The sequence below is a fragment of the Musca vetustissima genome, unplaced genomic scaffold, assembly GCF_032173495.1.
Source record: "Musca vetustissima isolate MV318-11 ecotype Yass unplaced genomic scaffold, APGP_CSIRO_Mvet_v1 utg14477, whole genome shotgun sequence".
NCBI lineage: Eukaryota > Metazoa > Arthropoda > Insecta > Diptera > Muscidae > Musca > Musca vetustissima.
Genome location: NW_026874350.1, coordinates 65,361 through 137,449, shown reverse-complemented (window position 1 = coordinate 137,449; position 72,089 = coordinate 65,361). Strand labels below are relative to the sequence as shown.

At 34.9% G+C, this 72,089-nt stretch overlaps 7 protein-coding genes and 1 non-coding gene across 8 annotated transcripts; 1 reads left to right on the top strand and 7 right to left on the bottom strand.

The window, feature by feature from the left end:
• Positions 1-16,449: 16,449 nt before the first annotated feature.
• On the bottom strand, positions 16,450-31,085 carry LOC133332987 (phospholipid-transporting ATPase IF-like). Its single transcript, XM_061541337.1, has 10 exons — positions 31,068-31,085; positions 30,804-31,014; positions 23,839-23,964; positions 22,819-23,777; positions 22,654-22,756; positions 20,581-20,641; positions 20,049-20,518; positions 19,165-19,978; positions 16,680-17,006; positions 16,450-16,615 (listed from the first exon to the last, which is right to left on the bottom strand). Exons 1-10 carry the CDS (start codon positions 31,083-31,085, stop codon positions 16,450-16,452), a joined length of 3,255 nt encoding a protein of 1,084 aa, XP_061397321.1.
• A 623-nt stretch (positions 31,086-31,708) lies between these two features.
• Positions 31,709-39,972, bottom strand: LOC133332973 (phospholipid-transporting ATPase IF-like). The gene is made up of 7 exons (XM_061541334.1): positions 39,744-39,972; positions 39,003-39,675; positions 35,359-35,773; positions 34,731-35,298; positions 33,851-34,664; positions 31,958-32,284; positions 31,709-31,892 (listed from the first exon to the last, which is right to left on the bottom strand). The coding sequence occupies exons 1-7, from the start codon at positions 39,970-39,972 to the stop codon at positions 31,709-31,711; spliced, it is 3,210 nt and encodes a 1,069-aa protein (XP_061397318.1).
• Positions 39,973-42,289: 2,317 nt separating this feature from the next.
• On the bottom strand, positions 42,290-43,316 carry LOC133333035 (negative elongation factor D-like). Its single transcript, XM_061541373.1, has 3 exons — positions 42,981-43,316; positions 42,435-42,916; positions 42,290-42,363 (listed from the first exon to the last, which is right to left on the bottom strand). Exons 2-3 carry the CDS (start codon positions 42,697-42,699, stop codon positions 42,332-42,334), a joined length of 297 nt encoding a protein of 98 aa, XP_061397357.1. The 5' UTR covers positions 42,700-42,916; positions 42,981-43,316; the 3' UTR covers positions 42,290-42,331.
• Positions 43,317-44,431: 1,115 nt separating this feature from the next.
• Positions 44,432-46,513, bottom strand: LOC133333046 (negative elongation factor D). Its single transcript, XM_061541384.1, has 5 exons — positions 46,431-46,513; positions 45,637-46,349; positions 45,123-45,569; positions 44,577-45,058; positions 44,432-44,505 (listed from the first exon to the last, which is right to left on the bottom strand). The coding sequence occupies exons 1-5, from the start codon at positions 46,488-46,490 to the stop codon at positions 44,474-44,476; spliced, it is 1,734 nt and encodes a 577-aa protein (XP_061397368.1). The 5' UTR covers positions 46,491-46,513; the 3' UTR covers positions 44,432-44,473.
• Positions 46,514-53,991: 7,478 nt separating this feature from the next.
• On the bottom strand, positions 53,992-55,437 carry LOC133332951 (uncharacterized). The gene is made up of 2 exons (XM_061541318.1): positions 54,973-55,437; positions 53,992-54,918 (listed from the first exon to the last, which is right to left on the bottom strand). Exons 1-2 carry the CDS (start codon positions 55,435-55,437, stop codon positions 53,992-53,994), a joined length of 1,392 nt encoding a protein of 463 aa, XP_061397302.1.
• Positions 55,438-56,213: 776 nt separating this feature from the next.
• On the top strand, positions 56,214-59,203 carry LOC133332940 (DEAD box protein 52 homolog). Its single transcript, XM_061541308.1, has 3 exons — positions 56,214-56,291; positions 56,363-57,798; positions 58,831-59,203. The coding sequence occupies exons 1-3, from the start codon at positions 56,214-56,216 to the stop codon at positions 59,201-59,203; spliced, it is 1,887 nt and encodes a 628-aa protein (XP_061397292.1).
• Positions 59,204-59,531: 328 nt separating this feature from the next.
• On the bottom strand, positions 59,532-62,417 carry LOC133333014 (protein halfway). Its single transcript, XM_061541352.1, has 6 exons — positions 62,026-62,417; positions 61,514-61,748; positions 61,335-61,451; positions 61,105-61,266; positions 59,891-59,998; positions 59,532-59,825 (listed from the first exon to the last, which is right to left on the bottom strand). The coding sequence occupies exons 1-6, from the start codon at positions 62,412-62,414 to the stop codon at positions 59,544-59,546; spliced, it is 1,293 nt and encodes a 430-aa protein (XP_061397336.1). The 5' UTR covers positions 62,415-62,417; the 3' UTR covers positions 59,532-59,543.
• Positions 62,418-66,048: 3,631 nt separating this feature from the next.
• Positions 66,049-66,173, bottom strand: LOC133333069 (U5 spliceosomal RNA). Its single transcript, XR_009754437.1, has one exon. It is a non-coding gene; the product is annotated as a U5 spliceosomal RNA (small nuclear RNA).
• Positions 66,174-72,089: the final 5,916 nt, after the last annotated feature.

Sequence of the window (72,089 nt, the reverse complement as noted above, 5' to 3'; positions counted from 1 at the left end):
GTGAATGATACACAAAAGTCCCTATATATCTTTCGATTTACACGAAACGTGGTTTAGCATACTAAATTGAGTCTAGAATGATGTGTGCTAAGTTTCGTGAAAATCGATTCAGATTTAGATTTAGATATAGCTTCCATATATATTTTCGTCCGATTTTTTTAACTAGTGTACCAAAGCCTCTGTATATCATTCGAATTCCACGAAAGTTGGCATGACGTACTGATTTAGATATAGCTCCCATATATTTTTTCGTCCGATTTATTGTAAATTGTTCACCAAAGTTCCTATATATCTTTCAATTTGCACGAAATATGTCATAGCATACTGAATTGAGTCTAGAATGATGTGTGCTAAGTTTCTTGAAAGTAGGTTCAGATTTAGATATAGCTCCCATATATATTTTCTTCAGATTTTATGTAAATTGTGTACAAAAGACCCAGAAATTGTCCAATTGGGACACAATTCTGTACAATGTACTGAAATTTAAATAAATTAATCTATGGAAAGTTTCATTGAAATCCGTTGAGATTTAGATACAGCTCCGGGTGTCTGATTGATATTAAATTTTGAACAGTGTGGCATACCGAATAGCGTGTATTGAGTTTGCTATAAATGGATTTACACAAATTTGACATTGACAAGAAGTTGTTAGGATACATATGTAGAATATTCACCAGGTTTATTTTAATCCTCGAAATACATATAAAGCACGTTGTGTTTTGAGTTTTCATTGATGTCTTCAGTTTGGAAAGAGGAAAAAGTCAACAGAGTCCCGGCCCCATGAATACGGTGGTTGAGGTTTTATTTTTGCTAGTGCGCTATTATGGTATAAATTCCATGGTGGGCATTTCCATGATTCTGTATGTTTCAGATGAAATGGTTCGCGCAAACGGTGCATAACTTCTAGGTAGTATTCCTTATTTAAAATTCGTCCTTGTGGCAAGCATTCAAGAAGTACCACACCATTGCAGTAAAAAAAGTGAGAGGAGCAGTATAGTCGGACGGGCCGACCATACGATACCCTACACAACAACCACGGAACTCTAACCTTCTGCGGATTTTTACTCCGAGCCTGGGCAATTTTTCTTGATATTTACAGCCTCTTGCTCGAGAGGTCAACAGCACCTCTTCCTTACACTGGCATATTTTCCGAATATTACTAATATCCAGTACAGCTCTTCTAATTACTTGCAAAACAGGCATGCTTATTCTTTGCCCCGATCCCCTTCTCCATGTAAAATTTCGTGTGGGGCCACAATTGCGGCCTCTGTATCGACCAGAAAAACCGAGAAAAACTAAGTATTTGGTCCATTTCATCCCGTAAATATTAACCGATCTTTATCAAAAACAATAGGGGTCTTCATTGGCCAGATCTCATTCCACATGCAAAATTTCGTGAAGATTGGTCCATAACTGTGGCCTGTATCGTGTTTACAAATTAAAATGGACAGACGGACACACATGTCTACATTGATTTAGCTAGTCGAGATATGACGATCGGTATACTTAAAAGTGGGTCTAGGGTCAATATTTTGCGGCGTTACAAACTCTTGGGGCTGCACAAAGCTATAATACCCTGATAACATAGTTGTGTTGGGTATAAAAAAATATTGATCGTACTTGACGCGTTTATCTGATCATGGCTCTTCAGGACGTTTCCTTTGGGATGATTAGGTTTTGTTTTTAAACATTGTTAAACACCCTTGATTCAAATATTGTTCAAAACCTCCGCGTTAATTGCCTTCAGGTTTAGAGTATAAAAGCCCCACAATGTCAAGTTAGGACGCTGTCCTTGTTCAAACAGTGGAATGATTATGTCGAGCATGACGTTTTTAATCTAGATATGTCAAAAATGCCAATTCAAAAAAAAAAAAAAAACCCATGTGAAACCAAAATTAATCAATGACTCATATATTTGTATAATACCACAAAAAAATAATTTTGTTTATTGTACTGAAATATTTGACATAATCTATTTTAACTTTATACCCAATGCTAAAGCTTTTATTTAGGTAAATTACAAAATTGAATTGTTTATCTGTAGTGTGTGTGAGGTGTTTGAGCCGAAAGCTTTTTGTTTATTAAACAACTGAACGTTATCAAAGCTTTTTGTTTTATTTATTTGATTTTTTTTTTTTTTTTGTTTTTGAATTTTTGAGATAAGACCCTAGTTAGATTATATACAGTATTTTATCTTGGCCGATTTCCTAAAATGTTTTAACTATCGACAGTTTATTTTTTTATTTTGTATTTACCAATACAAAAAAATGTTTCTCGAATACAACAAATTATAATATTAGTCATACTACAATCAATCATTGAAATATGTATTTTATACACCAAAAAATAAACGATATATTAGATAAATTGTAATAAATATCGGAAAACTTTCAAATTTGAATAGTGATAATTCAAATTGATTGAATATCAATTGGGGGGCTTAAAGACAAATTGACATGGTAAATCGTATTCCAAAACTTACCCTGCGTTTAAACATTTTATCCACAAACTCCTCCATTTTTTGTGTCACATTCATTGTGTTCGAAAAACAACAACGATTTGCTTGAAATTTGAATAAAAATATTTTTCAAATAATATTTTTCACTTGTGGTTTTTTTTTTCTTTATTTATTATTTTTTTCTTCCTGATAAACATTCAAACCGCCACTACATTTACTACCGTTGTCAACGCATTCGATCGTTCTTGGTCATTTTACTTCGAACCAACTAAAGCATGGAACTTCTTACACTTATCGTTAGACCTTAGAATTCTCTTATCGCTCGCACTTTTAACTAAGAATGAAAAAACAATACAAAACCGGAGGGATTTCGTCAACAAATGTTATTTTTATATTGCTTCTGAATTCAATTCGTGGCAAAAATCGAAATATTATCAATTATTACTTAGATAACTTGAATTGAATTGACTAAAAGTAAAACAAAAATTGGAACAAACTTTTGTTTTGTTTTTATTGCCAGTGGAGGAAAAGTGTAATTCGAAATGCGTTATATTCTCCCCTATGTATTAATCGTTACTAATGCTCGGAGTTTTGAGTATATATCTGCTAAGTAGTCATAGTCGTGAATGCGAAAGATAATACTCGAAATGAAAAATGTACAAACAAAAATTGGGATTTAATTCGGTCGTATCGAATCGTTTATACCCTTCAGTAACGATTATTTTCATATGAACATTATTTTTATATTAACTATAGGACTTTATTTAACATGCTTCGGAATGTTGTGTGATTTGTTGCCATTTTAAGGGAAACTTCATAATGCCTCTCTGCTCTCTATTTGCAAAAAAACTCTAGTAGTCGATTTTCACAATCCATCCTAGATACCAAATTTTTACCATTAAAGAATTATTGCAATGCAAGAAAAAAATGATAATCGATTCGTGCCAAGTTCGGACTTCCGAAGATTCTGGCGAGTCACTGTAGATGTGTGCGGCCTAGTGTTGTCCTGGTGGAACACGACACCTCTCTGTTGGCCAATTCTGGTCAATTGTTATCTTTAAACAGTCCAGTTGTTGACAATTGAGATCAGGATTTAGCGTTTTGTCATATGAAGGCAACTCATAATAAATAATCACCGTCCAGTCCCACCAATGCATAGCAGAACCTACCTGGCCGATAATCCTGGTTTAGCCACCGTTTGGGGAGCTTCACCGCTCTTTGACCACCATCGTTTTCGCAAAGGGCTATCGTATGTGATCCATTTCTCATCTTCAATCACCATCGGTTGTGTCACCCAAACATCGAGCTTCTTCTTGAATCCAGCTTTGTGTAAATGGTTTAAAACAGATTTATGGTCGATTTTTTAGCTCCTAAAAAATCAGATGAGTAAGAGGTTTATATTCTTAACCCTCGAGGTATCCGCAACCCTTGGATCCTTCCTAGTCTTAGATCATTTGGGTTCTCTCTTGAGTTGTCCGCAACCATTACAAATTCTCCAAAATAACTGATAATTTTCTGTACATTTTTCAAATGTCATACGTTATTGTTAATTCGAAAATCGGAAAAAAAAACTCTGAATACATTCGAAAGTTTTATTCGAAAATCGTTGAACTCGAGATGACATTGTGCCATTAGGGATCCTTCTTTCGTTTGTCAAATATATGGAGACAATTGGGCATTAAAAGTGGACTAACAGACCAAAACATTTTCTACCTAATTTGGTCTCCATCCCTTCGTTGTTCCCTCAGTATTTTGCCTAGAACTAAACAGTATACACACATTTTTTATACCCTCCACGATAGTATGGAGGGTATATTAATTGGGGTTTCCCGTTTGCAACTCATCGAAATAATCATTTCCGACCCCATAAAGTATATATATATATATTCTTGATAAGCGTAACATGCTATCACGAACTAAGCATGTCCGTCTGTCTGTTGTAATAACTCTAGCGTCTAAACGAATTGAGATAGGTCGCCGAAATTTTGTATAGAGCCGTCTATTGTCTACAGGAAGTTTCAAATTCGTTTAGGCATAGCTCCCATATAAAGGTGCCCCCGATTCTCGGTATTTTTGGGTTCTTGAGGTCGTTTTCAACCGAATTCGCTGAAATGTAGTACAAATGCCTCCACTGAAAATTATAAATATAGGTCCACTTTTTCTAATAGCCCCCATATAAGTCTATCCTCCAATTTTCAGTTTTTGCGGGGTTTTGACCGCATTTTTCGCCCGAATTGGCTGTAATTTCGTACTTTGAGTTCATACTGATAGTAAATCTCTCCATATAGGCCCATTTATTCGGGTAGCCCCCATATAAGGTTACACCCCAATTTTCGGTATTTTGGGGTTCTTTAACGCGTTTTACAATTGAATGCGCGGAAATTTGATACATTATGTTCTACATTATGTCTTCCACCCTACCATTCGTCGCCATTAAAAACTACTGAAAATTGTATTTAGTGAACATAAATTGGTTTGTAGAATTGTTGATATAGGTCCACTTTTTGGTATGTTCCTTATATGTTAATGGTTGTGGAGGGTATCCTAAGTTCGGCCCAGCCGAACTTTCAGCTTTCTTCACTTGTTTCAAAACAAAATTCCCTTTTACATTATATGCAGATTAGTCGGAATATAATCTGAAAAACTGTATCCGAAATGAAGAGTTAACTCTTTGTTGAACTGAGTTTTTGTAAACAAAATCACTACAATTAAATATTCCTTCAGAGTATGCGTAGATTGCTCGAAAAAATATTCGGAAAAAAATTAGAGAATCTTTGAAAAAAAAAACTGATGTGAAAATTGTTAGCTGGAAATGTTTTGTTGTAAATAATTTTGGTATCTATTTTGAAGAAAATGTTTAGAGTGTATATTTCATGTCTATAATCTTCATCACAGAAATTTATCGCTTCTATCTTCGAGCCACATTTATTGTGGACACGCCGTCAAAAGATGGAAGCCCGGACTCCCTTTTATGTAATTAATATTTAAAAAAAAAGGTTATTAAATTCCGGTCATATTTAGGAAATTTTCGTGTCCAGAGTGTGAAGGAAATATCCTTCCGCTATAATACACTTTATTGTGTTGCTTTATTGTGTTCATGCTTTCTTTTTTGAAGTCTGGAGTATCGACAAAGCAGATATTCGATCATTTGCGTCCCTTCTTCATCCTCACATAGACGACAGTATTCAACTTTATTAATTTTTGAATGTAGGGGGTCCTTTATGCTCCTTGTGAACTGTAATTTCCGAAAAACGTAACAGAATCTCTGAAAAAATGTATATCATAAAAAATGGTTCGCTGAGAAGCTTTCGTTTTAAATAATTTTGGGATCGATCTCGGGGAAACATGTTAGAGTGTATATCTCATGTCTATCCAACAGTTCATACCTCACATGAACCAAATCAATGATGGGCAAAATTGCTCTTAAAAAATATTTAAGGGAAAATAAAAACATGAATTATTCTTCGGAATTTATTAAATTTAATATTTTGAAAGCATAAATAATATCCAAGGAAGTTCAAAAAATAAATTCATTAAAAAAAAATTCGGAAAAAATTTCAATTATTCTTATTTTTGTTTTAACAACAAAAATAAGAATTAATGACATTTTTTCCGAATTTTTTTTATTGTAGATTAGGCCAACTAGGCCTAATCCACAATAAACTGTGATGATTCCTGTTTTGGTTCCTCCCTTGGAGATTATCGGCCATCCATAATTCCATCTAGTTATCGCAGATCGTACAAAAATATTATCTAAGAGGGGTTTAACAGTAGCATCAATTGTTATATTGATCGACTGCGATTCACATCGAGCATGCTCGAGCTACATCATTTTCTTTGATGGTGCTATAACCTGGATCCCAACAAAGTCTAACAAACTGACGTTTATCCCACAATTTCTTTTTATTGCCACGACTTTTACGACTTCACTGATCAAAGCTCACAGGAAATTCTTCTTCTATACCCCATCTCATGGTGGAGATTATAAAAAGTTCAGCATGGCCGAATGAAATGAAATTGGAAAAACTAATTTAATCGGGTCAAGGGCTCTTGAAATTGGTGAAAATCGATTCAGATTTATATAGCCATCATATAAAATTTCGTCCGATTACACTATAGTTCACCAAAACCCAAATTTTTTTCCAATTAAGACAAAATTAAGCACAGTATTTTTGATTGGCACTAGAAAAAACCATATTAAGTAATGTCGTAATAGGTTCAGATTTAGATATAGCTCCCATAAATATTCTCGTCCGATATGATAAAAAAAGTTAAACCAATACATACAATTTTGCACTACAGTAGCATACCGAATGACACTTGCAAAGCTTTACTTTAAGTTGGTCGAGATTAAGATATAGCTTTAATATACACCGATATCACTGAGTTTAAGTTTAAGATTTGGTGTAACTGAAAACAACCACCGTTTGTCGGAATTATTCTGATCAAAATATTGTAATGATTTCTAGAATAATGAATTTAAATTCATCTCGAGTACATGCTAAATAATGCACAGGTGTTTCATACACAATGCTATTATCTCCCCCACATTATCGGGAGTAGGGTAAAACTAAAATGGTTTGGTTTAGTTACCTTGCCTTGGCTGAATTATTTTATGTACAGATAAATATCCATTCATTCAATATTTTGTTGTTATCAGTGACATCTTATCTTTATGCCACCATACGTTAGTATCATTCTATTTATTATTTTTCTCTCCTCTCATTCTGTATACATAAATGATAGAGCGGAAAAAAGAACACATATTGATGATGACAAATCAAAAATTGTGTACTTAAAATAAAATGAGTTTGAATTTCCCGCTAATCCATTTAGAATATAGCATAATAACTTTGGTCTGACTTAAAATATATACTAAATTCGTTTCTTTCAAAATATTAGCTTGTTTGAAAATACACAGTTATATACACATAAAATCACATGCGGTGCATGTGAGAGAGTAATATTAGAAATAATTTCAGAAATTCTATTGGATATCAGCAAGTTTATAACATTTTTACAGATTAAATAGCATGACCTTTTATGAGAGCTGTGTCAAAACATGGACGTGTATTGAATATTTTCTGCCCAGAAGTCCTTTATGTAGCAGGAAATCGGAGTGTAAATACATACACTTCGTTTGCGAAATGCGACTAAAAAAATATGGAAAATGATGCGGTATCGCAATATGGTAGCTATAAAAAAAGTGGACCGATATATCCCGTGATCAGAAAATAATGTATAAGCAAAAGTGGCAGTGATCTGGAATGTGCAGGAGAATTTTCAAAATTGTGTATGTTTTTGGCTGTTTTGTCAAAAAAATTTGCTGAGTTTACTTCTATTATAGGAGGTGATGCAAATGTGGTATACCCATTTGTTTTTAGATTGCCAAATTTTTATTTTTTATCTGATTACGGTTCATAAGATTCCAATTTTGATATATTACACCCGCTAAATATTTACAGTTCATTATCATGACTGTCATTCACATTAGTTGATATTCGGCTCACAATTGTGCGACTAAAAATCCAGACAAAAACACAATTTTCAGTTAATTTCATCTACAAATTATCATTGAAAATTGTAGTCGTCGTCATTGGCCATAGCCAGAACATCATGTATAATTTCAATGTGATCAGCGCCTTGTAGTGTGGTAATGATAATACACATAGAAACCTTAACATTACGCATAACTCCCATATCGTAGTACATACAACAATATAATTGCTATCTTTATGATCCGTCCAGAAAAGCGAACAAAAAAATCAGGTTCATCACCGAAATATCAACCGATTATTACAAAAAAAACAATGGTGATCTTCTTTGTCCAGAACCCGTTCTACATTGAAAATTTCGTGCCGATGGCGAAATTAAAATGGACTGACGGACACAATGTGCATTTTACCACTCAGCTAGTCGAGATATGACGAGCGTTACAAACTCTTGGGGCTACACAAAGCTATAATTCCCTTACAGCGTAGTCGTGTAGGGTATAAAATCGAACAAAGGATATGAGGTTTCCTTTAAATCATTTAGTGTACCTTTAATTAGGGTATTTTGCCGAGTCTGCAAATGCCGCCTAAGATGAACGAACCATCGACTATTTTATAAGGTGTTTTAGTTAGTGTAGTTCAATTCCGGTTCTCAACCACGGAATGAGTCCACAAAGTTATATATGTATATATATATATATATTGTTTTTTTTTTTTTTTTTGCAACAGAGAAAATGTTATATCGGACTAGCGATAATATTAACTGGTTTTGAATTCATAGCCCTTTTTTATTTTTTATTAAAAAGTCAGACTTCTAAGGACGACTTTTTAATGTAAAAATCATTAAATCTGAAATAGACTTTTCTATAAAAACATCGTTATACCCCCAAGGGAAAATCGTCAGTATGCTTTGGAAGACTTTTTCTATAGAAAAAATTACAGGCCACCGTAGTGACCTTTTTTTCTAAAGAAAAAAATCGTAAAGCATCTGTGGAATATGAGGAAAAATTGAGAAGCTCTAAAGGCTGATTTTTTATGACTGACTTTGCCAGGGCCCTGAGGAGGAATATTTATAAAGAAAACATGCAGAAACGATGATAAGTTCGGACCGGCCGAATATCGCACCAGCGGTATTATTAACTGGTTTTGATACATTATTACATGTTTATCATATTTCATAGCCCTGCAGAAGAATACTTTTTATTAAAAAGTCAGACTTCTAAGGATGATTTTTTTTAATTTAAAAAAAGAAAACATGTATAAACAATGATAAGTAAACAAAAAAAATCGTAAAGCATCTGTGGAAGATGAGGAAAAATTGAGAAGCTCTAGAGGCGAATTTTTCTATGACTGACTTTGCCAGGGCCCTGAGGAGGAATATGTATAAAGAAAACATGTATAAACAATGATAAGTAAACAAAAAAAATCGTAAAGCATCTGTGGAAGATGAGGAAAAATTGAGAAGCTCTAGAGGCGAATTTTTCTATGACTGACTTTGCCAGGGCCCTGAGGAGGAATATGTATAAAGAAAACATGTATAAACAATGATAAGTTCGGCCCGGCCGAATACAGAATACCAAATTACTGTCAATTCCGTTGGAAAACGTGTCTGAAATCCCAAATTAGCGAATATTGGGGGTACCGTTATAGGAGGCTACACCAGAACGTGGAACAATATATCCAATTTGCAATACCAAACATTCTAGGAGTGCCAGCAATGTATGTGCAAAATTTCAGAGCTTTATCTTAAATATCTCTATAATGATTTCAACAGACAGACAGACATAAATCGACATATAATATTATTCTGATCATGAATATATAATTTGTAGAAGAATATGATATACACTCCACCTTTTGGTGGAAAGTATACAAGGAGGACTTTTTCGATAGAAAAAATCCTTAGGACCCCAAAAATATTTTGTTCTATATATATATATATATATATATATACATTTTTCTATAGGAAAAAATCGTCAAGTCCCTTAGCATGACTTTTGTCCATAGAAAAAAGTCTTCAGTCCCCTCGAACAAACATTTATTAATATTGGTTCCATATAATTGTACCTCCAATTGTTTAATCTGTCATATAAAGATTCCGCTAATATTTCAATCATCGGAAGTATTTAATTTACATGTTGGAGAGTATAAAATTTCCAAAATATCGAAGTATTATCCGGTGACCGCCATATTACGGTATCTCCCAATATTTGGTATTATTGACTGTAATTCGGTATTTTGTGTTTTCATTGGTAAGTTAATATTCCTACAATCAATAATATGAACTTTTTAGAGTGGACTCTACAATACAGCACCACCTAAAATTCAGTACTCTGAGAAGTTTCAACACATTTTCCAACGAATTGAAGCTAATTTCATATTTTGTATTCTCACAATTCTAAGATCGTAGCATTTCTAGAGAACTATGATTTTTCGCTTCAATTTGAGTAGTTTTTTTTTCATAAAAATTAACGACAAATCAAAATAGCTGCCGGAATTCAATAAAATATTCTAATTTCCCTGCATAAGTAAGATATAAGATATTCAATTCAATAATTAAAAAAAAATAAAATAATCAAAAATCACATACACTTAGACTTTGAACATTCAAATTTCGCGCTAATTTTCTAACAGATAACGTTCAACAATCAAATGGGTAAATCCAAACTTTGTTTGCTATCTATGAGCGACACACACATACCAATTTACCGAATTATTCATTCAAAATTTCAAAATATAGGATTTCTAGAAAATACTAATTTTCTCAATTTATTTTTAACCAATATTACACACCTTAATATTATCAGCAATATTGCTAAACGTCATAAATTACAAAAACATGCACAACGTATTTGTTATATTGCGTAAAAAAATATCAATCATACGTATTGGGTTATAAAACTTACCATTTTGTATTGAAGATAGCGATCAGTAATCCACTTAAACGATATTTTGCCAAATATAAAAAATGTAGAGAGGAGGCACACGTTCCAGCACTTCAGCAATAGGAAAAATGTATGCACTTAATTTTTATTAATCACTTTATATATGTAAATATGTAATATCTATGTAAATTTCTATTTAATATTCGGCAATATTGTTGTAAAAATTTAGAACTATTTTATTGCGATTTATTATTTATTTTTTTTCTTTCTTATTTGGTTTTCCAGAATTGAACACTTACTAGTTTTATCAATTAATTATTAATATTATTTTGCAAGGAATAAAATAGCCAATAACCGTTTCGAACTATAATTTTTGACTTTGAGCATAAGCGAACAATTGTCACATTTTGTCAATCAACGAATCGAAGAACCAACGAGAGAGTAAGCGTTGAACTAATTAAAAACTAAAAAACTTAACTGAGGCAAAAATACCAATTAAAAATATAGTTTTTTTAACTAAACACAATCGGCAATTTGAGGAATGAAACAAATCCGAATATTTGCGCAATACAATTTTTTGGGGAGTTGTACAAACTAACTGCACCGTCAATAGAACCGAAACCACAACACAGTCATGTCATGTCACAGCCAAACGCCATGCTAACCGTACCGTCGACTATTTAATCAACTGCCATGGTTTCGGTTATCTAAAGCCCTATTAACACCTGAGAGAAAAAGAGCACTCAAAAACCCATTTCAGAGAATAATAGGCACCTGTACACCGTTCAGAGAGTGATATCTACAATTGTTTTTTGTGTGTTCATTCTGGTGCTTTGCAAAATCTTTTGTTTTGAATGATAAGAGTCGCAACACGGCGTCTAAACTCTTTTTGATTTTTTTTGTTCAAATCTTATCAGCAATATTTTTTTTGTTTTTGTATAGACGTTATTGTTTTTTGTTAACAATGTATTTTGTTGTTGTCATATGTCAATAATTTTCATAGAACTCCACCTGCACCTCAGCCTATAACAATTTAAATAATCATTTATTTGTTGTTTGTGCTTTTTTTTAGAATGATAAAAATTTTTGTTGTGAGTTTAAACTTATAATGGGTTAAACATGAAACTATTGTCGGTTTAACTGACTTAGTCATTTTTACCACACCTTCGGAAGAAGATTTTTTACTTTGTATTATAAATATAACGCAAATTATTCTTCAAATATTTATTTTTTCCTAATCCTTCAGAAATGAGTAATAATTAAACGGCTCATAAAATATATAATTTAGGAAATTTTATTTAGGTAAAGACAATATGTGAGGTTTGCATGGAAAATATATCACAAATTTTAAGTGTCCATACTTAGATTTGAAAAACAATAAAATGTTATAATTTTATTTAATACTAGTATATGCCCGCTATTTCCTTAGGGGATGTGAGAATTATTTAAACATGTCTAAAGCTAATCAACATACAATCTTCCAAAACTTCCTGCAACTTCCTATAAATTTTTCAAAACTACATATTTTACATACAACAAATGAAAATTTTACTTCCCAATTTCAGGATACTATGTCTTTCGGTTCACTCACAATTTACATTGTACAGTAAATTTATGTTTGCAACAGCGATTTTTTTTTTCATTTTGTACCACAAATTACAAATTTCCACAATCTCCAACATAGTCCAATCCTACATCCCAACAATGACTCTAACTTTAAATCAAAATACTGGACGTCTTGCGAGTTGATACCATGAGCTTGGTCTTCTCGCCGTTTACTGCAAGATGCACTTTGGCAGACTCCTTCTCAATTTGTTCAAAGGTGGCTGTTACCGCTCGCAATGTTCGACCCATTATATTGATGTCATCGTCGAATGTGAGTAATATGTGTTGTTTGGTGTACACAGTGTCATATCTGTTCACCTTTGCACCTCGTATAACCTTTTCCAGCAGGATGTTACAAACATCACACGAGAAACTGTCACCTTCGGTATTGAAGGGCTCCGAATGGTCCTTTCTGACTTTAACTGCTGACTTTGTGCCAGTTAAAGTTATATGCAGGATAACTTTAACTGGCAGGATATTTTTAACCGCATTAATTTTACAGGAGTGCCGAACGCAGACATGGCTTTAAACACCTCTTAACGAATAGGGCTGTCGAATACGGTATTATAGTTTACGAATAGGTGGTATGTGTCGATGTATTTTATGTGAGTCTTTTCCGGGATCTTGCGCAGAGTGAAAATATTGTCAATGGTGGATTTGCCAAGCCGGAAGCCGCATTGGTATAGTCCAATAAAGGCAAAGTTCAATATTGGATAGCACTTTATATGCGATGGAAAGGAGCTCATTCTCTACGTTCTCTTTTAGTAAGTAATTTTATATGAGGTTTCCCATTTACTCTGCGAGCACTTTCTTCGAACCCCTCTACTCTATAGTTGGTGCATATCGTCTTGTCTCCTTTTTTTGTGCACGGGACACAGGATGCTGAGGTTCCAATCATGCTGATTCATTGTTCTTCAGCTACTCTGACCTCATCTTGGCTAGGTGGTATACACTCTATACCGTCTCTCTTATTTGTTCTTGGGTATCTTCTTCACCGTTACTATTTGTTACACGATATCTGTGCCCGGCACCAGGTTTCCATCTTATCTCTACAGGAGGATGTGCTTGCAGCAAAGCCTTCGTGTTTTACTCGTTGGTAAAATTTCCAAACTTCGTTCTGACTCCTACACATCTCGATTTGCTTCCGTTCACGTTTTTCTTGTCCTTTCTTCTTGTTCTTAAAATACGTTTCTCCTCTCTCGTTTTCTCCCTAAAATGCTCTCTCGCATTACGTGTTGCTACTGTCTGCAGGGTTTCCCTATACCCTTTCCCTTCTGATCCCTAAAATCAAATCCGCTATTAATATGACGGGCGCTTCTTTAATACCCAAAAAACAACTACAAAATTATGTATTTTTTTCTTCTCCTTAAGTTATCACATTCATATAAGCCAATTTATATATTTAATCGAAATTGGGTCCCTGAATTTATAAAAAATCCAATAATTTTTCTGCTCAATTTTTATCAAAATAGCATTCCAATTACGAAGTATTTTTTGTTTTTGTATTTATCAATTACCTAGTAGATCTTATTGCTTTTATTACTATTGTTGTGGCAATGATTTGCATTATTTTTGATCCAAAAAATGTATATATCTGGGAATGGATGTTAATATTAAACCCAATGATAAATTGATATCACAAACATTTATTGATATCATAAACCGGTTAACAATGTCATAATTTTGCTCAACTGAGTCTGTCATAAATTATATTAGATTCTATAAAATATGACGAAATTCTCAGTGATCTCGGCGTAATATTAGAAATCAGCATTACGCTCAGAAAATAAGTGATAGAAAATAACAACGTTAAGGAGACCTCCTATATTTTAAAATATAACCGCATCAAGAATGTTATCAACATTTTGGAAATTAATAGTCTTGGTTCATATTTTTGATTTAAGATGTGCCAATATCGCCGAATAGAATAATTAGACGTATAAACATTTTACAGCAATCTGATTATCTATACTAATAAAGGAGTAAAGTGATTGACTGATTCACTGACTCAACGTTTCATCAACGGCCAGACGGTTAAAGCTAGAATCTTGAAAATTGTAGCTGGGCTTTTGGAAATTCGTACTAGAACGTGCCGTACTAACGTGAAGTACTAAAAAGTATTAAATGTGGTACCATTTGTATCTGGTGAACTGGTAGAGCTAGAACTTTTAAATTTAAAATGAAGGTTCAGGAGTGTAGAATGAAGTGTAGAATAGATATAGGAAACGTTTTGGACAGTCGAACTATAAGTATCCGAAAAGTATTTTAATGTACTAAATTTAGGACAATTTCGTAGTATGGGAATGTATAGAGCATAAAACTTGAAATTTGGAGTGCGAATTAAGGTTGAAAAGTATGTCGATATAAGGAGGTGGTTTTGAAAGCGTGTACTCATGTATACGAAAAGTTCTAAACTGTACTAAATTGATTATAATTTGAACTTGGAGAAACCGATACAGTTTAAATCCTGAAATTTAGATTAGGGTATGGATGTAGCTTTGGAAATTTGTACTTATGGATACAAAGTGATACATAATTTGATACAATTTAAATTTAGAGCTGGAATAGAAAACATTTGAATTTAAGATTACTGATGGAGTGTAGGAAGTTTTGCGAATTCGTAATTATGTGTACTAAATTTACTAAATTTGGTACAATTTGAATTTTGGGAGAACCGATGGAGTATCCTGTTGTTTGTAGTCAGGATTCCTGTTGAGGTGAAGGATTGGGATGTGCAGTTTTGAAAATTTGTACTTAGGTGTACAAAAAGTACTAAATTTGGTACAATTTGGATTTAGGTAAACCAATAGAGCTGGAATACTAAATAATTGAAAGTAATATTTCTATTGGAGTATAGAATTGAGGTATGTAAATAGTTTCAGAAATTCATACGTATGTGTACAAAATGGTACAAAATTTGGTACAGTTTGAAATTAGGAAATAAGATTGGATCCTGAAATTAGGAAATAAGATTAGATTGTATGATGTAGGTAGTAATGGAAATGTGTACTAAATGGTACTAAATTTGATACAATTTGGATTTAAATGATCCAATAGAACTGGAAACCTGAAATTTGGAGTTAGTATCACTGTTGGGGTACGTAAGAAGTATTGGAAATGTACATTAATGTGTACTAAATAGCACTAAATTTGGTACAATTTGGATTTAGAGTGAACCTATAGAGCTGGAAACCTAAAATTGGGTATAAAGGTTTCCATTGGATTGCATGATTTAGGTAGTAATGGAAATTTATTCTTATGCGTACTAAATGGCACTAAATTTGATACAATTTGGATTCAGGTGAACCAATAGAGATGGAATCCTGAAATTTGGAATTAAGATTGGTTTATGTGGAAAGTTTTGGAAATTCGTATTCTTATGATTGTTAATGTAGGTAGTTATGGAAATGTATATTAATGTGTACTAACTGGTACTAAATTTGGATTATATATATTTGAAATTTGGATTTTTTGGAAATAAGTAATACAAGAGTACAACAGGTTACAAATGATACAAAATTTAGTCTACTTTATTTGTGTTGAGGTATGGAATTAATTTAGCAAATATATACTATAAGAGAACATGGGTACTAAATGGTACTAAACTTTTAATTATGGTCGCTATTACATTTAAAAAAAAAATACCACATTCACTAACGAAGTAGTTAGTTAATAGAAAAATAACATTTTAAGTAGAATAATGTTTATTTAAAAATAAAAAAACTTTCTGCCTCAATGACAATATTATAGTAGGCATATCATGTTATAAAATGTACACGAGTTATAAAAATGATAAAAATCAACTGCTTTATAATATTGATTAAAATAACGAAAACAAAATAAATATCAAAAATATTTCAAATTTATTATGTTATTGGTGTATAAAAGTTGAGTGCTTTTCTATTTATAATTTATATAAAAATAATCTATAGCAATCATCACATTCTGCTACAAAATATAATTTAAAATATCTTTTTCGATATGTTTTAATACAATCTAATAATTATATTCAGCACACAACTTTATTTTCACGTGAAAAATTAAAAGTCTGTCTAAGCACTCGAACAACAAAGTCAGGCAGCAAACAGGACACTGTGGTAATAACACAAAACAACCACACTGGTATGGAGGCCAGAAGTTTATTATATGCTCCATAGATATTGGTATCATAATGACTGGAAAAATATAAAAATAAAATTAAAATTAAATTTTCTATATATTTTCAAACCGTCCACTTACTGATTCCAAAAGTTATACAGAAACGTTGTAAGAAAATATGCCAATATCGACAAAATAATTGTTCCAATATACCAATAGGTAACATATTGAGATTCCAACCATATTTTCAAATTAACCACAATGATAACAATGTGTAGCAGCAAGGCACAATAGCAGGCAAAATCTGCAGTTTGACCACCATTCAATATAACATCATTGCCAGAGAATATCCACGAGGCAAAATAGAAACAAATGATCGAATGATAAAGACCAAAGAAAATCCATTCTAAAAATGTTGGCCATTGTAGTTGCTTATTTTTGGTGTTTTTACGATAGAGTTCGGGATTTCTGAAGAAATATTAAAATTCAAATTAATTAAAAATTGATTATAACGGTTTTAACCCTAAAATGAGTTTTCATATTTTTAAGATTTTTGATGTTTAGGCTGATTTTGGAGTTTTAGTCTATTCTGAGACTTATGGCAAAATTTGCATTCTTAGACATATATTCTTGAAATGCAAAGGCCGGAGACTTTGAGAGTATATTCAAGAGAAGTCGTTGACCTTTAAATTTCAATTAATTATAGTGATGTATGTACATGGATGTGGGAGTAATATTTACATATTCTATTTAGAGGACCACTATTATAAACCGAACCATACACATTTTGAATTGCGGTGTCACCCGGGGGTAGCTATTTTCATCACCCTTTGAAATAGTGAACTGATATGTAAACAAAAACCAAACCAAACCCCCATAATGTTGACGACTCCCGCAAACCAAAGGACCACGATCTGCGAATCTGCACTCCATATTCACTCCAGTAGATGAGCGAATTGCTATAATCTGTATAAAAGCGAAGTTCTTCAACATCAGGAGATTTCAATGCTGCGAACACAGCAGCTGCTTGACGAAAGCACTTTTGTCGCGATAATAGTATAGAATCACAATGGTAAAGAATAGCCCACTCTGCACAAACTGCATCAAAAGCAAAACTTGGGTACCAAAAACCATCATCAAGGTACCCATGGTACGATCAGGAGTGTCGTAATGCTACTGATGTGAAAAAACTCAGCGTATAGGGCAAACCCCGAGGAATAAATCTCCTTCCCATTGCATATAAAGTGCTATTCAGCGTACTGTGTGAACGACTGAATGAAAGGGTCAATAATATTATTGACCTGGCAAATCCACCATTGACCAGATTTTCACTCTGCGCCAAATGCTGAAAAATACATCGAGACATTCCACCAATTCGTTGACTACAAAGCCGTATTCGACAGCCCAATCCACTCAGAGGTGTTTAAAGTCATATCTGCGTTCGGTATTCCTTCAAAATTAATACTGCTATCCAGGATAATTTTAACTGGCACAAGGTCAGTAGTTAAAGTCGGATAGGAGCACTTCAATGACGAATAAGGATTCACACAAGGTGACAGTTTGTCATGTGACCTGTTTAACATCCTGCTGGAAAAAGTCATACGAAATGCAAATTTGAACAGAAATGGCACCAAACCAGCATAAGTTACTTGCCTACGCCGATGATATCGACATAATGGGTCGAACATTGCGAGCGGTAACAGCCACCTTTGAACAAATTTAGAAGGAGTCTGCTAAAGTGGGACTGACAGTAAATGGCGAAAAGACCAAGCCGATGGTATCAACACGCAAGACATCCAGTGGACTCGGACCAACTGTGGAACTTTAAAACTACAGCTTCGAGGTGGCGAACGGTACCACCTTAAACAAAACTAATAACATCATCTTTGAAAACCGAAGAATGATAGTGTTGGTCAACAGATGCTACTACTCACACTCTACAAGACGCTGATACTACCCGTGCTATTATATGGATCTGAAGCATGTGTACTTGTGCAAACAGATTAGGCAGCTCTTCGAGTGTTTGAGAGAAAAATTCCTCGAAAGATCTATGGGCCGATCTGCGTTGACGGTAGAACGAACCTTGAGCTATACCATCTATTCTCGGACATCGACATTGTAAGACGGATCGAGCTGCAGCGACTACGTTGGCTAGGTGATGTTGGAAGAATAGATGAAGATGCCCCAGCTCAAGTGGCAGAGAATCTGACCAAATACGTAGAACGGCTATTTGAATAATAATCGGTCAATATTTTTAGGGCCAAATCAACCAAAATCTAAAGTAACAAAATTTTTATTTTATGTCATAAATATTCGCCTGGGTTAGAATGTGGAGCTGTTGACCTATAATCGGTCAAGAAGGTGAAAATATAGGGAATATTGCCAAGGCTCAGAATATAGAACCGCAGAAAATTAAATGCTCGTGGTAGTTGTGTATGGTATCATATGGTCGCCTCGTCCGACTATACTGCTCCGCTCACTAGTTTTAACTTGAATATGATATGATAAATAATTCCGATTTCTTATCTAAGAATCCGGATCAAAACTTTAGGGATCCGGATTTCGGGATGCCTCTTCCTTAATTTTTTTAAATGCGAATTTTGAATTTTTAAGTACTTAAACTTACCTCATTAACTCCTCCTCCTTGTAAGGCTTTTCCGTTAACGATATAAACAATATCGGCAATGTGGTATATATAATATTATACAATGTCATTGGCAAAGAATCGTAGGGAGCTGTTGTTGAATATAGCGTATAGAATTGAAACAGGAAAATGATGCTCATAAGGAAGACATTCTTATAGAAGAAATACAAAAGCAGCAATGATAAACGTTGTGTCTGATAATGACCATGAACGAGCAGCAATCGTTGTAGCATAAAAAATTTGCCAATAGCAAAATCAGAACATTGTGCTGCCTGACATCCCTCCCTACCCATTACACCAATACCAACATGTGCCTCCTGCAACATACTAACATCATTCGCACCATCACCAATGGCTGCGGTAATATATTGTTCGGGAGCATTTTTTATTAACGCAACCACTTGACTTTTTTGTAATGGACTTAGGCGACAGCATAAAACGGCTGAACATTTAATTGCAGCAATGCGAAATTCGTTGGGTGCCTCAGCTAAAGCCGTAGCTAAGCTGTCACCATCAATGAGGAGGGAACACTCTTGATTTTTTCTAAATTCGATTTCATGTTGTAGCGTTGTCAGGTGGTATGAAATGGCTTCCCTGTCTCGACAATTACTGATGGTATATCTGTAGGAAGTAAGTTTAATGTGTCCACATGATATGCCAATATTGAGTGCAGTTTCCATTTTATCTCCGGTCAGAACCCATATTTTGATACCAGCTATTTGTAAAGATTTTAGTGTTTCAGCAACGTCCTCTTGCAGGGCATCTTCGACGGCTGTTGCCCCCAGGAGTTCTAAATCTGAAAAATAATTTTTATCGAATATTTTTATTATACATTTTTAATTTACCTTTCCCCTTATAAAACTTACCCCTCTCCAGAATGGCATAACACTTCTCACTTAACTCCTTTCGATTACCCAACGAAATATTTGCCCTTTCCCACTCCATTAAAAATTTCTCATATTCTTTGTCATCAATTTTACGCCGAGCAATTGCCAATGTCCGTAGACCTTGCTGGGCAAAATCCATTATATGTGAATTGGTTTGTGAAATCACATCCAGCGATTGTTGATCGCACAAAGGAAATACACTACTCTCAGCACCCTTTGTATAAATCCATATTGAGTCATTTTTATCTTTGACTACAACACTCATTCGTTTACGTTCGGAGGTAAATTCCAATATATGTAATCGATGGAAATGAAGTTCATCCGAGAGGTGTGAATTGTTATGAATTTTTAAACTTTCATTATCATCACCAATGAAAATAAAACCCAATTGGGCACAAGCCTCAACTAGGGCTCTCTCATCGGCACTGGAGGCTTGGTAATCTAAATTTCTGTGGAAAATGATTTGATGATTTAGATTTCAGTCCCTAAATGCTGATAGTTTAAAACTTACCTGATTATTTCTTCAGTTTTCATGGCGGTAATCGTGGTTTCGTTCATTGTTTTCTCTGTACCTAAATGCACATTAAAATACATTTTGAGAAATTAGAAAATATTAAAAAAGAAATCCACTCTTAGGTAGTACTGTAAGGTAGTACAGTAAGGAAAGTAGTAAAGTCGGACTGGGCCGACTATATGATACCCTTCACCACTTTATGTATATTGGACATATGTATCTTAACAATTTCATGTAAATGTTCACTCGAAGGACATACACCTTTCTGCAACCTATGCTAAATTTAATTTCAATCGGTCAGATTTAGAATCGTTTGCGTACAATGGGAAAAATTTATGGAAAACGATTTATAGCAACTTGATACACGCTACTGTTAAAAATATAATCTCAATCAGACACCCGTTCGGAGCTATGGAGCTATATCAAAATTTGAACCGATTTTCAGGAAACTTAACACATCATTCACATCACATCATTCAAGACTTAATTTAGAATGTCATGACAAATTTCGGGAAAATCGAAGTATATATAGGGACTTTGGTGCACAATTTACATAAAATCGGACGAAAATATATGTGGGAGCTATATCTAAATCTGAAAGATATTTAGTATAGGAGCTATATCAAAATCTGAACCGATTTTCTCGGAACTTAACACACATCATTCTAGAGTTAATTCAGTACCCTATGCCAAATTTCGTGTAAATCGAAAAATATATAGGGACTTTGATCGGACAAAAATATATATGGGAGCTATATCGAAATCTGAACCGATTTTCACGAAACTTAACACACATCATTCTAGACTTAATTTAGTACGCCATGTCAAATTTCATGAAAATTTAAGGATATATAAGGACTTTGGAGCAGCATTTACATAAAATCGGACGAAAATATATATGTAAGCTATATCTAAATCGGACTTGATTTTCTCCAAATTTAACACACAGCATTCTGGACCCAATTCAGTACCCTGTGCCAAATTTCGTGTAAATCGAAAAATATATAGGGACTTTGGTGCCCCATTTATCTTAAATCGGACAAAAATATATATGGGAGCTATATCGAAATCTAAACCGTTTTTACGAAACTTAACACACATCATTCTAGACTTAATTTAGTACGCCATGTCAAATTTCGTGAAAATTTAAGGATATATAGGGACTTTGGTGCACCGTTTACATAAAATCTGAGAAAACTATATATGGCAGCTACATCTAAATCTGAACTGATTTTCTCGGAACTTAACACACGTCATTCTGGACCTAATTCAGTACGCCATGTAAAATTTCGTGAAAATTGAAGGATCTATAGGGACTTTGGAGCACCATTTACCTTAAATCGGTCAACTGTATAAATGGGAGCTATATCAAAATCTAAACCGATTTTCACGAAACTTAACATACATCATTATAGGCTTAATTCAGTATCCTATGCCAAATTTCGTGTAAATCAAAAAATATATAGGGACTTTGGTGCCCCATATATCTTAAATCGGACAAAAATATATATGGGAGCTATATCGAAATCTGAACCGATTTTCACGAAACTTAGAACACATCATTCTAGACTTAAGTTAGTACCCCACATCACATAATTCTACTCTTAATTCAGTACGCTGTGCAAAGTTTCGTGCAAATCGAAAGATAAATAGGGACTTTGGTACATCATTTGTCTTAAATCGGACACGATTTTCTCGAAATTTAACACTAATTCAGTACCCTTTGCAAATTTCGTGTAAATCGAAAAATATACAGGGTCTTTGGTGCCCCATTTACCTTAAATCGGACGAAAATATATATGGGAGCTATATCTAAATTTGAACCGATTTTAGCCAATTTCAATAGGGTTCTTCCTTGGGCCAAATAAGTGACTTATGTCAAATTTCATCCAAATCGGATCATAAATGCGAGCCGTACTTTGTTTACAATTTAACATCTACAGACGGACGGACATGCAAAAATCGACTTAGAAAGTGATTCTATTTTTCTCATATATGGGTTCTCGTTTCCTTTTGCCTGTTACAAACATATGCACAAAGTGTGGTGAAGGGTATAAAATCCATACTTACTTTTTGATTTATTCATCCCTTCCAAAGGAATGTGCATTGGTTGGCCAACAACCTGAACTGTATGGCAGATAGAAAGGGCTTGCAAGAAGTTCTTATGATGATCCTATAATATAAAAAACCCGTATTATTATCAAATAAGTAAATCTTTTTCCTTCGTACTCTTACATCAAATATGTTGAAATCCACCATCTCCTTCGCACCACCTTCCTCCTCCAAATAATTCCCCCTATAAAAATATTTCCTTCCACCAATGGAACACTGTTGCAACACCATTTCATTCTTCGTCAAAGTACCAGTTTTGTCCGAAAATATCATATTTATTTGACCCAATTCTTCATTCAAATTCGTTGTATTCACCATACACGGTTCATCAATCTCCGCATCGTACAGTTCTATATCCCAGCGTATAAATTGACCAGCCATAACGCGATACAACTCAATTGTGACATACATCGATATTGGTATTAAATACTTAAATAATACCAAAAATGACATATAATCTTGAAAGAATTGTTTGAAATCATAAACATCAATGGGTAAGCCCAAATATGACATCCCGGGAACTACATTCAATTCTGTTTCACTTTTCAAAAAATACAATACGGTTACAATCGCAATCATCAGTATTACAATGAAGACCAAGAAACGATTCAAATATATTTCACTCGAGGCGAATTTACTTCGCGTCAGTCGTGAATTTAATTGTAATTTTGTAGACATTCCGGTGTAGACGGCACAACCAATAATCCATTCCGTGTTTTTGAGTCTTGAACCCCGCAATAAAATATTTTCGGATGATAGTGGCAAGGTGGCAGCATTTGGTAATTCAATTTTTCCATTAAAACTATAAAGATCCGTTTGGGGGCTTTCGCATTCTATAATACCGACATTTTGGAAATTATTAAAATCAATTTCTGGTAGGTCCTTGGGTACATGTAATGTTTTCAAATTTGACTCGCCATCTAAATTAGCAGTGGTTACAAAACATTTTCTACGGGAATCGGAGGATGATAACAGCACCAAATCACAGGGTATATCACAATCACGTTGGACATAGACCAAATCTCCTGGTGTCACATATTGTGATTGAATTTCTTTCTTAACTCCTTTACTAATTATGGTGACTATAAAAAATAGAATTTTTTTAAGGGCGGGATTGTTTTTTTCCGATTTCCAAATCATTACCTTTAGCACAATTCACTTTATTATCCGACTTATGACGAAGAAAATCTTCATAGGCTTGTTTTACTGCTGTAACAATTATTACGAATAGTAATGGTACCAGAGCAGTCATAGGAGATACGGGACTATCTGCAAAAATTGGAAAACGAAAGGCATTTTTTAATAAATGTAACGGACTATCAATCTACGTAAAGACCCAACGTTAAGTGAATTTGATTGTAATATATCCTTTATCCCCCCATTCTCGGTAATTAATTAATTTGAACCTATAACTTCTCAACAATGTCTTCTAAAAATTTGCAAGTGAAAATCTCAACTACTCTTGAAGATATAGCCGATTTATTGTGTCAGCTTCAAGCGACACTATGAGTGATTGTCTAACTTTAAAGCCGATTTCAAAAAAAAAAAAAAAAAAAAAAAACAGCCCGCCATTCGTAAGTGCACGATAACTCAAATGCTAATAATCCAATCAGTTCTAAATTTTAATACGTTATTCTGGACCTACATACATATCGTATGAACTAGGATAAATTTAATCGGTCAAGACCATCCTTATTTGCCTGCTTGGTTTTTGGTGCTATTTTCCAAGAAATAATTTTTTTAGTTCCGCCATTTTGCTAATTTTCGAGTGAAGTCAATAAACCTAGTTAATACCAGAGCCATATATGTAATCTTTAAAATTGCTTTTGGAATTTTGAAATTCAGAAGTTGCATTTTTTACGGAACCTCTCCAAATTTTAGGTTGTGGAAGAATATCCTCAATTTCTATCTTGTTGCCATTTTTGATTTCCGAAGTTTCGCTATGCCCCAAAATTTCTAGGATTTCTTGGACACTTTTTTAAACAATATTTTTTGGCATTTGGTTCACAAGTTGTTAAATTTGTTGGCCAAAAATATCAGTCCAATTTTTTGGCACAGCTCTTAAATAACGATATCTATATTGGTCAATATTGGATCTACGTTACACACTATACCCTTTGTATGTTTTCCACAACTAAGTTGTGAGGTTCTTATAAGTTTGAGCAGTCCTAACTTTTAATATATCTATTATTATATATCGACTAGCTGAATAGATATCACTATATGTGTCCGCCTGTCTATTAAATTTTTAATCAAAGTGCAGACAGAAGTTATAGACCAATTCTCATTAAATTTTACATGTAGGTTCGGTAATTATGCGTTAGTCTAGTCGCTCTAAAATCCGTAATTATGAACCGAACATCACTAAATTTTAGATGCCGTTTTGGATCACCAGCGAAGAGATCGGTCAATATATATCTGGTCTAAATGGCCAATGCTTTTGTGTGAAATATGGCAACTATTTTATTTTATTTATTTTATACCGAGATTACATAATACCTTTAATCTGATATACAGATTTGGGAGATATTTTAATATTTTTAAATGGTCTACATAATGAGTGGAACGGACGGGGCCGGCCATATGATACCCTACATAACTAGCACTGAGCTCAACGTTTCTGCGGATCTATATTCCGAGCCTGGGCAGTATTTCGCAATTTTCGCACTCTTTTCGCCGAATAGAGGTCAACAGCTACTCTACGCTTTTTTGGCCGACCATATGATACCCTACACAACTTCCAATGACCTCCAAGTTTCTGCGGATCTATGGGCAATATTTCGCGATAATTGCACTCTTTTGACCGAATCATGTTTTCCTGGAGTAAAAAAATATTCCATAAGATTATTTTTTTTAATTTTACACAAAAAAGTTTTGGTTCATTTGGCCCGCTAAATATTGACCTAATGATGTTCCGATTGTAATTGAGGCGTTAAGAGCTACTAGATAATTAGACAAAAAAATGTTCGCTCCATTTTATCCTCCAAATAGCATATGATCATCATCGAAAATTATAGGCGTCGTCCTTGACCATAACCGAACCTTATGCGAGCCATCAGACCGAAATTTATGCACTTTAAGGTGGTAACCACACATAAAACAATAAAACTATTGTCAATTTAAAGGTCAAACACTCCTCTTGGATATACTATCAAATTCTCTGTTCTATGTCCTTTAGGAGTAAATATATACGCCATGGAATAAAAAAATTTAATTTTTCGAGATATGCCAATCGGTTAACTAAATGGTGGATCTAGGATTAATATTTCGTGGAACCACACAAATGTATAATACCCTGACAGCATAAATGAGTAGAGTATAAAAAACGCCCTACAAAATATTTCTGAATAAAAATCTTTACCCATGTTTTTATACCCTTCTCCACACTGTGGTAAAGGTATTATGTATTTGTCCATATGTTTGTAACAAGCAAAGCGAATCGAGATAGACCCATGGTTCCTTTTGAGAATATGCATAGAATTATTTTCTGAGTCGATTTAGGTATGTCCGTCCATGTATTTTTGTGAGCAAAGTACAGGTCGCATTTGGATGAAATTTGCCACGGGTCACTTATTGAAATTGGAGAGAAAAGGTTCAGATTTAGATATAGCTCACATATATAGTTTCGTCCGATTTTATGTAAATGGTGCACAAAACTCCCAATATTGGTTCGATTGAGACAAAATTTTGCAGAGAGTACTCAATTAGGTCCAGATTGGTGTTTGCGAAGTTTTGTTGGAATCGAGTTAGATTTAGATATAGCTCTTATATATAGTTTCGGCCGATTTTATGTTAATGGAGCACCATACTGCCAATGTTTGTCCGATTGAGACATAAATTTTGCATAACTTTTTGAAGTTACTACAGGTTGCCATCCGTGAAGTTTTGTTGAAATAGGTTCAGATTTTAATACAGCTCACATATATACTTTAGTCCCATTTTATGTAAATCGTGCAACATAGATTCTGTTCTATTTGCACGATATTTTGTTGTTGAAATCGGTTCAGATGTAGATACCGCTGCCACATACAAATGGTGCACGTTTCCACGACAGAGGGATCTACGAAAAGCAAATGGAGGAGCCTATGCCTGTTCAATTTACATGAAATATTGCACAGTGTATTGGATTAGATATAGCTTCCATATATATTTTCATCCGATTTCACCTAATGATGTTCCAAATAACTAAAGTTTGTCCAATTAGGTCGATTGCTCGATTTCATACAATTTCATAAATTTCAGAAGTATGTCAAATATCAATGTACTTCACACAGTTAATTTCTTCCGATTCCATTTCAATGAGCCCCCAAAAATGTTATGCATATTCTATCTACAGGATATTGTACATATGAGCATCTCTCGTATCTACCCAAAGTGGTGAAGGGTATCATATAGTCGGCCCGTCCAACTTTTGAACTTTCCTTATTGGTTTTAAATACAAAATTGTGCCTAAACTAAAAATATTAAAAAAAATCACCCCAACACAAATATTGTTAAAAACCAGCTGAAATGTTTGTGTTCGTAAGTGGTGTATTATGAACAAATTGCATATAATTTAAATTCATTTCTATAAAATGATGTGTTCTTGTCAAAATCTTAAAATATTTGTCGCGATGTGACAACAGTGGGGAAGGTATGCTATTGTTTGTAAATGCCTTGTTAACCTCGAAGTGAGGCACCAACGAAATTCTCACGCAGTTTATGTCATTGGTCAGCTAAGTACTTCGCTTTGTTACAAGAGACATTGGCTATGAAAGGTTTTTTGTATAGAAGCAATAGCTTCTGGGGAGAATATGCCAACAAAAAACTAAGGTAACTGATGAGGATCAGTGGAGTGATCCGAAACTATAGTCTTCCCTGCCTTACCCCTCGACAAACAATGCCATACATTCCCCACTAATAAATAGTTGTTTTTTTTTTATAAAAACAACAAACTGGGATTCAGCCTGACTATTTTGCAAAAACAAAATACAAATGGTATCCCAAATAAACCGCCAAAACTACTGAAGGTAAAAAATTATAATTTACGTGGAAGCTGTGATGGTGGTAATGTAAAAAAATGGGTGAAAATGTGTTGAAGGCAACGAGTTTTTTTGTGTTCCTTCCTGATCTGGGCTAAACTACACAACGCACGCACGTGTGATTAGTGACCAAGTTGCCGAATACCCCATGGACAATATGGTTCTAATGTATGATTTGTCGATATAATCACTGCATCCACCCAAAATGGATGCTGACATTTTTAAGCCGGATTTTCGGTGTTTTTTAATTTTTCTTATAATTAGGATAATGGACTAAACAAATTATAGGATTGAGGAACTCGTGATTTTGCTTCGTTTAGTGTATATTTCATGAACGTTCTCACCGTAGCTTCTTTGCAATTGGGTTCCAAAGACGAAAAATTGGTGCGTACATTTTTATAAAATATATTATATTTTATATAAGTCTAAAATTAAGAAAGTCCATTCAAATTCCGTGGAACACCGCGTGATGTTAGTTTTTTACGTGCCGGATCTAATGAGCCCATTCATGTTCAAATCCGCCCAATAAAACGGCGGATATAGGTACCTCGCGGTTCTGAACCGATTCTTTTAAAATAGGTGTCCTTTTGTGTATTTTCATAGGAGATTACTGAAATCGGATGCGCATAAAAATCATATGCACGTTGCGTCATTTTTAGTCATTTTTAGGGTTTTTGCATAATAAAATGCATCGAGCGGCACACTTTGGCCCCTAAATGAAACCTCGAAAAATGCATAATTATCGGTTTATACGAAAACCGCATGCGCATCATGCTTTTTAATGTTGATCATTTTCATATACTGTAACTGCAATATATTTGGTCATTTTTAACCCTACGGTCAATAACCGGGTACATTTGTACCTTTTTTTGAATAAAAATGCTGTAAAATTTTCAATAATAGAGATATTTGGATCAAATTTTGAGGAATCATTCTTGAGGTATTTTCACACATAATCGAAGAAAAAAATTATAAATATTTTCCATATATATAATTTTTACAATTTTTTAAAGTTATTACCTACGTAGATCAATAACCGTGGTACATTTGTACCCATCCAAAGATAGCTCTGAAACTCATTAAAAAATTGGACTATCGCGAGGTTTTCTGTTTGAAATTAGTCTATACGGATCTAATCTAGATGTAGGAACTCAAAATTATATATACATTAAAATAATATATACTTAAATCCATGCTTAAATGATAATCTATCTCAACCAATCATAGTAAATTCGTCATAGCTTTCGAATGGGTTAAGTTTTTTTAGTTATTTTTTATTGGGATCTTATTTAGGTGTTCATCAACCCCTCTGGAAATTTTTGTGGCCCTAGACAACATGGGGCCATCAGGACGACTCGTGGAATTCAGAAACTACCCTGGTTTTCCCTTGGTATACAGGCACAAAAACAATGATTAATGTCCGTAATTTTTCAATTATTCTTCATATTGGGCCTGAAACATTTTCTGTAATCGATTTAGTCTGAATTATTACAATTCTAAATTGGCGTACATATATTAACTATCATTAAATAACGTTTTAAAGTATTAAATAAAGTTAAAAATGCGCCAATCGCAATCTCTAAACTCATAAAATGTGAATAATTGGCAATAATAATTGTTTTAGTCCATGTATACTAAAGGAAAACCAAGGTAGTTTCTGACTTCCACGAGTCGCCCTGATGGCCCCATGTTGTCTAGGGCCACAGAAATTTGCAGAGGGCTTGATGAACACCTAAATAAGATCCCAATAAAAAAATAACTAAAAAAGCTTAACCCATTCGAAAGCTATAACGAATTTACTATGATTGTTTTAGATAGATTATCATTTAAGCTTGGATTTAAATATATAATATTTTAATGTATATATAATTTTGAGTTCCTACATCTAGATCAGATCCGTGTAGACTAATTTCAAACAAAAAACCTCACGATAGTCCAATGTTTTAATGAGTTATAGAGCTATCCTTGGATGGGTACAAATGTACCACGGTTATTGATCTACGTATACTTTTTTGGTTATTGACCGTAGGGTTAAAGTCAGAACTCTTACCAGAGGAATCTACCGATATTTAACAATCATCTAAAAGAATTTTTAGAAGAAATCTTCACGTGTTGTAGAAGATCTAGACTAAACCGTATCATCTTAACCATACAAAAAAATCAAAAATTGAAAAAAAAATATTTTGTGGCAATTCAAAAATTAATTTATTTTATTTTCAGATATTTTCAAGCTTTTATTTCTTTTTCGCGACTATTAAACCGTATTTCAATGTGATTTGACTAGTATGCTAAGAAAACAAATGTGTTTAACCATTTGTAAAGAAATTCGCGAATTACAAAAAATAGGAATTAATGTAACTTATATTTGAAATACAAGATTTAAAACCGCTATAACTTTTGTGCACAGCATCCCAATTTGTGAACGCGAACAGATTTTGAATCAGCACATTTTCCTTAACCTATGTAAAAATATCATGAATGTGCTCGCAAAAAAAAATTTAAAAAAATTTTTAATGGAATTTTAAAGGAATTTTGTAATTTGCCATATATTAAGGTCATCCAGTAAACCTACAGTAGGCCTATTGTGCCACTTTTTAACAACATTCGACATTGTTTATTTTACAACAATATCATTTGTTTGTTTTGTTGTTTTTACAATAACAAAAGAGAATTAAACAATATCGAATGTTGTTAAAAGATCTGTATAGGCCTACTGATATCTAATTTTTTTTGTCAAAACATATTGAATTCAGAAAAATAACCATAGTTAGCTTTGACAAAGGCATCGATAAAATTTTCAATTTGTTTAAAAATTATCCAAAAATACACAATAACCAAGGTTTATTCACAAGCAATAAACCTTGTGAATAAACCTTGGTTACACTCAACCAACTTATTAATTAGTATTGAATATCTGTGTTTTATGCTTTATTTCACTTTCCGGGCTCTGTTACAAACCCCTCCCCTACTGTCCACTGCTCAAAGCATTCGACATACCAATTTCTATCGGCGGAGCCCCTCTGAGCTAAACACTACATTTCTTAAGTTCACTTAAAATCGAACCAGAGTTACATATCATTTACTTACCAATTAAAAACGATGCAATTGTCATTATCAAAAAATAAACATTAGCAATTCGACGAAATTGTTCTAACATATTTAGGGGTAAAAATGTTAACAAACTATATTTTGTTGTTTTTACATGATTTGGTTTATTCCGACGACGTTTCCTGTCAACACCATCATTACCACCAATCGGTATTTTCAAAGAGTCCTCAACAACACTGACTCGGGTAACCTACAAAGTTAGAATATATTTATTTAAACAATTCGATATTTTACAAACTGTACACACAGGATTTTTACCATTTTTACGTTTTTTTTTATTAAAGAACTATATTAAAATATAAACACCAAAATCCTAATGGTGTTCGATATTGATGGTTTCCGATTTACACAATAAATAAAACTGCTACCATAACCACCGTTAAGCTACTGACTAATTAATGCATACATCTCATAATTTGCATTATTGTTTATTTGGTATTTAGGTTTTGCAGATTATAACCTATTAGCAAAATATTTTTTGGTTGGATCAAAAATAACCTCTTATCATAATCGCAATCAATTGATTTCACTGATTATTTGCTAATAATGTCCAAATATTAAGTAATTATACAAGCACATAGATAAATGTATAACTTTGCGGGGGTCATTAAACATTTATTTACCTTAATAATTTAGAGAGAGTTTTTTGTTCTCTCTTCTCTATGCTATATTACTTTTCTTAACTAAATTATCAATTAGTTTTATGTGTTATTTTTGTGAGTAATTCCAATTCTCAAGTTTACATTTCTATGTTATTTTTTATTACTATGTATATAGATAGTAAAAAATGATGTATCTGCTTTGTTTAACAGGAATAGATAAACTACTCCGCTTCAGTACTTTGAAATCACAAAACAAATATTCGTAGAACTAAAATTGACAAACTAAACACCTCTACCATTGGATCGACATTCCAACTTTGATGATTTACTACAAAATAAACTGCGTATAACTTTGGCTGTATAATCGGGCACCAAGCACGCCACGGCCGTTACAATTGTGAACAACCAACAGGGTAGAGAGGTGAAGACACGATTATAGGCATGATATAAACCAGGGTTATTGGGGCTGTAAAAATGGAAAATATTGAAATAATTTACAGTAATAAAATTTATAATTGAAGTTATACTTACAAATCAATAAAGTTATATATAACCGTACTCAAGATGAACCCAAGGAAAGATGCAATGATGATGCCAATATAAACGTAGCTAAGGTAGTGGGATTCCAGCATCAACTTCAAATTGCCAACCACAACAACCAGCTGTATTAGAATTGATCCGAAAATATAATATTCAGCCGTTTGCCCCTCGTTGAGTATAACATTGTTAAGTGTTAGGAAGAAATAAGCAAAGAAGAAGACAACAATAGAATGGAAAGCTCCGTTTAATATCCAGCGAAGAAATACCGTCCAACGTACTTGACGGTTTTGGGAATTTTGCTGATATAAATGGGGATTTCTGAAATTTGAATTAATGGAAAATAAATAAAATGCCTCAGTGCTGTCTTTAAGACATTAGAATATTAGAAATTAGAACACCTCAAGGTGTTCTATAGAAATTAGAACACCTCAAGGTGTTCTATAGAAATTAGAACACCTCAAGGTGTTCTATAGTAATTAGAACACCTCAAGGTGTTCTATAGAAATTAGAACACCTCAAGGTGTTCTATAGAAATTAGAACACCTCAAGGTGTTCTATAGAAATTAGAACACCTCAAGGTGTTCTATAGAAATTAGAACACCTCAAGGTGTTCTATAGAAATAAGAACACCTCAAGGTGTTCTATAGAAATAAGAACACCTAAAGGTGTTCTATAGAAATTAGAACACCTCAAGGTGTTCTATAGAAATTAGAACACCTCAAGGTGTTCTATAGAAATTAGAACACCTCAAGGTGTTCTATAGAAATTAGAACACCTCAAGGTGTTCTATAGAAATTAGAACACCTCAAGGTGTTCTATAGAAATTAGAACACCTCAAGGTGTTCTATAGAAATTAGAACACCTCAAGGTGTTCTATAGAAATTAGAACACCTCAAGGTGTTCTATAGAAATTAGAACACCTCAAGGTGTTCTATAGAAATTAGAACACCTCAAGGTGTTCTATAGAAATTAGAACACCTCAAGGTGTTCTATAGAAATTAGAACACCTCAAGGTGTTCTATAGAAATTAGAACACCTCAAGGTGTTCTATAGAAATTAGAACACCTCAAGGTGTTCTATAGAAATTAGAACACCTCAAGGTGTTCTATAGCAATTAGAACACATCATGGTTCAAGTAGAACAACTCAAGGTCTTCTATAGCAATTAGAACACCTCAAGAGGTTCTATAGTAATTAGAAGAAAGAAACACCTCTATTAACATTAGAACCTCTCAAGTGATTCGGTATTCAATATACACCTCAAGGTGTTCTACAGAAATTAGAACACCTCAAGGTGTTCTATAGCAATTAGAACACATCATGGTTCAAGTAGAACAACTCAAGGTCTTCTATAGCAATTAGAACACCTCAAGAGGTTCTATAGTAATTAGAAGAAAGAAACACCTCTATTAACATTAGAACCTCTCAAGTGATTCGGTATTCAATATAACACTTCATGGTGTTCTATAGGCAATAGGACGCATCATGGTGTTCTATAGGCAATAAAACACTTCCTGGCGTTCTATTGGCAATAGAACACCTTATTTTCTGTAGACCACATAAAATCTCATGGTGTTCTATAGTCAATAGAGAACCTCATGGTGTTCTATAGTCAATAGAAAACCTCATGGTGTTCTATAGGCAATATAAAACTTCATGTTATTCTATAGGCAATAGAACACTCCATGGTGTTCTAAAGATAATAGAACACCATAGACCCAAGAACATCTAGTGGTGTTCTATAGACAAAAGAACATTAGAACACATTCAGTTGTCTTATAATTATTGGAACACCTCATGGTGTTCTCTTACCATTGGGACACCTCAAGGAGTTCTACAGACAATTAAGCACCTTATGGTGTTCTCTAGTTAAATCTTTACTTACCCCATTAACACCTCCTCCGAATATGGCTTCTCACTAATAGCCAAAAAGGTGAAACTAAACGATATATAAATCACATCGAACAGCCACATATACAGCGAATGGTAGACCGATGTCGATGAAAACAAATCATATATTTGAAACAGAACCATTATTCCAGTAATCAAAATATTCTTGTAGCAATAGAACAACACCAAAAACGAAAGACGTGCCGTATTATAGTGACCATGAACCAGCAGCAATCGTTGAAGCATAAAAAATTTCGCTATAGAAAAATCTGAACAACGTGCCGCTTGTAGACCTTCTTTACCCATAATGCCAATGCCGACATCGGCCTCCTGTATCATGGACACATCATTGGCACCATCACCAATGGCGGCGGTGAGAAAGCCTTTTTGTTTCTTAACCAAGGTAACAACTTCAGATTTCTGCAGAGGGTTGAGGCGACAGCAAAGCACAGCTGTACATTTCAGGGCGGTATTACGGAATTCTTCGGGTATTTCTTTTAGGGCTATTGCCAAACTAGGACCATCCATAATTAGGGCATGTTTTGAGTTCTCGTTATTATTTTCACAATTCCCCTCCAGTTTTTGTAAAGCATCCAATACTTCCTCCTTGCTGTGATAATTGACAACAAAATGTTGTTGGGCATCCGGTGGTATGTGACCACAGGCTAGAGCAATGTTCACAGCTGTCTCCACTTTGTCACCAGTCAAGACCCATATTTTCATGCCAGCTTTTTGTAATGCAGTTAGAGTTTCGCATACATTTTCTTGCAGAGCATCCTCTACAGCAGTGGCGCCCAACAGTTCCAAATCTGTGGGAAGCAATTTTTCATTCATAATTTAGATTCCAGAAAAATCGAATCAAATTCCATACATACCACACTCAACCCGTTTGTAGCATTCATCCATTAACTCCTGCCTACTTTCCAGAGTATTCTGGGCTATCATCACATCATTACAAAATTCTTCATATTCATCTTCGGGTATGAGCCTTCTAGCTACAGCCAATGTCCGCAAACCTTCCTTTGCAAATTCTGTGATATGAGGATCTGTTTGCCGTATCATCTCTTTCGATTCTTCCGAACACAATTCGAATACTGCACTTTCTGCACCTTTGGTATATAACCATTTACGATTTTCGCTGTCCGCCACTATTACACTCATACGTTTACGTTCCGAAGAAAATTCCAAAATATTTAAACGTTTATGGGATTCAATTTTCGATTCACTGCCTTTGGAATCTAACAAAATTTTAACTTTTAACAGATCATTATCATCTCCAAGATAGATGAAACCCAATTGGCGGCAAGCTTCCAGTAAGGCTTTCTCATCGGGACTGGATGCCTGATATTCCAATAGATCATAGGCAGTATCTTCCAATTGGCTTTGGGCAATTTGTACGGTGTGACATAATGTCAAAGCCCTGAAGAACTCCTTTTCTTTGTCCTAGAATCAAAGAACAAATTTTACCCATAAATTGTATTACCCGAACTAACCACACCTTACCTCAAATTCCTTTACACTCAACATTTTCTTCGTTTCAACATTTTCCAAAAAATAATTACGATACATATATTTCACTCCGCCAATTGAACATTGTTGAAATATCATTTCATTTTTGGTCAAAGTACCAGTTTTATCGGAAAACAGAATATTCACTTGTCCCAAATCTTCATTGAGGTTAGAAGAATTTACCACAGCCCTTTGATCTGTCTCCGAATCATATAATTTCTGATCTTGTTGTATAAAGAAGGCATTCAACACACGATATAGCTCAATATTCATATACATCGATATTGGTATCATATAATTGAAAAGGATCAAAAATGCCAAAAAGTCTTCAATAATATTTGCGATGGCATTCACTTGTATCGGTGGACCCAAATAATCCATAAATGGTATGGTATTAATTTCTTCATACCTGAAATGAAAAAAAAATTATTTGAAATTCTTGTAGTCATAGAATTTTTGATCTTCAAGCGCGACATGTATCTGCTGCAGAACCACGGTTTTTGTAGTCCATAGAATCAATTTTCGTCAATGTCGGACTTTGAAATTGAAATAAAAACTTGGGTTAACACCGTAGTTTGATAGATGTCGAATTTTAGTCCCATACTTTCGAAACCTCAAAATGGATATTTATGTATAAGTATTGCATATCATTGATCACACGCTCACGACTTGCTTCGGATAATATTGATTACCGACTACTACTACCCAGCGCGACCAACTTCGTGCCGAAATCCCCGCTGACGACAGAATCTCGCAGGAAAGCGCTAAAATAGATGCTTTGGTCCTTGAGCATAGGCGCTCTAAATGGTTATTTACACAGCGATGTAAGTTCCAAGCAGCTATGTACAGAGAAGCTTTGAGTACGTGGATACCTACCTTGCGGCTTACCCCACGGTGCTATAAACACCAGTTAATACAAAGCATCAAACAACGCCCCCACACAAAAATTCTGGTACCAATCGATCACACGTTTTTGGACGTGATCACCTCCTTGGATGAGGAGTGGAGCACATCTAAAACTCCCGGCTTTCTATGGACCAGGCACCCGTGTAATGTTGTAATGCAACTCCGCACCGATCCAAAGCTCTAGCACGGTCTTACCCCACGGTGCTGTAAACACCAGTTAATACAAAGCGTCAACCAAAACCCCCACTCCAAAATTCAGGTATCAATCGATCACACGTATTTGGAGTTGATCACCTCCTTGGATGTGGAGCGGATCCCATCTATAACTCCCGCCTTTCTGTGGATCAGGCACCCGTGTAATGTTGTAATGCAATTTGCGATTTGGGTATAAACCACTTCCAGCACGATGCTCCCCGAAGAGCCAACTGCCAGGCTAGATCCGAAACCTTTGGTCAGGTTAATAGGCGAAGCTATTACCAGGAGAACCCCAAACGGTTGGAAACTTGTCACCCACAGACTATAGTCTCTGCCCAGCTTCAGAGCCGAAACTACTATCATTAGAACAAATATTTGCAGGCTTTCTAAAATGAAGGGGATACAAAGAAAAAGGTGACCACCAACACCTTATGACATTTGTAGCCAACATGCATATCACCCCTTCCAACAATTGCTCCACAAGCCTGCTAGTCCGTTAAAAGACGATGAACAACAGATGCAAAAACCAATACAATGCCAATTTCCACATCGTCTCCCATGCAACGATCATTCCAAAAGCCTAGAAAGTTCCGAAATTGTAACATTACTAGTTTCGATCCATGATCCGGGGCTGGTAAACTCAAGGGTACAGACAAAAACAAAACACCAGAATACCTTCACGGGCATTATTCTCCACACACACCCAACACAGTCCATACCACACATCCACACAGGACAATGACCCATTCGGGTATCCGGCATGTCGGATCAAACACACGAGACAGTGACTAGACACTGCGAGTATCCAGCCCTTCGGACCAGGCACCCGAACAAAGAACAACCAAGGAACTTAGCCAAACACATCTAAACAGACGGTTCGGCACCACCAACCAGACAGCAACGACCAAACTACCACCGTCACACGTCTTCCCAGCAGACCACACATCACAGAGTCTGCCTGGTTCCAAAATAAATAAAAATCTCCTTCAATAACATCCAGATGCCAAAAAAAAAATGTGCCGCTAATTCATTGAGCATCCATCTTCACAGAACAGGATACAGCGAGCTGTGTTGAACGATTGAAGCCAATGGTCATTGCGGCTTCAGTTCTGGCAAATTCACCATTGACCAGATTTTCACTCTGCGCCAGATCCTGAAAAAGACCCACGAACAATTGGACATATTCAACCTATTCGTCGACTATAAAGCCGAATTCGACAGCCCTATCCGTTCAGAGGCGTTTAAAGCCATGTTTGCTTTCGGCATTGCTGCAAAATTATTACAGCTATGCAGGATAACTTTAACTGGCACAAGGTGAGAAGTTAATGTCGGAAAGAACCTATCTGAGCCTTTCAATATCGAACGAGGATTCAGACAATGTGGCATTTTGTCGTGTGACTTTTTTAACATCCTGCTGGAAATAGAGCGTTGAAATCCGGAGGATAATAATGTTGGCAAACAGATGCTACTATGGTCTTAGAGTTGTTTTGAAGGTCTTACGCTAGTTTTTCCAATAGAATTTACTGGCATTTGATTCTCAGAGGGTACCAAAAAATATTCTGAATGGTAGAGGATATAAAAAGTTGGCCTCGATCGATCTTAACGCATACATACTTATTTCTCTTCCAACATTTTCGCTATGTACTGTTGACATTCGCAACATATGGCAACCATAGATATCTGTCATAATTTGAAATAAACTTTAATTTTAATCAAAGCTTTAAATTGTGATTGCAAGGCTGCTCTTTAAGATATACGACGATAGTTCATTTAAGTTTGGTTCCAGGACATAGCAACATAGAAGGGAATGAGATTGCCGATCTGGCCTGAATTCTCTCGCAGAAGAACTTCTTCGCTGCTGTCCCATAATAACAGAGAGATTAAAATCATTGTGGGGATCATAACAGGTCACTGCCGGGACACCTCACCTGTCTATGTGAGGACGAACAGGAGCTATAAACAATTGATGTCTATAGATGTCCAATAATCTAGCTTTCTTCTTCAAAATAGAGCCCAATCAGATCATAGGCTTTGTCAAGAATTTGACATGGCTACAGTAACCAATTTTCTAGGCTCTCCAACTCCGACAATATTTCCTCTCTTCCACCCTTTTTGTCTCTGAGTAAACGGTTGCCAATTAGCAACCGCACATCCCTAACCTTAATCTTGAGTCACTTCTTGTACGGATTTGTTTGTACAAGAAATGACTTAAGATTAAGGTTCCAAATAAACTTTTAGGTATAATATTAACACATTGGTGTTTCTATATATAAAAATTATTCGCATATGCAAGTGTCGCATCAAGGCGGAATAAATACAAATTATCAACGTACGACATTTGTATAGCCACATATCCCAATATGCCTGATGAGCCGCTTAACCAACGGCGAAACGCGTCGCATAATGGTGGGTACGTAGGTTCTTCTCCTGGCTTTCCTTTTCATTGCAAAACTTAGATCATCAAGCTCGATTCGAAAGAGTATAAATAACCACTTAAAAAAAATTATAAAATAAAATATAAAATAATTAAATCTTACCTTCCCAACATATACAGGATAATGCAGGCGACCACCATCAGCACGACCAAAAATATCAAAAACTTATTGATATAAATTTCACTTGATGCGGACTTATTTCCCGTATAACGGCTATTTAGCTGCAACTTTGTTGACATCCCCGTATATACTGCACATCCTATAACCTTTTCCGTATTCTTAACCTTCGATCCGCGCAACAGAAGATTATCACTTGTCAAAGGCAGCACCATTGACGTACCATTTACCTCAATTTTTCCATTAAATTTATATAAGTCTGTACGCGGACTTTCACACTCAATCACTCCCAGTCGATTTAAATCCATTAAATAGTTGATCTCCGGTAGACCTCTCGGTACCGTTAATGTCTTCAAATTTGTTTCACCATCCAAATTGGCAGTGGTAACAAAACATTTACCACTCTTATCGGTCGAATGCAATAAAACCACATCACAGGGTACATCACAATCGGAACGAACTACGACCAAATCGCCCGGGCATACATAACGAGATTCAATTTCCCGCTCCTGACCATCACGTAAAACGGTAACCTTTGAATAATTCACCAAGTTATCATTTTTATAACGTTGATAATCTTCATGGGCCTCCTTAATGCCCGTCACAATCATAACAAACAGTAGCGGTATCAATGAGACCATGGGTGAAAGTGTACTATCTGTAATTAAGGCAATTATTAATAAGATTGTACAAATGCAAGTTTTCTTTAATCGGGCCAATACTTACTGATGAAAAACGATATAATGGTCACTACCAAAAAGTAAAAATATACCGCCCTTCGAAATTGATCGTAAAAATTGATGGGTAAAAATGTTAGCAGAGTATATTTGGTGGTCTTTATACGATTTAGCTGCTGAGATTTTTTACCACTTTGTGTGGCATTGCCGCCCACCAGTATGCGGAGATTTTCTGTGGATTTACTGCTACTTGAACCCTGTTTAAAATTTAAATTCATATTCAAAATTGCTTTTAAATATTTAATCACTTTAAAACATACCATTTTCAATTTATAATTTGTTCCTCAAATTATCCAATATTTTCTTTTTATTAATTTAATTTCATTGTTTTATTTCGGTTTTTAACTAATCGACCACAAACGATCTTTAATGGCCAATATTAACTTCGCTACTGAATATTTTTCCGCTAATCAGTCGATGGGTTCACATTTCACTTGATATGCAACTCAATATTGAATTGTGTTGTGTTGTGTGTTGAGTTCTCAGTGTTTTAACGATAAGGATAGAGTTAAAGACATTACCGTAGACATGAGTATTTTGGCAATTATTGTTTTAAAAAATATTGTGATATGCTAATTCTTATTGGGACCCCTATAAATAAATATGTACACCATTTCACTACAAAGAAATAAAAAAATCTATAATAATTTTAGTTAATACTTATGGTATGGTAACTCTAGAAGCGACCTGGCTTTCATCTGATCAAACAACGAGAAATCAAATTGAACATGTCTGATACGGCTTTAACATGGCGTAGCCCAGGCTTATCTTGGTCCCTCTTCCATCTCAATTGTGGACACTGACCTCCCCGCGGTGTCACCTGGGGTAGCTATTTTTAGCACCCGTAGAAATAGTGAGCTTATATGTGCCGCGAGTTCACCCATAAGAACTATAAAAAATGGGTTGAGGCGTCGGGTTAGTTGCCCACACTCGGGAAACCCAACCTACTATGAAAAAGCAAAGAAAAAGAAAACCAAACCACCTTAAATCTGACGGCCCCTGCGAACGTATAAAGGACCACGATCTGCTAATCTGAACTTGGAATGTGAGCACGTTGTACAGAACAGGCGCAGTTTTCGCTTTGTTGGATGTACTCAAGAAGTACAAAGCCGATATTATTGCCTTACAGGAAATGCGATGGAAAGGGACTGGCGTAAGTAAATCAGATGATTACGCACTGTATTATTGCTGCCATGAAACGAGACATGAATTTGGCTGCGGATTTATGGTTAACAGGAGAATAAAAGACCTCGTCTCCAGATTTACCCCAGTAGATGAGCAGACCAAAGACATATTTTACGAGCGCCTAAAAACAGCATATGGCCGCTGTATAAAGTGAAGTTCATGACATAAAATTCTGCTAGGAGATTTTAATGTATAAATCGGAAGGGAAAATATCTTTGGCCCACCGTCGGAAAATTCAGCCTTCATGAAGAAACATCCGACAACGGCATGAGGTTGATTGACTTCGCGGCAGCAAAAAACATGGTATCTCGATATACACAAGGCCACCTGGCTTTCTCCCGATCAAACGGCGAGAAATCAAATTGATCATGTTGTGATAGACGGAAGGTATTCATCCAGTCTTTTAGATCTCCGATCGATGCGAGGAGCGAATATCGATTCGGACCACTTCCTTGTAGCAGCCAAGGTTCGCACCCGTCATAATGTAGCAGCGAAGGTGCGATCAAATGTAACATGGAAACTCGACATCGAAAAGCTGCAAACACAACAGGTAGCAGAGGCCTACTCCGCTCAATGCAGAGTATGAGGCAACCCTGCCAACAGTAGCTACACCTAATGCTAGAGAGAATTATCGGGAGAAAAGTAGAGAGGAGTAACGTATTTTAAGAAAAAATAATAAAGAACAAGAAAAATTTTCAAAATTTTCACTCTGCGCCAGATCCTGGAAAAGGTAAAATCGACATAATGTGTCGAACATTGCGAGCGGTAACAGCTATGAATGAACAGAATGAACCATGAGTTGTGCCATCTATAGAACACCATGGAGCGTTATATTGCCTATTGAAGATGAGGTGTTCCATTGTCTATAGACTACCATGAGGTGTTATAATAACTATAGAACACCATGAGGTGTTTTATAATGAACACCATGTAACGCCTCATATTGTTCATTAACCACATAGACCACTATGAGTTAAGGGACCATTCAGTATATTGACGATTTTGATCGCAGCCTGAATGTATGCTAAGATATTAAATTTTATAAAGAATTTTTCCTTTAGAATATGGATCATTTCACAATAGACATAAATATTATGATTCCTTAATTTAATTTTTAGTAATTATAGTGCAAAAGGTCTTTGCTTTCGCCTCTATAATAATAAACAATTATAAATTTTTAATTTTATATTCATTTATTGAATATTCATTTTTCTTTTCTTCTTTTTATTACAAAGTAATAAAAATATTTGTTTTTTATATTTATTTTCATTTATACAATAAAGGAAATATTCCAAAAATACTAGTGAATAAAATTTGTAGGCGTATATGTTAATATAAAAATAGTATTTCAAAAATTAAAACTAAACGAAAAATAATTAATGCAGTTTATTTTTACACAGTGGTATAATGAGCTTTGCAGTGAACTGAAATGAAAAAACAATACAAATTTTGATTAGAATATTAGATAAAAATATAATGAACTTCAATAAATTACCTATAAATTCTGAAACTGGATCATTATCACCCTCACCCCGCATGGTACCGGTAATTTCTTCATTTTCCACCATTGGTAGAAATAATTGTACAAATTCTGATGAATATGGATGTGTTATGGTCTCCAAGACTTCGGTTACAAAATATCGTATTAACGAGATGTCGGTGTCACCTTTACCCCAACATTGTTTAATGTATTTGACCACGGGCACTACACACCCCCTCGTTAGTAGATTAACCATACGATCAAGTAACATTTTCTTCATTTCTAGTTGTACTAAAATTTCCAATTCATCTTGTTTCGATTCGAATAGACGTATCAGTAGGGTGAGAATTTGTTGATGCAGCGTGGGATGCACAGCAGCCACTTCATCCAAGATGGCAAGATGTGTCGGGCAACTGTCGGTGGAAAGTTTAAAGTATGAAGGTTCGGTGACTGTGTTTTCTATCCAGCGTATAACACCCACACCTACCACGGGGAATCTGAAAACAAAACACCGGAAGGCGTTAAAGTATGATAGAAATAAGTTTATAAGTATAAACTTACTTAATGCAATTGTATAGTGTCTGCAGCTCAGCTATTAGTTCCGTTGACCCCTTGTTAACATTGCATATGGCATGCACCTTTTCTATAGCTTGTATTGTACTTTTCAGTTCATCTTTATTAAGAACTCTATCGGTAAGAGGTCTTTTTTTCGCCGGAGTATCCACCACGGAAGCTGCATAGGCCAACAAGAAAATATATTTTGATTTATGTTCCGGATTAATTTTCACTCCCGCTTTGAAGAGAGAATCAACCAATAATTCTAAAAATTGTGGATTTCTTATAAGATCAATTGGCGGCGGGTCTGCCCCAGAATAGTTGCGATAAAGTACAGTTATATCAGCTTCATGAAGAAACATCCGACAACGGCATGAGGTTGATTGACTTCGCGGCAGCAAAAAACATGGTATCTCGATATACACAAGGCCACCTGGCTTTCTCCCGATCAAACGGCGAGAAATCAAATTGATCATGTTGTGATAGACGGAAGGTATTCATCCAGTCTTTTAGATCTCCGATCGATGCGAGGAGCGAATATCGATTCGGACCACTTCCTTGTAGCAGCCAAGGTTCGCACCCGTCATAATGTAGCAGCGAAGGTGCGATCAAATGTAACATGGAAACTCGACATCGAAAAGCTGCAAACACAACAGGTAGCAGAGGCCTACTCCGCTCAATGCAGAGTATGAGGCAACCCTGCCAACAGTAGCTACACCTAATGCTAGAGAGAATTATCGGGAGAAAAGTAGAGAGGAGTAACGTATTTTAAGAAAAAATAATAAAGAACAAGAAAAATTTTCAAAATTTTCACTCTGCGCCAGATCCTGGAAAAGGTAAAATCGACATAATGTGTCGAACATTGCGAGCGGTAACAGCTATGAATGAACAGAATGAACCATGAGTTGTGCCATCTATAGAACACCATGGAGCGTTATATTGCCTATTGAAGATGAGGTGTTCCATTGTCTATAGACTACCATGAGGTGTTATAATAACTATAGAACACCATGAGGTGTTTTATAATGAACACCATGTAACGCCTCATATTGTTCATTAACCACATAGACCACTATGAGTTAAGGGACCATTCAGTATATTGACGATTTTGATCGCAGCCTGAATGTATGCTAAGATATTAAATTTTATAAAGAATTTTTCCTTTAGAATATGGATCATTTCACAATAGACATAAATATTATGATTCCTTAATTTAATTTTTAGTAATTATAGTGCAAAAGGTCTTTGCTTTCGCCTCTATAATAATAAACAATTATAAATTTTTAATTTTATATTCATTTATTGAATATTCATTTTTTCTTTTCTTCTTTTTATTACAAAGTAATAAAAATATTTGTTTTTTATATTTATTTTCATTTATACAATAAAGGAAATATTCCAAAAATACTAGTGAATAAAATTTGTAGGCGTATATGTTAATATAAAAATAGTATTTCAAAAATTAAAACTAAACGAAAAATAATTAATGCAGTTTATTTTTACACAGTGGTATAATGAGCTTTGCAGTGAACTGAAATGAAAAAACAATACAAATTTTGATTAGAATATTAGATAAAAATATAATGAACTTCAATAAATTACCTATAAATTCTGAAACTGGATCATTATCACCCTCACCCCGCATGGTACCGGTAATTTCTTCATTTTCCACCATTGGTAGAAATAATTGTACAAATTCTGATGAATATGGATGTGTTATGGTCTCCAAGACTTCGGTTACAAAATATCGTATTAACGAGATGTCGGTGTCACCTTTACCCCAACATTGTTTAATGTATTTGACCACGGGCACTACACACCCCCTCGTTAGTAGATTAACCATACGATCAAGTAACATTTTCTTCATTTCTAGTTGTACTAAAATTTCCAATTCATCTTGTTTCGATTCGAATAGACGTATCAGTAGGGTGAGAATTTGTTGATGCAGCGTGGGATGCACAGCAGCCACTTCATCCAAGATGGCAAGATGTGTCGGGCAACTGTCGGTGGAAAGTTTAAAGTATGAAGGTTCGGTGACTGTGTTTTCTATCCAGCGTATAACACCCACACCTACCACGGGGAATCTGAAAACAAAACACCGGAAGGCGTTAAAGTATGATAGAAAAAAGTTTATAAGTATAAACTTACTTAATGCAATTGTATAGTGTCTGCAGCTCAGCTATTAGTTCCGTTGACCCCTTGTTAACATTGCATATGGCATGCACCTTTTCTATAGCTTGTATTGTACTTTTCAGTTCATCTTTATTAAGAACTCTATCGGTAAGAGGTCTTTTTTTCGCCGGAGTATCCACCACGGAAGCTGCATAGGCCAACAAGAAAATATATTTTGATTTATGTTCCGGATTAATTTTCACTCCCGCTTTGAAGAGAGAATCAACCAATAATTCTAAAAATTGTGGATTTCTTATAAGATCAATTGGCGGCGGGTCTGCCCCAGAATAGTTGCGATAAAGTACAGTTATATCAGCTGGATTCAGTGTGTTACGCGACAACATGGAAGACAATGCCTGACAGGCCTGGGGATATGCTGCCGAACCATTTAAGGCCATGGTTATGGGTGTGACATTTTGATTGCTGTAAAAATAGAGGGGAACATGAAGAATATCATACTGGAAGTGTATTGAAGTGGGGGTTCACTTACTTTTGCAAGGCATATTTAGTAATCTCCTGAGAAAGACGTTTCATATTGAAGCCACCCTTGGTTTCCTGACTCAAAACCTGTATCAACACCTGCGAATAGACATAGGTATGCTGGCCATGACACACCATACGAGCACACTCCTGTATTGCTCCCTGGATATCTTCTGGGTTACTAAGAAACTTCGTTATGGAGGTCTTCAGGACCCGTGAGAACACCTCGATCTGTTGTGCTGCCGTTGATATGGAAGTAATTTCGCTTTGGAAACCAGCATCCGAAATTAACTTAATTGTAAAATTTAACATCAAACAATCGGGATACTCTTCGGCCAAGCGATATATCAACGAACGCCATGTGGGATGATCAATCATTTCTGTTAACCAATCTGGTGTCTCACCCTCCTCCGTGAAAATCGTATCAGCCTTTTTAGGGTCGAATGTCTTCAAAATCATATCCTTTAAATGGTTTTCCACCATTGCCTGAACATCGGTCACCTTAACACCGGCCAAAATCAACCACTCAGCCAACAAGTTGGCCATTTGCGCCACCGCCTTATAATTCTCCGATAGCATCATGATGACTTCCTCTGGTGAACCACCTGATTGGAAGTATCTTTTCAACTGGGTAAATATACCCGGTTCCATAATGTAATCCGGTGTCAGAAACTTTTCCAAACATTCTTGTATAGTTTCCTGGGGATTATCTTCAGGCATTTCCTACGGAAAAAAGTGAAATTCAATTTTTATTTGTTTTCCTTAGTTTTATCACAACAAAACACCGCCACTGCCGCCACTCACCTCATCTTCTCCCTTCGGCCTGCCCTGCTGCCAACCACTTTCATCGTATTCCATTTCCATGTTGTAAATGCACTTTTGTTTTATGTATTTTAGTAATTTTTTATTGAAATTTTAGTGAATTAATACAAATTTTAATTCATTTATGGAAAGATCAAAGATTTCTATTCTCTTCTTTGGCTTTTTCTCTGTTTTGTTGTTTTGCCACATTCTACAATGATTGTGTTATCAACTGTTTGGGTAATTGAGTAATTGGTAATCATGTACGTTTGTATAGTGAAGTGGCTTGGCCACATATCGAATTATTTGGCGGTGGTTGTTTCAAGCATATTTTTTATTATTTTAATACATTAAAAACAACTCTATTAAATTTGCTGTTGAAGGATTTAATTATGAATTAATTGCTATATCACTTAATATTTCGATTTGTTAAATATTCGATGCTAAACCGTGATAATTTCAAAAGCAGCTCTACTTTTGCAACAAAAAAATATCGTTTCACATTCAAATTTTCTTTACAATGTATTAATATTTAGATAGGCAATTTCAGATGCCCAAAAAATTAATTTTGTTTGAATATTTAGACTGAATCTTGGTTTTTTTAAGTTACTTAATCTTCGAACCAAATCGAATAATCCCTCTCCATTATATTGATCTAAGTTTTTATACCCTTCACCACACTGTGGTACAGGTTATTATGCCTTTGTGCATATGTTTGTAACAGGCAAAAATAATCGAGATAGAATATGCATAGAATCACTTTCTAAGTCGATTTATGCATGTCCGTCTGACCATTTTAAATTGTTAACAAAGTACAGTACACTTTTGTGATCCGAATTGGATTAAATTTGGCTTAGGTCACTTATTTGGGCCAAGGGCGAACCCTATTGAAATTGGGAAAAATCGGTTCAGCTTTATATATAGCTCCCATATATAGTTTCGCCCGAGTTTAGGCAAATAGTCCACTAAAGTCCCTGGAAATCTTTTGATTTGCACGAATTTTGGCATAGGGTACTGAATTAAGTCTGATGTGTGCAAAGTTTCATGAAAATCGGTTTGGTATATCTAAATCCAAACCGATTTTCATGAAACTCCCATATATATTTTCATCCGATTTAAGATAATTGGTGCACCAAAGTCCCTATATATCTTTCGATTTGCACGAAAATTAGCATAGCGTACTGAATTGCCTCTATAATAATGTGTGCTAAGTTTTATGAAAATCGGTTCAGATTAAGATATAGCTCCCATATAAAGTTTCGCCCGATTTTAGGTAAATGGTGCATCACAGTTCCTGGAAATCTTTTTATTTGCGCTAATTTTGGCATATCGTACTGAATTAAGTCTAGAATAATGTGTGCAAAGTTTCGTTAAAATCGGTTCAGATTTAGATATAGCTCCCATATATATTTTCATCCGCTTTTAGGTATTTGGTGAAATTTGTCATAGCGTACTGAAGTAAGTCTAGAATGACGTGTGCTAAGTTTTGTGAAAATCGGTTCAGATTTAGATATAGTTCCCATTTATATTTTCGTCCGATTTTATGTAATTGGTGCACCAAAGTCCCTATATATCTTTCAATTTGCACGAATTTTGGTATAGGGTACTGAATTAAGTCTAGAATGATGTTGCTAAGCTTCGTGAAAAGATCCATAGCTAGGCCTATTGACACAACGTACTGAAGTAATATAAATTAATCTCTAGCAAGTTTCCCTGAAATCGGTTCAGATGTAGATATATAACAAAAACGCGACGTCTGTTAGGATACATATGTAGAGTATACCCAAAGTGGTGAAGGGTATCATATAGTCGGTCCAGTCCGACTTTGCTACTTTCCTTACTGGTTTAAAAGTGGCTTTATCATAGAACATTATTTTGATTTGGTAAAAATATTCACTAAATTTATAATTGCCGCTTGTTCAAACAAAACAAATTGTACCTTATTTGGTGCTTTTCGTATACATAAGTACGACATTCCAATAGTACCTTAATACTGTAATTTTAAATCCAAATTTAAGTTTCTACATCTCCATCCGATTACTCAAATCTAAATTGTACCAAATTTTGTGTCACTTAGTACACATAATTACGAATTTTCAAAACTACCTCCATATCTCATTCATGTACAATTGTACAATATTTTGTACCATTTACCAAATTTCCAAAATTATCTTAATTCTACACTCCAACAGTAATTTAAATTTAATATTTCAGGATTCCAAATCCTGAAATGCCAATTGTACCAAATTTATCACATTCCGTACCCGATGGTTTTCAAAACTACCTCAACCTTGCAAAACTTTCAGAATCCCAGCTCTATCTTTCACACAAACTCAACTTGTACATTATACTTAGTACCATTTAGTACTTTTCATACCCATAAGTACGAATTTCCTAAACTACCTCAATCCTAAACTCCAAAAGTAATTTTAATTAAAAAATTCTGAAGTCGGGCTTTATCCGTTCACACATAATAAAGCTGTACCAAATATAATACCCTTTAATACACATAAGTAGTATGCTTCCATAACTCAATTCTACACTCCAACAACAAACATTATTCCAACTTTTAGGTTCCCAAAGTTGCCTCTATAACGCAATTCTCAACAGTAATCTAAATCATAATTGTACTAAATTTAGTACTTTTCGTAGCCTCAAGTACTATGGCTACTGGTAATCAATAACACACTGATGGAACTGAACGGGAAAGGTATTAAAGTTGTAGCCTATGCGGACGACGCACTCTGTGTTGACGAAGAGGATACGGAGACAATTGAGAATCTCATGTGTCTCTGTCCAGTCCTGGCCTACAGACTGGTGGGTGCTCATTTTCCACCGTGCTTCTATTCAACTATGTGTGATTTTAACCTACAGCATAATTAGAAATCTAAAGGGGTTATTAAAGTGCAACCTTGACACGTAATATATCTTCTGTCCGATCTCTATAGCCATTGATACTATCTAATACTTCCTTGTAAGCTCCTCATTTCTCTCTATTCCCCTTCTTTTCTCCCCCATAGATCTCATCATATCTTTTTCTTTTGGTGGATGATCACAATGGACCTGACGGTTTCAAAGTGCTGCAGCCACATAAGTGACTGCACATCTCCAAACCTAACTTAACCTAGAAGCATCTATACTAAAATCAAACAATAGTGGTATGTTAATTTGACATATTGCACATTTATTTGTTCTGCATGACAGAACCATTTTTAATTGTAAATATCCTTATTAATTACTGTTGAAAATATGTAATGAAAACTACTTGTTAAAGAATATTGAATTGAATTGTTTTTTATATTAATAATATTTTCTTTTAACATAGTAGGCTTTACTTCAATATAGACAATGAACATTTCTAGCAATAAAATATTTTTCTTCATTCTCTTGTAAACCTTTGTAAAATAAACATTATTTGAATTTAAATATTAATTGTGGTGTTTCTTCTGCGTTTTGCTCTGACAAAGGTTATGGGCCTTTGCACATAAAGAAAAAATAGAAAATTTTACAAAATGGCGTCCTCGTTCAATATTGAAAAACTGGAAGAAGAGAATTACGATGGATGGAGGATTCATATGAGGAGCCTTCTGATACATTTGGATCTGTGGGGTTATGTTTCCGGAGATGTTGTGAAACCTAAAGATGAAGAGGGCCAATATGAATGGAATAAAAAAGATCAAAAAGCTCTCTCTTCAATATTTCTGTGCATAAAGAGTGACCAATTATGTACAATCAAAAATTGTGGTACATCTCGGGAAGCATGGATTCAACTCGAAGAAAAATTTCAACCTCGAGGACCATCGACAAAGGTGATGCTGTTCAGAAGATTGTTATCTACAAAAATGAATTTAGGACAATCAATGAATGAACATTTAAAAACGTTTAACGAAACAACAAGTAAGCTGCGTGAAACAGATGTCAATATTCCCGATGAAATTCTGGTCATAATAATGTTGAGCAGTTTGCCAGAAGAATATGAAAGTTTCGTGGTTGCCATGGAATCTAGGGACTCTTTACCTTCTTTGTCAATCCTGAATAACAAACTACTTGAAGAATTTGAAAGAAGAAATTCCAGAAACAGACTGGAAGAGAGTCACGAAGTGTTTCTGAGCAGAAATATACAAAATAAACTGAAAATCAAGGAAGATGATAGGAATGCGAAGAGAATAAAATGCTTTAATTGCGGAAAAGTGGGTCATATAGCAAGGGACTGTTGGAGTAAGAAGTCTGGGGCGAATGCTATGTTGAATGGATTAAATTCATATAATTTTTCAAGTGAATCCTGGGTTTTCGATAGTGGAGCAACGTGTCATATGTGTTGTGTCCGGAAAAATGAAGTTATGTTTCGAACTCATAAAGAGCGTATTGAATTGGCCGGAGGTTATTACATATTCTCAGAGGGAATATGCAATATAAGATTGGTGACAAATACCGGAAAAACAATTGAACTTAAGGATGTGCTCTACGTACCAAAATTAAAATATAATTTTATAAGTGTTGCTAAGTTGGCTGAAGAAAAGCAGATTACAAGTTTTGATGATAAATCGGCACAAGTTAGAGACATCAATGAAAGTGTCATTTTGACTGGACAAAGAATTGGCAATTTGTATGTCTGTGAAACAAACGCAAATATGGTACACGGTATGTATTCGGAACCTAGTTTCATGAAGTGGCACAAACGTTGGGGTCATTTAAATGTTCGGGATGTTACTGATTTATCAAAAAAGGGGATGGTTTATGGAATGAATATGGTGAAATTACCAAATAATTTTGAATGTAAGGCTTGTTTAAAGGCAAAAATTTGTGTTCAACCATTCCCAAAGGAGGCAACGTTTAGAGCTAAAGAACCTCTAGAATTGGTTCATACGGATGTTTGCGGTCCAATGAGAGTAACATCGGCGGGGGGATCTAGATATTTTGTTCTGTTTATTGACGATTACTCTCGAATGATGTTTGTCTATTTCTTAAAGAACAAAGGTGATGTATATAAAGCTTTTACAAAATTTATTGCAATGGCAGAAAGGCAGACATCAAAAAAATTAAAAACAATCCGTAGTGATAATGGCAAAGAATATCTTAGTTCCGAATTTACCTTTAATCTAGAGAACCTTGGAATTAAAAGACAATTTACGGTTGAATATACTCCACAGCAGAATGGTGTGGCGGAAAGAGCCAACCGCACAGTAGTGGAAATGGCCCGATGTATGCTAATTGATTCAAATCTAAATGAAAATTTGTGGGGTGAGGCCGTGGATACTGCTGTATATTTAAGGAATAGATGTCCTACAAAATCTCTATGTGACAAAACACCAGTTGAAATGTGGAGTGGAATAAAGCCTACAGTATCACATTTAAAGATTTTCGGATGCAGAGCTATTATGCTGAATAAAAGACCAGGAAAATCAAAGTTTGCCTCGAAAGGTATTGATTGCATTATGACAGGTTATTCAGCTGAATCGAAAGCATATCGGTTGTTGGACATTAAAACAGGGAAATTGTACAAAAGCCGGGATGTCAAGTTCTTAGAAGAGTCGGTTGAAAATAACAGCGAGTACGACTTTTTCCCTGAAGTCTTCATGAGAGAAAATAGTTGTATAGGAATACCAACAATAGAAATAGAAGAGCCTAATCATCAAACTGTTTCGGTACCAAATTTCGAAAATTCTGAGAACGAACAATTTAATTCCGGAAATGAAGATGAAGTGACAGATGAAAATGAACAAGCCGATGCTTGTAACTACAGAGTTCTAAGATCAGGAAAAAGGATATTTTTAAATAACGCCCAAATTACGCAAAATACTAATATATGTCCAAAAGACTTTAAGGAAGCGATGTCGGTACCAGAAAACAATATGTGGATGAATGCAATGCAAAATGAATTTGGATCGTTAATGTCGAATGATACGTGGGAGTTAGTAAACAGACCTAAAGACGTGCCCGTGCTTAAGAATAAATGGGTTTTCAACATTAAGAAAGATAAGGACGGCAATTTAGACCGATATAAAGCAAGACTCGTGGCAAAAGGCTGTGGTCAAATATATGGTATAAATTATACTGAAACGTTTTCGCCAGTAACGAGGTACGCTACCGTAAGAACTGTATTGGCATTAGCAGTAGAATACAAATTATTCGTTCATCAAATGGATGTCACGACAGCATATCTAAATGGTACACTAGATGAAGATATTTTTATGGAACAGCCGCAGGGATTTGAAGATGCGGAAAATCCTGATAAGGTTTGTAAACTTAAGAAATCGATATATGGCTTAAAGCAGTCTGGCCGTATGTGGAACGAAAAACTTGATGCAGCATTGAAAAAAATTGGATTTATCCGTTGTACAGTCGAAAGATGTACATACGTATTAAATAAGGAAGACGAATATAATATAATAGTGGTATATGTAGACGATATAATGCTGGTATGTTCCAATATGACAACAATGGATTCTATTAAATCTGCTCTGAAGGCTGAATTTGAAATAATTGACAAGGGACCAGTTAATTATTTCTTGGGGATGGAGATAGAAAGAAATGAATCAACTGGAAGTATACGATTATCACAGAAGAAAATAATTAAAGAGTTATTGGCGGCACAGAATATGGAAAATACCAGAAAATGTAACACTCCTTTAGATCCTGGATCAAAATATAAAAATTGTCAAGACTGTTCCAATTGCAGCAAAGTGGATGAAACCAAATATCAATCGCTTATAGGTTCATTGATGTATATAGCAATTTGCTCCCGTCCAGATATTCTTCACGCTGTAAATAGGCTATCACAATTTAATAAAAATCCGCATTTGGAACATCTCAAAGGAGCAAAGCACATTCTTCGTTACTTGGCCAATACTGTTGACTACGAAATTGTTTATAAATACAACGCAAGATTGTTACATGGTTTTGCAGACGCTGATTGGGCAAGTAGTTCAGACGATAGGAGATCATATACGGGATACACATATATTTTAGCTGGCGCAGCAATATCATACGAATCGAAAAAACAACAGACAGTCGCATTGAGCAGTACAGAAGCAGAATACATGGCTATATCTGCGGCATCAAAGGAAGCAATATATCTGAGAAACTTGCTAATAGAAATGGGGTTTGCTGATATTTTAGGTAATGAAACAGAAATCTATGGAGACAATCTTAGTGCTCAGCAGTTGGTGCGAAATCCGGTATATCATGCAAGAAGTAAACACATTGATACACGTATTCATCATGTTCGAGAATTATATGAAAAGGGTCTAATAAAATTGACATTCACCCCTTCTACCGAAAATGTGGCCGATATATTAACAAAGTGCTTAAAGCCATTTCCCCATAAAAAATTTACAAATATGCTTGGCGTTGAAGAGTTTTCATTAAGGGCAGGTGTTGAAAATATGTAATGAAAACTACTTGTTAAAGAATATTGAATTGAATTGTTTTTTATATTAATAATATTTTCTTTTAACATAGTAGGCTTTACTTCAATATAGACAATGAACATTTCTAGCAATAAAATATTTTTCTTCATTCTCTTGTAAACCTTTGTAAAATAAACATTATTTGAATTTAAATATTAATTGTGGTGTTTCTTCTGCGTTTTGCTCTGACAATTACTTACAATCCTATCAATTAAATCATTTCTTCTTTGTAAACCCTGAACATTTTGTTCACTACCCACTGTCGTAATATTAATATTCGTATCGGTGGCCCAATTAAATTTAACAACTTCACGTTTTCGTTCAACATAATCATCTTCAATGGCTACGCTGAGATTGTGTAGAGCACACACCGTTTCTAAAATTTTACGAACTTCTGCCAAATCGCGAGCCTCCAAAGCATATAAGGCATTAAAGCGTTTCGCCATTATATCCAAAGTATCTTGTCCCAAACGCAATGCTGGCTCCAAAAGACGATTAAATTCATGTTCCTTGCGGAAACAAGGATTTGTAATGGGTTTCATAAGATACGGTTTCAAAGGGAAACTTTTGTTGCCAATTAAGTAGCATCCCTTTGGCATTGTATTTTCATTCAGCGCCAATATTTGTCCCATTGGGGTTTCATCAAAACTATATTCCTGTTCCAATTCCACAAAACAATCGATAACTTTTTGATCAACATTACAAACGATTTGCAGGATAATAGATATTTCAGCATCTTCCGAGGCGAGAAATATATCCAAACGTTTGAGGGCTAAAATACCAAAAAGATTGGGGAATATTTTCAATTGTGGATGTTTTTGAAAGCCTTGCAGTTGCAGCTGTTGAAACAAGTGGGAATTTGGCCATTTGATATACGATTCATATTTATCTGAGATTATGTGCCAAAATTGGCTAACGATTAGCTCACAGTCCGGCTGTGGAATATGAAAACGCCGTGATATTTCTTCGAAATGTTCATCGGTTGTCAGCTTCCAAAGAGCCAAAGAAAATACGGTTTGGGCTGGCACTCCTGCAGGAAATGTTGACTGCTGCAGTAAATGTTTGATGAATTGAAATGTTTTCTGCAAAAATGGGAAAATAATTATTTTCGATGTGTTAGCTTTCAAAAATCTTACCAGGAAACTCATTTTACTCATATGCAGAAATCCCTCAAACTCAACATTCTCAAATCGATTAAGTAAATTTAATTCCTTTGACCTTTTGCTGGTCCTAACCTCCGATTCTGCCGGCTTTACACCCTCCTTTCTTTGTCGTGGATCATAGAATTTATTTGACTTTCTGGTACCTCCCGTCAATCTAGTTCTCAAGATGTGTCCCCTAGTATTTGCATTTTCGGTTTTATTGTCTTCTTCCTTTGTTTTTGTTGTGGGTTTTGTGAAAAATTGTTGCCTTACAAAAAACTCCTCATCTTCGTCATCCATTGGTGCCAATAATGGAAATCGCATCTTATCTTCCTCATTAATATTTTGATTATCGTGCCAAAGAAAATGTTTGGGTTTCTTTTGACTATTAGCCTCATCTACCAGAATATCTTTGGTAATAATCATGGTTATATTCGTCAATAATGCACTCTCCTCCATGGTGTCTCCAAATCCACGACAAATCAATGTATTCTGCGGAAACAACCCCCCAGTGAGGAACAGTGAAAATCTTAAGGATACATTTAGTGTTGGCAATGCCATTTGTAAACAAAAATTTGCAATAATTCACAATAGTCATCCCTTCGAACAGTGGTACGTATAACAGATTGGATAAATAGAAATATTAAATAAAGAAAATCGAAATATTGAATAAAGATGTCAATGGCCGAACACTGTACTTCCAAACTACTGCTGTGGATGTGTAATAATTGGTATGTTCCCGTACTGCAAGAATCTACTAGTTTTTACTATTTTATTCGATATCATAAAGGAAAAAGTGTTATCGTAGTAAAAATTAGTAGATTCTTGCAATACGAAATAATGGAAATAAATAAAAGGCTCTCTATTTATTTCCATTTGGGTGTGCAATGTTTGGACCAAGTCGATAAATAATTAATCCGCTCCATATGAGTTTTACAAGTTCTCTAATATTCGCCGTTTTAGTGGGAGGTACGTTGGACTCACTTCATTTAAGCAACATTGTGTAAATGTATACCACTGTGACTTCCATCCCCTATGTTTTGTTTACAAACAATTAATTCACAATAGACATTCACTTAAGACGTTTTCCAACACTAAATAACAGCTGTGCTGTCGATTCCGTTTATCGGTTCATTTGTGTTTATCGATTCACACGTGCAAGTCTCAAGCGGCAACAACTGAAGTAAATAATTAAATAAAATAAAGAAAAACTTAATAAAAATTACCAAATTAAAATGGATGCCCATGATTTATTTCATCAATTAACGAGAGGAGTGAGATTTACCAAAAAACGGAATGAATCAAAAGCGCAGGTAAGTCCAACAACTGCAAAAATACCAAGACCACATTCATTGACAATTTTTCCTCGTCCAATTTTCCACAGAATGTTCCATCAAAGTTACCCAAATTTGAAGAAGAATTGAAAATAAAAGATGAAGGTATTGCCACCGAGGAAGATGATGATGAGTTTATGGATGGTGATGAAGAAGCCTTGGAGAATTCCAACAGTGAAGCAGAAGTGAATGATGATGACGATGAAGAAGAACCACAGGCTTTCGAATTCATATCTGGTGTGGCAAGTGCACCGAAGAAATCGAAAAAGAAAAATAAAACAGCCCTCACAGAGGAAGAGAAACAAAAGCAGCTGGAAGAGGAGATGATAGCAACAATACGTAAAGAAAATCGTATTAATGTGTTGGGTAAAAATATTCCACCACCCATTACATCGTTCCAAGAGCTCCACACCACATACAAAATGAATGAAAGATTGGTGGAGAATTTAGTTAATTGTAATTATGCTCAACCCACAGCTATTCAGATGCAAGCAATACCCATAATGTTACAGGGTCGTCCGCTGATGGCATGTGCTCCCACAGGTTCGGGTAAAACCATTGCCTTTTTAGCTCCGATTATAAATGATTTAAAGGCCCCCAAGAAAGTTGGTTTTCGGGCAATTATTCTAGCGCCCACTCGAGAATTGGCCCAACAAATCTATCGTGAATGTGTGCGGGTGTGTGAAAAGACAGCATTGAAAATACACATTATAAGCAAAGTTAATCAAGCTAAGCAGAAATTGGGTGAAGGCACTTCCAAGAAATATGACATTCTCATTTCCACACCAAATCGTGTAAGATATTTGCTGCAACAAGAGCCGCCACTATTGGATTTGAAATCCATCGAATGGTTTATTTTGGATGAAGCTGATCGTCTTATGGAAGAGGGACAAAATAATTTCAAAGAACAATTGGATGATATTCTGGCCGCCTGCACCAACCCCAAAAAGAAATTGGCATTATTCAGTGCAACATATACTGTGCCGGTTGCCAAATGGGCATTAAAGAATTTGAAAAATCTTGCTCGTGTTACGGTTGGTGCACAAAATTCTGCCACAGAAACAGTTGAACAGGAGTTGCTCTTTGTTGGTTCTGAAAGTGGTAAACTTTTGGCTATGCGTGATTTAGTCAGAACTGGCCTGAAGCCACCTGTATTAGTTTTTGTACAAAGTAAAGATCGTGCCAAGCAATTGTTTGAAGAGCTTCTCTATGATGGCATCAATGTTGATGTTATTCATGCCGATCGTACCCAGCAACAACGTGATAATTGTGTTCGAGCATTCCGTGAGGGTCATATTTGGGTATTAATTTGTACGGAACTTATGGGTCGTGGTATTGATTTTAAAGGAGTCAATTTGGTTATCAACTATGATTTTCCACCATCGACCATTTCGTATATTCATCGTATTGGTCGTACAGGTCGTGCTGGACGGCCGGGTAAAGCTATAACATTCTTTACGCAGGACGATACACCTACATTGAGAAGGTAAGTGAAAACTCGGCATATTAAAGGGTATCAGATCATTAAAGGAGTAGATTTTTTGAAGAATATTTTTTAAAGACCATCCTAGTCGTGGTATTTTAAAGAATAGTTTTTCAGAGACCATCCTAGGCGTGGATTTTTTAAAGAATAGTTTTTCAAAGACCATCCTAGGCGTGGATTTTTTAGAGAATAGCGTGGAGTTTTTACAGCATTTTTTAAAGAATATTTTTTCAAAGACCATCCTAGGCGTGGATTTTTTAAAGAATATTTTTTCAAAGACCATCCTAGGCGTGGAGTTTTTAAAGAATATTTTTTCAAAGACCATCCTAGGCGTGGATTTTTTAAAGAATATTTTTTCAAAGACCATCCTAGGCGTGGAGTTTTTAAAGAATTTTTTAAAGAATATTTTTTCAAAGACCATCCTAGGCGTGGATTTTTTAAAGAATATTTTTTCAAAGACCATCCTAGGCGTGGATTTTTTAAAGAATAGTTTTTCAAAGACCATCCTAGGCGTGGATTTTTTTAAAGATTGGCTTTTCAAAGACCATCCTCGGCGTGGATTTTTTAAAGAATAGTTTTTCAGAGACCATCCTCGGCGTGGATTTTTTAAAGAATAGTTTTTCAGAGACCATCCTCGGCGTGGATTTTTTAAGGAATATTTTTTCAAGGATCATTGGATTTTTTAAAGGATAGTTTTTCAGAGACCATCCTCGGCGTGGATTTTTTAAAGAATAGTTTTTCAGAGACCATCCTAGGCGTAGATTTTTTAAAGAATATTTTCTCAAGGATCATTGGATTTTTTAAAGAATATTTTCTCAAGGATCATTGGATTTTTTAAAGAATATTTTTTCAAGGATCATTGGATTTTTTCACTGACCATTACAGGACTATATTTTTGAGAAAATATTTTTTCAAGGATCATTGGATTTTTTCACTGACCATTACAGGACTAGATTTTTAAGAAAACATTTTTTCACGGACAGTACAGTATTGGATTTAAAAAATATATATATATTATTTATTTTCTTTTTCCAGTATTGCTGAAATCATCCGTAATTCTGGCGGTAAAGTTCCTGAGTTTATGCTGAACATGAAGAAACCCAAAAAATCGGATAAGAAGAGATTAGCCAATTTTGCTCCCAAACGAGAGGATATTTCAACAAAAATTAAACCCGAACAAGAGAGACAAGAAAAACTAACAAAAGTTGAAAAGGCATTGCAAAAGAAACAAAAATCTCCAAATGTTGATGCAGATACGAAAAATCGTAATAATCAAAAATTAAAGAAAATACAAAAACTAAAAAATTCCAAAACTGAATTTCAAAACAACAATAAAGGAAATAAACATAAAAATCAACCTCAAAGAAAAGTGGGGAAAAATCAAAAATCTAAAAACAACAACAAGTAAAACTACCATTAGATTAAAATAATAAAAAATCATTTTTATTCATATACATATAGCCTAAGATAATAATAATGATATAACAAATGTTGTATATTTAATGTTATTATTTTTATAAAATAAAAAAAAATCTTTTATAATTTTAATTGCACTTGTCTTGATATGAAGATTTCTTTAAAAAAATACAGGATATACATAAATATGTATCTAAAAAATATATAGGCACTTTGTTTTCATTTCATTGTTTTTTGTTTGTTTTCACTTAGTTTAATATTTAAAGCTTATTACATTCTAAACAATAATACATAGATAGTTATCTTAACGTGTTATTAACAATAATTTCTAATTATGACTCACAAAGCCAATCACACGGTAATTTTGGCATTTTACTTGCTGGCCATGGCAAATATCCAGCTGTTTTGAACACCCAATAATCATAGGAAACTTTTGTAATCAACGCCACCAATAGTATAACTTCTGTGGCAATTAAATAATAAACATAATCAGTCCAATCGTGTGGCGATTGACACACTTTTAATTCCTGTAATTCCATAATGCGTTGTGGCATATTACGGCATAAGATTTCATTGTAATCGGGTATATCACGACTTCGTTTCAATAGCCAGAGCTGTAAGAAATATGGATGATTATTTTTTAAACGAAATTTTTTGTTGGGAATGATTTTGTAATTACCTTCAGAACTTTGGCAGAATTACAATCACACATTAATTTATTGCCACCCAAAAATATAACACGTCCCACATTGCTGTCCAATACATTTGTTAGCAGATATTCTGGAAGCTGTAATAAAATAACATTAGCATTAATATTTTTTTCATTTGTTGTACTTTTTAAAGAATATTTTAACGACAATTGGATTTTTTAAAGAATATTTTTTAAAGAATACCATCCAAGGCGTGGATTTATTAAAAATATTTTTTCAAGGACCATCCAAGGCGTGGATTTGTTAAAGAATATTTTTTCAAGGACCATCCAAGGCGTGTATTTATTAAAGATTTTTTTTTTCAAGGACCATCCAAGGCGTGTATTTATTAAAGATTTTTTTTTTTTAAAAGGAACATCCAAAGCGTGGATTTATTAAAGAATATTTTTTCAAGGACCATCCAAGGCGTGGATTTTTTAAAGAATATTTTTTCAAGGAACATCCAAGGCGTGGATTTATTAAAAAATTTTTTTTCAAGGAACACCCAAGGCGTGGATTTATTAAAGAATTTTTTTTCAAGGACCATCCAAGGCGTGTATTTATTAAAGATTTTTTTTTTAAAAGGAACATCCAAAGCGTGGATTTATTAAAGAATATTTTTTCAAGGACCATCCAAGGCGTGTATTTATTAACGAATATTTTTTCAAGGAACATCCAAGGCGTGGATTTATTAAAGAATATTTTTTCAAGGAACATCCAAGGCGTGGATTTATTAAAGAATATTTTTTCAAGGAACATCCAAGGCGTGGATTTATTAAAGAATATTTTTTCAAGGAACATCCAAGGCGTGGATTTATTAAAGAATATTTTTTCAAGGAACATCCAAGGCGTGGATTTATTAAAGAATATTTTTTCAAGGAACATCCAAGGCGTGGATTTATTAAAGAATATTTTTTCAAGGAACATCCAAGGCGTGGATTTTTTAAATAATATTTTTTCAAGGAACATCCAAGGCGTGGATTTATTAAAGAATATTTTTTCAAGGAACATCCAAGGCGTGGATTTATTAAAGAATATTTTTTCAAGGAACATCCAAGGCGTGGATTTATTAAAGAATATTTTTTCAAGGAACATCCAAGGCGTGGATTTATTAAAGAATATTTTTTCAAGGAACATTCAAGGCGTGGATTTATTAAAGAATATTTTTTCAAGGAACATCCAAGGCGTGGTGGTATGTACTTACCCTTTTTAGTTGATTATTTCGTAGATATAATTTTTGAAAGTGATCCATAAATTGTGTACCCTCCAAGTCGTGCATGGACTCAATGCGATTATTATCGGCAAATAACTTCACAATACTTTGATAGGTGGGATTATTGTGGAAATGATCGCCAATGACGGTAATCTATAGAAAAACAAAAAATGAGACCCATAATTCGGATAAACAAAAACATTATTAACCGATGTACTTACATTATTATTGGTAATATTCAATTGAAATGTGTTCTCTGGCAATTTTGGTGGCAATTCGGTTAAACCCAAATTCGAGCAGTCTACACGGCAAAAGATTTTATTTTTGGAGGGATCGCCCTAGGAAAAAAGAAAAATCGATTGAGAATTTAAACCAAGTAATAACGATTTTGAATACATACTGCTGATAACATATGCTCTGGATTACAGGTGCAATTACCCTTGCCCGGTATAACAGGGCAATCTGTATAAAACCGTCTGATAATATCCAATTGACTAATGGCAATATAATCCGTTGAATTGAACCAATTAAATGCCGAATCCAAAAGGCAATAGGTGCTATTCGGTGAAACAAATTTAAAGGAACCACGAAATATGGTTGCCATCAAGTTATTGCACAGCATGCGTTTATTTTGTCTAAAATGGAAAAATAAATACAATAAAGTAGAATTATTTTATTTTTAAATTTTATGGATCACTAGATTCATGGATTATGGATCAATAAGAGTTAGGGGTTCAACTTCGTTTTATTTTTTAAAATTTTATATCTCAGTTAAAGGCCTCTGAATATGGGGGAAATATGGACTTCCCCAAAAATAATCAAAAGGGACGAGAACTATCTGTGGTAAAAATTTCACACAGATTCGAAATGAGCCCCTAAGCTCAATAAAGGTCGATATTAATATTCACTCACCTTATATCCAGTGTAATATTATGATTTGGTGTTATTTGCGGTATCTCCGTTAAATTATTATTAGAAAGATTTAAGAACTTCAGCAACACGGATGCCTTCATGGTTACATTCGACAAATTATTATTGGATAAATTCAAACATTTTACCTTGGACATACGTGAAAATTTCTTCGTGGTTTTCGTTATATTACCATCTGTTATGGCCAATGATTGCAACGTTTGAAATATGGGTGATGATAAATCAATTTCCGGCATTGTCATATTGTATATATGCAGATTTGTCCAATTACTATAGTTCGGACAGGATGAGATCATTGTCAAATGGGTGATGTTACAGCAATACCAATTATTTTGCGATACATTATTTGAATTGGGATATTGACGACACATACATGTATTCGCTGTTACGGCATGTCGTGTCGGCTGATCTGTATGATTGTTGTTGTTGAAAAAATTAAGGCACATATTTTCTTCCATGGTAAAACAAAAATCAGGTATTGTATCCACATTGTTAACCGTATTTGTGGGATTGGCAATTTCTGTTGTTGTTGCGAGGGTATTGCTGCCATCGATGGCATTCATATTTGGCAAAGGAACTTCTTGTTGTCCACCGGCATAGTTTTCCTCTTCCATTCTTCGACCACTTGTCATTGCCAGGCCATATAGGAGGAAGGCGGCCAGTAATAGCAGCCGCTGCAGTTTATCACAGTGCTATGAAAAGAAGACAAAAAAGGGTTTGTTGTTTTTAGTTCACGTAGCCGCCAATGTAAACAAAATTGATTACAGTTGTTCTTGTCTTATAATTGTTGTTTAGATAAATATTGGTGTAGTGTTATGTTTACATAGGGAAAGTATGAGGGTGATATGGAAATTTTCGTAATGGGGGAAATGGAATTAAAAACGTTATAGTAATTGGATTTAATTTTATTTATGGAAAACCGCTAAGAACGATACGAACTATTTCAGAGGTTTTAGTTCGTACTGAAGGTATCACGGACTATCACGGAATCGAATCCATTCATTAATTTTCATTTTTTGTCCAAAATCCTATTAGTCATGATTTAGATTAGGCGAGTTTAGTTGCGGCAATTCTTATCGTTCTCTTGCAAACAACGACTTGCCGCAACTCGGGGTTTACACATGCAACTTTTGTAAGCAACTCTGCTGACTTCTTAGAAGAGATAGGTATAATAAGTGACAAGGGGGAGGAAAATCAAAAGAGAATAGAAGAAAGCAGCTGCAGAGTTGTTTAAAAAGTTTGATTTTCAAACCCAGACCGAGGAAACTCGCCTAATTTAAAATGGGACTTAGTTTTAAGGTCCAGGGTATAAAATATGACAGTCTAATAAAAATTTAAGAACGTACATATGTCATGTCCATTGAATATAATAAAAATTAAGATAAAGAAACATGCAGAAAAAATAGTCGTAGACAGTCGACGGCAATAGTACTTTTCAATCTTTAAACGCGTTTTTCTCGACACAAAAACTAATAATAGAATCCGTTCCAAATTTGAACACGTTATTCTGTATGTCATACATAGGAAAAATGTAATCGGACAAGATCTTCCTTATTTTTTGGAAATAGGGAATATTCCAAAAATTTAATTTGATAGGTCCGCTATTTGTTAATTTTTGTGCGATGTTAATAATCCTAGGGTTCCAGCCTTAAGTCTTCAATATAATGTACTTCGATTTGCCTTCCGGTTGAAAATTGTTCACGCTCTATACGATGCTAATACTACTTGTGCTGTTGTATGGATCTGAAGCATAAATTTGTGGTCATGGGAATGTAAAAGCTGACGAGCTCGCTCAACGAGGTCACAGTCGACCAATTGAGGAATTTGTCGGCTACTTCACCCTAACACCCTAACGCTACGGTGTCAAGCGACCTCGTGCCCATTATCCTAACTGTATTAGAACGGAGACTTATTGATGCCTGTGCACCTCTACAAGTTTGTTCAGGCTTACAATGGTAAGAGGCAATGCCATGACCGACCTCAAATCCTCACTAAAATTTTTTTCTAAGGAGCCGAATTTTAACATCCCCATTATTTAAAAAAAAAGTTCAAAACAATGTCTTCGATTGATGCTGTTGTGGTTGCCTTGGCACCCTCAGTCTCGAAATCTACAAGGTCAGATTTCAATCGACCCCCACAAATGTTGACAACCCACGCTATTCCACTGGACCACCCTTTTGCATCAACCTCCGTTACTCTCGACAACGTAAACGAAAGCCTGGAGAGGCTGACGGATTTTCTCTTCAACCTTATATAGTTAACCGGCTCCTCCGCCTTAGTCATGAGAGCATACCGAATAAACATCCTTGACAGACGGGGAAGACGTCATGGAAACTACTGTGATTAGCATTACAGTGACAAATACAGTAGCTATCCTGGTGACTTCTTTAAATCAAGCTGAGTCCTCTCTGATGATGAGTAGACACGTAAACTCTGGCGAGGAAGAGGATCCTAATTCCAACTCCACGGTCTGTAGTGAAGACTGGAGACTTCATAGGCAGTTAGCCGCCGAAGTGGAGACTGGGGCTGATGAGCTTCCCATCGTAAAGATGGATGAATCATCAGAACCGGGAACCACTAAAAAAGTCAATACCAAAGCGATGTCTGACAAGAAGATTTTCCGGAGAGCGGGTTACAACTGCAACCGGTTTATCGGACGGGACAAAGACTCGATAACGGATAAGGAGTTCCTTCTAATTAAGAGGAACTTCAAATTCATTCGGATATTAAGCAGGAACTATCCGAATGATATTGCGAGGGACTTCTTCATTGATAGGATTCCAACATTACGTGCGAATTCCACCACGGTAGCCCCTCCAAAAGAGGAGAAGACTGTGAGTGGCCCGAGCGAGTGACTGGTACGTGTGAGTCTTCAGTACGCCCGAGGGAAAATTGAGCGCTGGGAAACCCCTGACATCATCAACCACGAAAACTGAGCGTAAGGGAATGTCGAAGTCAGCCCGAAGGAGAGCCCGTAAAAACACCTTCAGGAAAGCTGATTAGGCACAACCTCCCTCTGCAAAACCACTCTCTGCCGAAATGTCGAAACCGAAATCCAAGGTTATGACAATTGGGCAGTAATTGTTGGGCTCGTGTCAGCTAGGTCAACCTCTACGGCAGTTGCCACTCCGGAAGCCAAATCTCGAACACAGTCCACGACTTTGAAGAGAATGAGGTCCTCGGACAAGCAACAACCTGCTGCTAAGAGCCCCACGCAGTCGTTGGATGCACGAAATGCTGTTACGTACGCGTCGGTAGTGTCGATGGAGAATCCTGCAAAGAGTGGTAAGGGTGTGGTGAAAGCCAAACCCACCGTCTCGAAGCAGGAAGCCCAGAAACATATAAATATAGGTCCGCCTCTGATGACTCTAGTGACTACAGCAGTGACTATATTTTAGCATTACGAAGTGACCGGAATGCCTATAGTTTAAAACAGAACTAGTTTACAACAAAATAATAGATCTAAATTTCAAAATAATAGCTTTATTAAATTTGAATTTAAGTTAAAAAAAAACTTCTCCTGTAAAATTTCAAATTTGAGGGTTAAGTTTTTTTGCGAATATGGCTCGATATATTGACCACTGTATTTGCTTAATGTTCCATTTTCGAGGCTTTTTTCCACATCTACAAAAACCACCCTCGTAACTGCCTAAATACCATTGTGAATTTTAGGACCATATCAATTATCTACTGGGTCTAACTAAGGTGTGTTTCAAATTTGATTATAAAACCACACCTTTTAGTATTTCGTCGTCTTACGACGAGACAAAAACCAATTTCTTTATTTTCCTGTTTCTAAGTTTATAACAATTTGAACAGCACAACAATAATCATTCATTGATTCGAAATGGTAATAAATCATAGACAAATAAATTTACAATTTGTATACGAAGCTGTAAAAACGCTGTTTGTTTTATAACACAAGTTCCCAATCACACACAAAAACAAGATGTGTAAATCGAATGTAAACAAGCGCAGCTATTTCAAAATTGATTATTTTATGGCCCTCCACAAAAAATGTAGAAGGCCTAAAGAAAAATTATTTTAGACTCATTAGAGTGCTCCTCTCCACGGAAATCTTTAGTAAAAGGCGAAAGATTTATTCGACAACTGAAGAGAAGCCAGAGTAATTTCATCACACATCGAGTGGATGTTAAGTATGAATGTGAATAGAACTTAAATGAGAATTATTTTTGGGTGAGAGGGAGCTGCATTGAAATCCATGACATTGAATGTGAGTAAAACAATGTGAAGACATATTAGGGTTGTTGTACAAGATCGTCTTGTTGACTTTGTCATTCGAAGACAATGCATGCAATGAAATGCAACAACACTATGCACAAATATTCCGTTGTCATACCTGAGTACTGTATGTATGCATTGTTTTTGTATCTCGAGTAAAGTAAATGTGTTTACATTTTTATAAATATGCCGTGCACCATGTGTACATTGTGGTAGGTAGGTATTTGAAGAATAACAAATGAATAGTTGATGGTGTGCAATTTGTCAAAGATCACTGCATTTTTATTTGTTTATATTTATTTATTTCTATTCGAAGCGCAGGTTGTTATCAACGGTGCATTGTGTTTAGATGTCTGGCGGTGTACATCTAGTGATTGGAATAACGCTTAAGGTGATAATTTCTGTCATTCTATCATATTTACATACGTTTCAGAATATAAATAAAAAATATAAATACCCAAAATCGGTTCAACAGATGAATCCTAACAGACGTCGCATTTTTAAAGGACCAGAAAATGAAATTGGATCCATAAACATGTCATTCTGCAACCGATACTAAATTTTTCATTTGGTCACATATAGAAGCTATATCTAAATCATTGTAGACCTAGTTCATTACGCTGTCCCAAATTTCGTGCAAATAGAAAGATATATAGGGACTTTGGTGGACCATTTACATTAAATCGGACGAAAATTTATATGTGAGCTATATCTAAATCTGAACCGATTTTCAGGAAACACACATCATTTTATACCTAATTCATTACGCTGTGCCAACATTTCGTGCAAATCGAAGTATATATAGGGAATTTGGTGGACCATTTACATTAAATCGGACGAAAATATATATGGGAGCTATATCTAAATCTGCACCGATTTCCACGAAACTTAACACACATCATTCTAGGCTCAATTCAGTACGCTGTGCCAAATTTCGTGCAAATTGAAAGATATATAGGGATTTTGGTGGAACATTTACATTAAATCGGACGAAAATATATGAGAGCTTTATCTAAATCTGAACCGATTTTCAGGAAACTTAACACACATCATTTTAGACCTAATTCATTACGCTGTACCAAATATCGTTGAAATCGAAAGATATATAGGGACTTTGGCGAACCCTTTACCTTAAATCGGACGAAAATATATATGGGAGCTATATCTAAACCTGAACCGATTTTCAGGAAACTTAACACACATCATTCTAGACTTAATTCATTACGCTGTGCCAAATTTCGTGCAAGTCGTAAGATATATAGGGACTTTGGTGAACCATTTACCTTAAATCGGGCGAAAATATATATGGGAGCTATATCTAAATCTGAACCAATTTTCACGAAACTTAACACACAATATTCTAGACTTAATTCATTACGCTGTCCAAAATTGCGAGCAAATCGAAAGATATATAGGGACTTTGGTGGACTATTTACATTAAATCGGATGAAAATATATATGGGAGCTATATTTAAATCTGAATAGATTTTCACGAAACTTAACACACATCGTTTTAGACCTAATTCATTACGCTGTGCCAAATATCGTTGAAATCGAAAGATATATGGACTTTGGCGAACCATTTACCTTAAATCGGACGAAAATATATATGGGAGCTATATCTAAATCTGAACTGATTTTTCATCCAATTCGGATCATAAATGCGACCTGTACTTTGTTTACAATTTAACATGGACAGACGAACGTACGGACATGCATAAATCGACTTAGAAAGTGATTCTATGCCTATTCTCAAAAGGAACCATGGGTCTATCTCGTTTCAATGAACAAAGAAATAATACCCTGTACCACAATATGGTGAAGGTTATAATAAAGAATCCTCCCACAAAATATTTATTTTCTAAAAATGTCTTGTTCTTATTTTTTAACACAATTTTATATTTAGCTTTCTATTCTCTTTCACAGATATCGATTTGTATCTAAGAAAGAAATTAGACCGTAAAAGTATGAATATTCGATAGATAAATTCAGTTTACACTACTTATTTCTAGGTCTTTACTTTGTGAAAAAATCAAATATATGACTTCCGGATTTTTTCAAAATCATACTAATTATTTAAATAAAAAATATCATTCATAAACTGCACTCGTGTCTATAAGACCACACAAAATCATCCGAACGCTATCGTACTTATGAAACTCACACCTAGAACAATAAATGGTATAGCGTATAGAAATTTCAATTGAATATTCAATTGTTATTATCTGAGCAAAGATATATTGCCAAGCCCTCGTGGTTATATTGGCCGCATTTAAAGCTTTCTATAAAATTTAGCACTTCTATTCAGTAAATATATGCAGATGATATGTTAATTTATAATTATGAATCTTTTGTTAATGGCATATCGGTAAATAGATAAAAGATAATGGCAATTATAATTGCATGTGCAAATATATTTTTAATTGTTATAAAAGTTCGTATGAAGAAATACGGTTTCGATTTTTTTTTTGGAATGATGGATGGAAGAATACATTATTCGAATACAGGTGTGTTGAAGAGAAATTTGGGAATTTGATGTTGGCCAACACACCCCGAAAGCTGTTAGGAAATGGGTCTATGTCATGGCACTCGAAATACAAATAGTCTTCAAAGAAATATACTTTAAAAATCCAAAATCGGGTAATATGAAGAATTTATCTCAAAACGTTTGGAAGATGCAGTTTTGTACTCCGATTTTTATGAAAAACTCTCTAAAAGTCCAAGTCCTTATAGACCCTCACCAATCCTGACTCAAATGATAGACTATCCAGAGTACTGTGTGAACGAAAAACACATCGATACATTCCACCTATTCGTCGACTATAAAGGCGGATTCGACAGCCCTATCCGTTCAGAGGTGTTTAAAGCCATGTCTGAGTTTGGCATTCCTGCAAATTTAATGCGGCTGTGCCGGATAACTTTAACTGGCACAAGATCAGCAGTTAAAGTCGGATATGACCTTTTGGTGCCCTTTAATAACGAACGATGATTCAGACAAAGATGACAGTTTGTCGTGTGATTTCTTTAACATCCTGCTGGAAAAAGTCATACGAGACTCATAGGTGAACAGAAATGGCACTCTGTACACCAAACAACATATGTTACTCGCCTACGCCGATGACATCGATATAATGGGTCGAACATTGCGAGCGGTAACAGCCACCTTTGAACATATTGAGGAGCCTGCCAGAATGAATCTGACAGTAAATGGCGAGAAGACCAAGCTGATGGTAGCAACGCGCAAGAGGTCCAATAGACTCGGACCAACTGTGGAACTTGAGAACTACAGCTTCGAGGTAGGTTAAGATTTTATATACCTTTGTACCGCCATAAATATAAAGAATGACATCAGTTTTGGAATTCGGAGAAAGATTGTGATAACCAATAGATGCTACTATGGTCTAAGTAAGCAGTTTAGAAAAAAGGCCTACTCCTGCAAGATCAAACTCACACTCTATAATACGCTGATACTACCCGTGCTGTTATATGGATCTGAAGCATGGGTACTTACGCAAGCAGATGAGGCATCTCTTGGAATGTTTGAGACAAAATTTCTCCGAAAGATCTATGGGCCGTTCTGCGTTGACGGTGAATATCGCCGTCGAATGAACTATGAGTTGTACCAGCTATTGAGCTGCAGCGACTACGTTGGCTAGGTCATGTTGTGAGAATGGATGAAGATGCCCCAGCCCAAAACGCATATAAAAGCTAACCAGCTGATGGTTCACACAGAAGGGGAAGGCCACGAATAAGATGGAAAGATCAAGTGGAAGATAATATTGCCGAATATGGTCTTTCAAATTTGAAAAACTGCGCAAAAGACCGACGCGCCTGTAAATCTTTTTTAAGATCGGCTTATGGAACGAAAGTTCTGTCACAAGCCAGCTATGTAAGTAAGTTCAATTTGTTGTACAACAGCCTTCAAGCAGATACCAACTTCGGCTACACGTCAGAATCTCCTTCCAAATAGAATAGTTTTTGGGTGGCCGGGCATCGGCGGGGATTTTAGATTTTCTCCTATGGACAGACGGGTACTCTATAGAATTTCCTTGTTTTTGAAAGTTCTAAGGTCCATGTATTTTGATCCACAACATATACCTATCTTTGGAAAAAATAAAAACAAATATTCTTTAACAACCCACGCTTGTTAACCTGATAGTCCCTCAAAAATATTCTTTTAAACATTTACACTTGTTGACCTGATAGTCCTTCAAAAATATTCTTTAAAAATCCACGCTTATCGACATAATAGTCCTTCAAAAATATTCTTTAAAAATCCACGCTTGTAGACCTGATAGTCCTTCAAAAATATTCTTTAAAAATCCAGGCTTGTAGACCTGATAGTCCTTCAAAAATATTCTTTAAAAATCCACGCTTATCGACATAATAGTCCTTCAAAAATATTCTTTAAAAATCCACGCTTGTAGACCTGATGGTCCTTACTTGTTGACCTGATAGCCCTCCAAAAATATTCTTTAAAAATCCACGCTTATCGATATAATAGTCCTACAAAAATATTCTTTAAAAATCCACGCTTGTAGACCTGATGGTCCTTACTTGTTGACCTGATAGTCCTTCAAAAATATTCTTTAAAAATCCACGCTTGTAGACCTGATGGTCCTTACTTGTTGACCTGATAGCCCTTCAAAAATATTCTTTAAAAATCCACGCTTGTTGGCTTGAAGGTCCTTACATGTTGACCTGATAGTCCTTACTTGTTGACCTGATAGTCCTTCAAAAATATTCTTTAAAAATCCTCGCTTATCGACCTGATAGTCCTTCAAAAAATCCGCGCTAGTTGACCTGATAGTTCTATAAAAAATTCACACTTGTTGAACTGATAGTCCTTCAAAAATATTCGTAAAAAATCCCTTCAAAAATATATTTTTTTAAAATACCAACTTATCGACCTGATAGTCCTTTAAAAAATTCACACTTGTTGAACTGATAGTCCTTTAAAAAATTCACACTTGTTGAACTGATAGTCCTTCAAAAATAATCTTTAGATAAATGCCAGCTTATCAACCTGATAGTCCTTCAAAAATATTCCTAAAAAATCAACGCTTATTGATCTGATGTCCATAAAAAAAAAATCGCACTTCATGACCTGATAGTCCTTCAAAAATATTCTTTAAAAATCCACGCCTTTTGACCTGATAGCTCTTCAAAAATATTCTTTAAAAAATCCACACTTGTTGATCTGATAGTCCTTCAAAAGTATTCTTTAAAAAATTCACACTTTTTAACCTGATAGTCCTTTAAAAATATTCTATAAAAAATCCACGCCTGTTGACTTGATAGTCCTACAAAAAATATTCTTTAAAAATCCACGCTTATCGACCTAATAGTCCTTCAAAAATATTCTTTACAACATCCCAGCTTATCGACCTGTTAGTCCTTTAAACATATTCTTTAAAAAATCCCAGCTTATCGACATGATAGTCCTTCAAAAATATTCTTAAAAATATCCGAACTTATCGACATGATTGATAGTCCTTCAAAAATATTCTTTAAATATCCACGCTTGTTGACCTAGTAGTCCTAGAAAAAATAGTCTTTAAAAAATCCAGGCTTGCTGACCTGATATTCCTTCAAAATTGTTCCTTTAAAAATCCACACTTGTTGACCTGATAGTCCTTTAAACATTTTCCTTAAAAATCCACACTTGCTGACCTGATAGTCCTTCGAAAATATTCTTTAAAAAATCCCAACTTATCAACCTGATAGTCTTTCAAAAAATCCACGCTTGATTCAAAAATCGTTCAAAAAATTATTTAAAAAATCCCAGCTTATCGACATTATAG

Bases quoted from the DNA above. Each gene is read 5' to 3' on its own strand.
- LOC133333046 (XM_061541384.1), bottom strand. From the start codon at position 46,490: ATGGAAATGGAATACGATGAAAGTGGTTGGCAGCAGGGCAGGCCGAAG. The intron at 46,350-46,430 runs GTGAGTGGCGGC...TTTTTTCCGTAG, and splicing joins GGCCGAAGGGAGAAGATGAG to GAAATGCCTGAAGATAATCC. The intron at 44,506-44,576 runs GTAATTTATTGA...TTTTCATTTCAG, and splicing joins TCCAGTTTCAGAATTTATAG to TTCACTGCAAAGCTCATTAT.
- LOC133333014 (XM_061541352.1), bottom strand. From the start codon at position 62,414: ATGTGTCGTCAATATCCCAATTCAAATAATGTATCGCAAAATAATTGG. The intron at 61,267-61,334 runs GTAAGTACATCG...GTTTTTCTATAG, and splicing joins TGAATATTACCAATAATAAT to ATTACCGTCATTGGCGATCA. The intron at 59,999-61,104 runs GTAAGTACATAC...ATTTTATTACAG, and splicing joins GAAATAATCAACTAAAAAGG to CTTCCAGAATATCTGCTAAC.
- LOC133333035 (XM_061541373.1), bottom strand. From the start codon at position 42,699: ATGAAGAAAATGTTACTTGATCGTATGGTTAATCTACTAACGAGGGGG. The intron at 42,364-42,434 runs GTAATTTATTGA...TTTTCATTTCAG, and splicing joins TCCAGTTTCAGAATTTATAG to TTCACTGCAAAGCTCATTAT.
- LOC133332973 (XM_061541334.1), bottom strand. From the start codon at position 39,972: ATGAATTTAAATTTTAAACAGGGTTCAAGTAGCAGTAAATCCACAGAA. The intron at 35,774-39,002 runs GTAAGATTTAAT...TTTTCATTTCAG, and splicing joins ATCCTGTATATGTTGGGAAG to GTATGAAGAAATTAATACCA. The intron at 35,299-35,358 runs GTAAGGTGTGGT...CTTTGATTCTAG, and splicing joins TGAGTGTAAAGGAATTTGAG to GACAAAGAAAAGGAGTTCTT.
- LOC133332987 (XM_061541337.1), bottom strand. The intron at 22,757-22,818 runs GTAAGAGTACGA...TTTATATTATAG, and splicing joins TGGATTTCAACATATTTGAT to GATCATCATAAGAACTTCTT. The intron at 17,007-19,164 runs GTAAGTTTAAGT...ATATTTCTTCAG, and splicing joins AAGGAGGAGGAGTTAATGAG to AAATCCCGAACTCTATCGTA.
- LOC133332951 (XM_061541318.1), bottom strand. From the start codon at position 55,437: ATGGAGGAGAGTGCATTATTGACGAATATAACCATGATTATTACCAAA. The intron at 54,919-54,972 runs GTAAGATTTTTG...CCATTTTTGCAG, and splicing joins TGAGTAAAATGAGTTTCCTG to AAAACATTTCAATTCATCAA.
- LOC133332940 (XM_061541308.1), top strand. From the start codon at position 56,214: ATGGATGCCCATGATTTATTTCATCAATTAACGAGAGGAGTGAGATTT. The intron at 56,292-56,362 runs GTAAGTCCAACA...AATTTTCCACAG, and splicing joins GGAATGAATCAAAAGCGCAG to AATGTTCCATCAAAGTTACC. The intron at 57,799-58,830 runs GTAAGTGAAAAC...TTCTTTTTCCAG, and splicing joins GATACACCTACATTGAGAAG to TATTGCTGAAATCATCCGTA.